Source organism: Sus scrofa, chromosome 17, assembly GCF_000003025.6.
Source record: "Sus scrofa isolate TJ Tabasco breed Duroc chromosome 17, Sscrofa11.1, whole genome shotgun sequence".
Lineage (NCBI taxonomy): Eukaryota > Metazoa > Chordata > Mammalia > Artiodactyla > Suidae > Sus > Sus scrofa.
The window spans coordinates 47,861,572-47,922,519 of record NC_010459.5 but is presented as its reverse complement, the minus strand read 5'-3'; the positions used below and the strand labels follow the sequence as shown (position 1 = coordinate 47,922,519).

Sequence of the window (60,948 nt, the reverse complement as noted above, 5' to 3'; positions counted from 1 at the left end):
AAATGGGAAATCTCCATTTTCCAAGTTCCTTCCCTGTCTGTTCCTGCCTCAGTCTCATCGCGTACCACCCTCATTTTATACCCTGAGTAAAAAGTTCAGATACTGCTTCAACAATTAGTACATATCTTGGAATTTTATTCCTTTACGAATAACTGGAACTAAACACCAGTACACCAAATGTAAAAAAAAAAAATTTTTCTTTTTGCTTTTTTAGGGTTGCACCCATGGCATATGGAGATTCCCAGGCTAGGGGTTGAATTGGAGCTATAGCTGCCGGCCTACACCACAGCCACAACAATGCCAGATCCGAGCCACATCTGTCTGTGACCTACACCACAGCTCATGGCAATGCCAGATCCTTCACCCACTGGGCGAGGCCCGGGATTGAACCTGTGTCCTCATGGATACTAGTCAGTTTTGTTTCCATTGTGCCATGACGGGAACTCCAAAAAATTTGTTTCAATAATATTCACCCCTTGTAATATTCTCTGATATCATGATCTTTACTTAGCCATTATAATATCAATACCAGTGTTATAAACTCAAAGCAGTGCTTTCTGATAGGACTTTCTGCAGTGACGGAATGTCCTGCAACATTTCATGTGTTAGCCACAAGGCACTTGATGTTGTCAAATACCTGAAAAGTGACTAGTGAGACTGAGGAGCTGATGGCATATTTTATTTTGTAGAATTGTAATTAATATAAATTTACATTTAAATAGACTCCTGTGACCAGTGCTCTGGTAATGGACAGATCAAGGTCAGATGATTCAAACGGTGACAGCTGCAGTTTGAATGGGCCAACATTAAGGCGAGAGGCCTGGCTCCTCTGGAACCACCTCTGGACAATTCGTGGTGATAAAGGCGACTGCAGAGCTTCCTGAATTATGTTTCCAGCTCTGGGCCAGGGATTACCAGGGATCAGCCCGGTTAGAAGGGTGTCGCAGATGAGAGGAGGAGGACGTGGAATTGTGATGCATTCATCTTGGGAAACGTTCACCTGGAGGGGATGCGATGCGGGGGACGTAGAATCATGGGACTGGGTGACCACACCTTTCCAAGTGGGTAACATGTACCTGGGCCTTGCAGAGGGAAGCAGCATCTTCTACAGTAGCTGGAGGTTTAGTAGATCATTGTTAAATTAGCTGATTTTCATCATGTGATTTAATCACATGATCTTTCAGGGATGGGGCTCTTTCCACAGCTCTGCCTTGTTCCGTGGCCGACGATATTTCAAAGATCAGAGACACGATGCTCATCTTCATTGGCAGCTAATGTGTATGGAACCTAGAGACATTTTTTAAAAACACAGCATTTAAGGTGGAAGGCAAACTTTGATTCCTTTACAAAACAAGAATTTTGGGTAAAGAAAGCATTGGGAAGACATGAAGAGTAATGGTGACAGTTCCCGTAGACTCCGGCAGGCGCTGTGGTGTGTACTTTACCTGTGCGGTCTTATCTTGCCTCGTGAGACCCCTGGAGGCAGGTGTTATTCAGCTCACTTTACAGACAAAGAGAATGGAGCCCTGAGGACTTGGAGATGCCCAGCAGGAGCAGGTCATCGAGGGCAGGGCTGGACTGAGTCCCAGAGCAGCCCAGGACCGATAGCCCTTACTCTGCCCTAGTCTGCCTCGTGAATGGGATACTTCCAAGCTTCTTTTTTGCTTGTTTTCTCCAGCCTATTCGAGGTTTTCAAAAGCAAATGTAAATGAATCTTTACAAAAACTAATTTGTAAAGACCAAAGGGAAGTACACAGCTCAACGCTGCCCTTTCTGGGAATCAAATGAGCAGTGTTTTTCAGGTCCTCGGGGCACTGTCCTCTCCTACCCCACCTGATCTTCCCAGCCAACACCAGGGTCTCCAGAGCAGTCATGGTCAGTTGAGGGGAAGCGTTCTGCAGAGGACAGGCTGCAGGATCGCGGGGAGCAGACACGGAGACACGTGGATTGAACAGACTTTCCAGTTAATGCTGCCAGGGCCCTGGATTAGGTGACAAGGCTGATGCATTGACTGATGGCGCGTGTGGGACCTGGGCAGGTAATTTTTTGTTGTTGTTGTTGTCTTTCCAGGGCTGCAACCTTGGCATATGGAGGTTCCCAGGCTCGGGGTCGAATCGGAGCTATAGCTGCCGGCCTACACCACAGTCATAGAAGCGCAGGATCCAAGCCGCATCTGCCACCTACACCACAGCTCACAGCAACGCTGGATCCCCGGCCCACCGAGCAAGGCCAGGAATTGAACCCTCATCCTCATGGATACTAGTTGGATTTATTTCTGCTGTGCCACAATGGGGACCTCTCTCCAGGCATCAGCTTCCTCATATTTAAGACTAGAACAACAATAGTGAAACTAAAATAGATTACCCATGGCATCTCAAAAAACCTGGCTCATGGGAGTTCCCGTTGTGGCTCAGAGAGTTAAGAACCTGACATAGTGTCCGGGAGGATGCAGGTTCCATCCCTGGCCTCGCTCAGTGGGTTAAGGATCCGGTAACGCCACAAGCTGCAGCATAGATAGAATATGCGGCTCGGATCTGGTGTTGCTGTGCCTGCGGTGTAGGCCGGCCGCTGCAGCTCTGTATCTGCCTCTCTGAACACACCAATTAGCCCCTCCATCCACAGACCCTGCCCTGTCCCACCAGCAGCTCTAAGGTTGGGGTTGGACATGAGAAGCCCCTTACCTTTCATTGTCTACCCTTTTTGTTCAATGTACAGATTATGCCACAGAAGGCAGAACAGCACTGAAATCCTTCATGGCAATCTTCCTGCAATGTGCAGAAATGAGTACAGTTTTCAGGAACCGATTTGCAGGGTGGAGGTTCCAGGATATACCCTGGAACACAGAACAGGAAAGAGAAGGGCTTGAACAAACAGGCTGGAGTGACATTCAGAAGCCCAAGGAACTGCCAGAGGACGGATGGCCCTCATGTGGTCACAAAGATGTGGAGTAGGGCTTTGCCTTTCATTGCTGCCTTCCTCTGACTTCTCAGCGGGGAAAACCAGCGCTTGGATATTTGATGAAAAAGAGAGTTTGAGAGTTCCCTGGGGACTAGTTTGAGAGTTCCCTGGCATTGTCACTGTTGTGGCTCGGGTTCAATCCCTGGCCCAGGAACTTCTGTCTGCTGTGGACACGCCCCCACCCTCAGAAGACAGAGTTTGGCAGAATCCTGCACCCACTGGTTATTCATCATCTTTTTGCAGATGAGATGCCAGGTCCCCAGAGACCCTAGCTGGGTCCAGTTCAAGGGAGTGAATGGTGTGTGTGGTGAGCTAGGGAGGGATGTGTGGCCCATTTGCTCTGGGTCTCCAGCAAGTCATACAGTCTCTTGCTAACAATGTAGTTTATCCTAGAGTTTGATTTACCACGTGCTATTTGCGTTCAGGAAGAATGAGCAAAAGGGCTGATTTTTGGAAAGGATGAAACCACACAGCACAGTAAAGTTATTGGGATTGGAATGCTAGACCCCAAACCGCAAATGAGTTTGGCGGGGGTGGGGGTGGCTTCTTTCATGGGGAGAAGGATGGGTATTTCAGAATGGGATGCAAAGATCAGCTGTTCCTTCTTCTTAGGTCTCTAGGAGGCCTTAGGAGGCCAGAGCACCAGATCCCCCACTTTGCACTGATAGAGAAGCATCAGATTTCTTGTTGACATCCCATTACCCTCATCCACCAGGTAGTCAGGTCAAAGCTGAGAGTGCATCTGAGGGGATCCCGCCCCAAGACTCCAGCTCACAATTTTCTCTCCATTCTTTCTTTCTTTTCTTTTCTTTCTTTCTTTTTCTTTCTTTCTTTCTTTCTTTCTTTCTTTCTTTCTTTCTTTCTTTCTTTCTTTCTTTCTTTCTTTCTTTCTTTCTTTCTTTCTTTCTTTTTTTTTTTTTGTCTTTTTAGAGCCACACTCTCAGCATATGGAGGTTCCCAGGCTAGGGGTTGAATTGGAGCTGTAGCTGCTGGCCTACAACACAGTCATAGCAACATGGGATCTGAGACTCGCCTGTGACCTACACCACAGCTCATGGCAACAATGGATCCTTAACCCACTGATGGAGGCCAGAGATGGAACTCCCGTTCTCATGGCTACTAGTCGGGTTCATTACCACTGAGCCATGATGGGAACACCTCCTCTCTGTTCTCGAATTCTAAGGCAACTAAGGATGAACCCCACTAACCCCTTTATCCAGGCTCAGCCAGATCCTAATTTTCGTACCTTCTGACTCACCTTTTCTTTGGGGCAAATGTCATAGGAGGCGCATTCTATAAGCCCTTGTTGATTTATTGCCCCACAGATATTTGCGATTATAAGGGACTCGCAGGATATTGTGCTGATCTGAAAGGAATATGTGATGAATGAAGTTGGGGCTATAATTATAACAGCAAATGGCACTGGAGCTGGTGGGTGAGAAGCCAAGGCCTGAGCTCCTGGCAGAGACCAGCACTCAGCACTCACCTTGGGCATCCTAGACATCCCACAGCTCATTGGACCAGGGCAAGAAATTGGAACTGATCACCACTTTGGCGAGCTTGGGGCTCCATGGAACAGTGTGGGGAAGGAGCCCACTGGCCAGGATCTTAGAGAAGTTGGCCGTCTCGATTTTGCCTCTTCTTCTGGGTATCTGGTTCCAATCTCATGATGGTTCTGGCCAGTCTTCTATATCTCTTGTGTCTCTCCTCAAATTTTAGTCCTTGCTTCTCAATTAACTCTACCCTGGATATTCCCACTCTCTTGCAGCTAGCCTTCCTCAGTCTTACAGACCTGTACCCCATCTTTGAGAACCCCTAAACCAGCCCTTGCCTCCCTAGACACATGAGCTACTACACATAGTCCTCTTCTGAGCCGCCAGTATTCTTTTTTTGTCTTTTTAGGGCCACACCCGAGGCATATGGAGGTTCCCAGGCTAGGGGTCTAATCGGAGCTGTAGCTGCCAGCCTATGCCAGAGCCACAGCAACATGGGATCCGAGCCGCGTCTGCAACCTACACCACAGCTCATGGCAATGCCGGATCGTTAACCCACTGAGCAAGGGCGGGGATCGAACCCGCAACCTCATGGTTCCTAGTCGGATTCGTTAACCACTGCGCCACGACGGGAACTCCTGCATTTTTAACATGTGAAATGAAATGCAAGACTTTGTTTCCTTTCCTCCTACATCCTCCAAGGCAGAGATTACGTAGGTTCCAGCTTAAGTTCTCCCAATTTAATTTCCCTCTCTTTTCATGCTTGAAAAATTGGCCTAAGCATCCATGAAGGAACAAGGGGCAGCAAGAACAAGCTGGATAATGAAGCCGATAACATTTACCAAGTTTGACATCGAGTGAGCATTTACCGTGGTCCAGTAAGGCACTCTCTGTCTGTGTGATTCAACTCCGTTTCTCCTCCCGACCATCCCACTCTCATTATAATCATCATGAAGATAAAATCCAAGGTCCGGACACGTTGCCCAAGATCACCCAGTAAGCAGAAGATCAGGGCTTCGAACCTAGATCTTATGGACAATGAAACTTGGACTCTTGAATGTGACACTGTATTTTTTTCATGAGACGTGCCCAGACCTCAGATTCTCTCATGTCTCTGGATGCTTCTTCCCTCCCCTGGGCCCAATCCAGCACCTACTGGTAAAATGTTGCTTGGGACTCCCAGACACCAGCTGAGGTGCTAATCGAGTCAACAGCAGAAGCTGGAGAAGCAGCGCAGGTTTCATGCTGCCGGTGAGACGGGCGGGTAAGTCCTGGCCGGAGCTGTGACCAACACAGCTTGGAGGAGAAGGCACAGTGAAGGCGAGCTGGGACTGGCCTGTCACTGTGCGCTCCAGCCAGGAGAGTTTGGTGGAAATCCGATCACCTCCCAACCACGCCCACTCCAAGGCCAGGTTCTTTTCAAATCCATACCCCGCCATCCCCCTAATCTTGACCTTGTTATGTCTCTCATCTACCTAGATCTTGTTAATATCCTTTCACAATCCCCCCCCCTTTTTTTCTTTTTATGGCTGCACTCATGGTATATGGAAGTTCCCAGGCTAGGGGCTGCATTGGAGCTGCAGCTGCTGGCCTGCACCACAGCCACAGCAACTCGGGATCCGAGCTGCATCTGTGACCTATGCTGCAGCTCGCAGCAACTTCGGGTCCTTAACCCACTAAGTGAGGCCAGGGGTCGAACCCACATCCTCATAGAGACAAAGTCAGGTCCATTGTCTGAGCCACAACAAGACTCCTCCTTTCACAAAATTTTCATAATTTTTTTCATGAGAATTTCTGGCATGTCTCTGTTATAGTTATTCCTAGAGGTGTGAATTTTAGTATAAAATTGTAAATAGTATGGTACTTTCTACATTTGTTTTTGTTTGTTGCTAGTGTAGATGAATGACTTTTGTATGCTGATTGGTAGCTGGTACCTTGCTAAACTCTCCCGTGTGTATCATAATTTCTTGGTGTCTTCAGTGCTCTATGTGGTTAACATCATCTGCAAATAATGACGGCTGTATTTTCCCTTTTTGAAATTTGTGCCATTGTTAATGCTTGGTTGAGCAGACCAGGACCTCCGCATGGGATTGCGTAGGCATGGTGATAATGTTCTTGTCTTATTCCTGATTTTATTTTATTTTATTAATATTATTTTTGTCTTTTTGCCATTTCTTGGGTCGCTCCCGCGGCATTTGGAGGTTCCCAGGCTAGGGGTCTAATCAGAGCTGTCGCCGCCGGCCTACGCCAGAGCCATAGCAACGCGGGATCCAAGCCGAGTCTGCAACCTACACCACAGCTCACGGCAACTCTGGATCCTTAACCCACTGAGCAAGGCCAGGGATTGAACCCTCAACCTCATGGTTCCTAGTTGGATCCGTTAACCACTGAGCCACGACGGGAACTCCCTGATTTTAAATGGAAGCTTCTTAAGTTTCCGCTTTTAGATAGTGTCTTTTTTTTTAATTGAAGTTGATTTACAATGTTGTGTTAATTTCTGGTGTATATAAACTATGTGTGTGTGTGTGTATATATATTCTTTTTCACATTGTTTTCCATTATGGTTTATTATAGGATATTAAAATATTTTCCTGTGCTGTACAGCAGGACCTTGTTGCTTATCTATTTTATCTATAGTAGTTTGTATCTGCCAATCCCAATCCCTCCCCGACCTTTCCCCTTTGGTAACAGTAAGTTTGTTTTCCATGGCTGTGAGTCTGTTTCTGTTTTGTAGATAGATTCATTTGTGCTGTATATATATATATATATTTCTTTTTAGTGCTCTATCCGTGGCACATGGACGTTCCCAGGTTAGAGGCTGAATTGGAGCTGCAGCTGCTGGCCTACACCACAGCCACAGCAAAGTCAGTTTCAAGCCACATCTGCACACTATACCAGAGTTCGTGGCAATGCCGGATCCTTAACCCATAGAGCGGGGCCAGAGGGAACCCGTATCTTCATGGATACTTGTCAGGTTCGTTACCACTGAGCCACAGCAAGAACTCCCATTTGTGCCATATTTTAAATTCCACATATAAGTGATATCATATGATGTTTGTCTTTCTTTGTCTGACTTAACTTTCTTAGTATGATAATCTCCAGGTCCTTCCATGTTGCTGCAAATGGTATTATTTCATTCTTTTTAAAGACTCAATAGTATTCCATTTTATATATATGTACCACACCTTTTTTTAATTACTCAATGAATTTATTACATTTATAGTTGTACAATGATCATCACAATCCAATTTTATAGGATTTCCATCCCACATCCCAGTGTATCCCCCCACTCCACAAACTGTCTCCTTTGGAAACCATGTTTTTCAAAGTCTGTGAGTCAGTATCTGTTCTGCAAAGAAGTTCAGTCTGTCCTTTTTTCAGGTTCCACATGTCAGTGAAGGCATTTGATGTTGGTGTCTCATTGTCTGGCTGACTTCACTTAGCATGATAATTTCTAGGTCCATCCATGTTGCTAAAAATGCCAGTATTTCGTTCCTTTTAATGGCTGAGTAATATTCCATTGTGTGTATGTACCACATCTTCTTGATCCACTCCTCTTGTTGATGGACATTTAGGTTGTTTCCAATGTCTTGGCTGTTGCAAATAGAACCACTTCTTCTTTAATCATTCATCTGTCATGGATATTTAGGTTGTGTGATAGTGTCTGTTTTAACGTTTCTCACATATTTTATCAGGTATAGAAAATTCTCTTTCATTCCAGAAAATGAAAAGAAAAATTTTATTGTTACATGAGATTTTAGTTATATTTTATACATGTTGAATTGATAGCATTATTTTTCTCCTTTAATCTGTTCCTGTATTGAATTACATTTCAGATTTTCTAACATTGAACCATTCTTGTGTTTCTCCAGTAATCTAATTTGATCATTGCATATTATTATTTTTATACTGCTTGGTTCAGTGTGCTATTTTTACAAGATTTTACATATATATTCACAAGGGAACTGACCTGTGACCTTTCTCATACCATCCTTGCTTGGTGCTATAGCAAGTTTACACTGATCTAGAATATACTGAGTAGAAGGCCTTCTTTGTCAATTCTTTGGACAATTTAAAACATTAAAGAATTTTTTTTCATTTTTAAAATTATTATTATTTGTGTGTGTGCGCACACACACTTTTTGGGGCCCAGTGTGCGGCATACGGAAGTTCCCAGGCCAGGGGTCAAATTGGAGCTGCAGCTGCTGGCCTACACCACAGCCACAGCAATGCTGGATCCACACCACATCTTTGACCTACACCACAACTCATGACAACGCTGGATCCTTAACCCACTGAGCAAGGCCAGGGATCGAACCTGCAACCTCATTGTTCCTAATTGGATTTGTTTCCACTGTGCAATGATGATGGGAACTCTGAGAAATAAACTTCTAGTCTGTGAAGCCCATGAGTTTGCCTACTAGTTCTAAGGTAATCAAACGGGGAAGCAAGAGTTGGAAACTTACATACACTATAAGATGGAAAAAATATTGGGGGGTGTCATATCGGCATTCAAGGGTGGTGGAACGGAGTGGAAAGTAGCCAAAGACCACTGTTGGCAAATGAGTTTATTTCCCAAGGATTTACTGCTGCCCAGCCCTCGATGAGAATAGACTGGTGTCCCAGGGGGAAGTTAAGGTTTTAGTTGTCTTTCAGTGATTACCTATAAGAGAAAAAGTTAGATGCTTAGAGGCTAGGGCCCTCTGAGATGTGAGAATTCCTTCCCAAGCCCAATATTACTCATTCTCATCAGACAACAGGAATACTTCCTGTCGTAACAGGACTTGTCCACTTCTGACTAGACGGGTACTGGTTCATTGAACAGAGAAAGGCAGAGATGTGGAGCCTGGATGAGCTCAAAGGGCTCATGGAACAGTCTGATTATGGAAGCAATGGCTAGAAATCTGGACTGAAAAAATGGGAATAGAGCGCACTGCTGCAAAATACACTGAAGACAACATAGGCGTTATTATATAATGAAAGAAGCAAGGTGCCCCCAAGCTGGTATCTTGGTCTATTTGCCAGATAATTACCTTCCAGAGTTAGGGGACACTGTCTTTTGCTCTTTCTGTGCCTAGGATTTGGGGTACCCCACTCCTCTGTGTAGGGACAACAGTATCTGAGAAGATGAGAATCAGTGGAGACATACACCCAAGCACACATCTCCAAACTCACAGTGTTCTTCCAGCAGATGTTTCCACAGTAGGTCCAGCAGCATGTGTGATTGATGTCGACACATCTAAAGGTTCTCGAACACCTCTTGTCACATTCATGGACATTTGGCAGTCCCCAGCACTCCTGAAGTAACGATTTCTCCCTGAAATCGAGACAAGATGGTAAGAAGCTGACAGGGGCCACATGGACAAGTGGAGGAAAAGAAGCCCTTCAGAAGTTTGGCAGCCCCTCCTAGAAACCCAGCCCCAAGTCCCCACCAAGGTATCTAATCTGCTTGCTAAGAAAAATCCCCTTTGTGGGAGTTCCCATTGTGGCTCAGCTGCAATGAACCTGACTAGTGTCCATGAAGACACGGGTTTGATCCCTGGCCTTGCTCAGTGGGTGAAGGATCCAGTGTTGCTGTGGCTGTGGTATAGGCTGCCGGCCGCAGCTCTGATTCGACCCCTGGCCTGGGAACTTCCATATGCCATGGATGCACCCCTAAAAAAAAAAAAATCCCCTTCCTAAGCCTCCTTGCTGCATTTTCACTGACCCCATTGCATCTTCACTGACCTCTTTGCCTTTTCTACTCTCCAGTCCCTATGTGTGGCAGGCTTCTGGGTCCTCTTTGAGCATCCCAGAGATAGGACTCCTTATATCCCCAGCATTCATGTGCCTTCCTATAAAATTTACATTTTCACAGTGGGAGAGATCAGAGGCAGAGAAATCCTCCAGCCTCATTACCACATGGATTTCAGAGCTTGGGAGGCTAGACCAGAGAGAGGAAGGAATAGATTTTCTCTCTTTTTCTTCCCTTCCTTACAGACCCTGCCTTTATTTATTTATTTATTGTTATTTTTTGCTTTTTAGGCCCTCATTGTTCCTAGTTGGATTCGTTTTCGCTGTGCCACGATGGGACTTCCCCTGACCCTGCCTTTAAAATTTCAGCCAAAAAAAAAAAAAAAAAAGAAAGAAAGAAAGAAAAGAAATGAAAAAAAAAAAGTTCCCATTGTGGCTCAGCGGGTTAAGAATCTGACTAGTATCCATCATGAAGATGTGGGTTCGATCCCTGGCCTCGCTCAGTGCATTAAGGATCTGGCATTATTGTGAGCTGTGGTGTAGGCTGGCAGCTGCAGCTCCGATTAGATCCCTAGCCAGGGAACTTCCATATGCCACAGGTATGCCCTAAAAAAGCAAAAACAAACAAACAAACAAAAAACCCAAAACAAAAAAAGATAAACAAGCATAAAAACCACCTCAGCCTCTCTCCAAATTCTTACCTCTCTCACCTAATTTTCTTAGCCTCTTCCATTGATTTCATTCTGTCATCATATGACCCCCAACGTGGCCCCAGGAAGGACCATCTCATGTCTCTTTTCTATCTTTTCACATTCTGAAAGAATCCTACCACTAAATTAAGGATATATATTAAGAAATGCCTTAGATACCCATCCAAGTGCATACAGGTTGACACAGAGCTCCTGGAAGAATGGGAAAATATGGCAGCTCTGGACTGGTGCCCCCACCCCACAAAGATAGCTCGATGTGGGATGAAATGCATCTAAAAGCAAGATACTCGTGGCTACTTTCAAGGTAGGAAGGAGACGCATTGAAGGACTTCAGCCTGGGAATGTCTTGGATCTCTAGGTATAGAAAGGAATCTGATTCTTCAGTAGGTGATCCAGGGAAGGTGGGTCCTGGGTCAGGTGTGCCAGGTAGGAGACCTCGTCATTTTTCCAGAAACAAGCACAGCCCCATCATTCCTTTTGGCTCCAATCAGCCTCATCACCTGTTGCTATGTTTTTCCTTTATTGCTCCCCGCGCAGACAGTAGCACCACACAGAGCAATGTCATGAGTAGAGGTGTCCAGAGCTTCATGACGTTGACCATAAACTTCTGAACAGGTGTTGCCAGGATTTTTTTCCTTCCCAATTGCTGCTAGAGATCAAAATCATAAATAAAGAGAGTTACAAAACAAGAGGAAATTCTTATGGAATTTCTTTATACTTTATTTTTCTTTATATTTTGTCTTTGTCCTTGCCCTCCCCTACCCAACAACAGGCACACGCCAAAACTGGACATTGACTTTGCTCAAAGGTATCTCTCCATCTCAGGCTTCATGTTTTCCCTTTGCAGGAAAACTATTTTTTTTAAATGTATTACCTTCCCTTGATGAAAAAATAATTGAGGAGTTCCTGCTGTGGCACGACAGGATCGGCGGCAGCTCTGCAGTGCTGAGGATGCAGGTTTGATCCCCAGCTTAGCACGGTGGATTAAAGGATCCGGCATTGCCGAAGCGGTGGTGTAGGTTGAAACTGCAGCTCGGATCTGGGAACTCCTTATGCCGTGGTGAACCCAAAAGAGAAAACAAATTTTAATTCTTTTAAGTTAAAATAATAATAAAAAAAATTGGAGTTCCCATTGTGGCTCAGTGGAAACGAATCTGACTAGTATCCATGAGGATATAGGTACGATCCCTGGCCTCACTCAGTGGGTTGGCGATCTGGCATTGCCATGAGCTGTGGTGTAGGTCGCAGGTGTGGCTCAGATCCTGTGTTTCTGTGGCTGTGGCGTAAGCCAGTAGCTGTAGCTCTGATTCGACCCCTAGCCTGGGGACTTCCATATGCCTCAGAGGTGGTCCTAAAAAGCAAAAAAAGTAAAAAATTTTTAAAAATTTAAAAATTCAAATTCAGTTTATAAAATTGTTTTCACTATTCTTTTTTGGGGGGTAACATTGGTTTACAGCATTTTATAAGTTTCACATGTACAACCTTATATTTTTACTTCCATATTCACAACAGTGTGCTCGCCACCAAAACTTTAGTTTTCACCCATCACCATGCAAAATACTTTTTTTTTTTTTTGTCTTTTTCTCTTTTCTAGGGCTGCACCCATGGCATATGGAGGTTCCCAGGCTAGGGGTCTAATCGGAGTTGTAGCCGCCAGCCTACACCACAGCCACAGCAACGCTGGATCGGAGCCACGTCTGTGACCTACACCACAGCTCAAAGCAACGCCAGATCCTTAACCCACTGATTGACGTGAGGGATTGAACCCGCAACCTCATGATTCCTACTCGGATTCATTAACCTTTGAGCCACGATGGGAACTCCACAAAATTCTTAAAACATAAAAAGTACAAAGTAGACAATGAAGTATTTCTAGTAATCCTACAGCAGATGTGTTATGTTATCCTGTCTTTTGTAGGTGCGGATACATGAACACTAATTGTCTTTATAAAAAAGAAATCATCAGGCTTGTTGTTATATATCATGACTTTTTATTTGAAAATTTGTAACGAGGGAGTTCCCATTGTGGCTCAGCAGGTTAAGAACCTGGCATAGTTTCTGTGACTATGGGTTCCATCCCTGGCCTTGTTCAGTGGGTTGAGGATCCAGCATTACACAAGATGCATGTGGTCACAGATGCAGTTAGGTTCCTGTGTTGCCATGGCTGTGGTAGAGGCTGGCAGCTGCAGCTCCAATTCCACCCCTGGTCTGAATCAGACCAACACATGGAATGTCCGTGTGCCACAGGTACAGCCATAAAAAAAAAAAAAAAAAAAAAAGGGAATGTTACTAGTAATATGTTGAAAGGCTTGTCCTTTGTCTCATTTAAATGTATTCAAAAGAGCTACTTTTTTTTGGGTCTTTTTGCCATTTCTAGGGCCACTCCCGCGGCATATGGAAGTTCCCAGGCTACGGGTCTAATCAGAGCTGTAGCCACCGGCCTACGCCAGAGCCACAGCAACACGGGATCCGAACCATGTCTTCGACCTACACCACAGCTCATGGCAACACCGGATCCTTAACCCACTGAGCAAGGCCAGGGATTGAACCCGTGATCTCACGGTTCCTAGTTGGATTCGTTAACCACTGAGCCACGACGGGAACTCCAGAAGAGCTACTTCTTACGCTGCTTCAGTATGAGAGCTTGGGTATAGAACTTGACTTTTCTAGCCACCACCTAAATTTATAATATGATTTTATATATATACATACTTTCCTTTTTAGGATCTGGCGTTGCCACAGCGGCAATGTAGGTTGCAACTGTGGCTCGGATCTGATCCCTGGCCTGGGAATCCATATACTGAGAGGAGGCCAAAAAAGAAAAAAAAAAAAAAAATGAAGTGACTACTATGAGCCAGGCATTATTCTAAATCCTGAGGATTCAGTTATAAACAAAACTGGTAAAAATCCCTGCCCTGATAAACTGAATCCTAGTAGGGGGGTCAGACCATCAACAAGACACATAAAAGAAACGCATAGCAATTGATGGGGCTCAATGTGCAGGAGAGAAAAATCAGAGTGGAGCCAACACCTGGAACATAGGATATGCAAAATAAGTGCCGGCTCAGCAGTGGTGAGATTTGGGGATCTAGAGGAAGAGGTTAAGCACTGTCCAAAAAAATCCCCTGCCCTCTCCCCACTTCCCTCTCACTCCCTACCTGCTGCACCAGGCTCCTGAAGCCAAACAGGAAGACAGAAGAGGCCAAAACAAAGTCTGGATACTGTGCATGACACAGTCACCGTGGTGTAATTGTCTCTTTCCCTACGAGTAGCCAACTGTCCCCCAAAGTCTTTATTTTTGCTTCAACTTTTTTAACCAAGCAGAAGATAACCTACCCACATTGGTTGAAATTCCCTCAAATGCTCAAAAGCGGGCACGATACCTGGAGACATTTTAAACCTTGCAAAACTCTCCAGCTTGTTCTCCTTTTGGCATATGTTAAAATAGAAAACAGGAAAATAAAATTTGAGGCATATAGACCATGAGATGAGCTGCCTTTAGCTTTTTAAAATCTGTTATTTGTAAATAATTTCAAAGTTAAAAGAGTAAGAATAGTACCAAGAGCAGCTGCATACCATTGGCTCAGAGCCACCTGTTTTAAGAATTTACTCCTAATTCCTTCCTCTCTCTGTCTCTGCGTATTTGAGAAGTCTCATATATCATATCATGATACTGAGCTATTTGAGAAGTCTCATATATCATGATATGATATATGATACTGAGCTGTTTGAGAAGTGTCATATATCATGATTCTTATTTAGGAATAATACTTCAGTAAGTATTAACAATAGGGACATTCTCTCCCAAGATCCCAGTATAACTATCAACGTCATCAACTTTTACATTTATAAAACACACATTCATCTATCTACCATTAGTACCTTAGTTTATAAATTCACCCAATACTGTCCTTGTCTTTTATGACTCTGAAATTTTGTGAAGGAGATAGCCAATCTTTTCTTTTCATGAGACGTTCCTCCCTTGGGGTTTATCTGAAATTTCTTCATGATCAGACTCAGGTTATGATTCTTGGTGGAAATACCCTGTAGGCAACACATAATAGCGTCCCCGGGGCATCATGTGTGAAGGGACATAGTGTCCATCCGTGTCATCTTTCTGGCTCCGTTTCTCCATCTGAACCACAAGGACAATCATTTCTTTTATCGAGGGATAGTATCGGCTTGACCTGGGGCACGATTTCCACAGAGAGATTATCTTCCCAAACCACCGGGGAAAGCATTTGCAGGCTCATGTTTCCAACCCCAAGCCTCCGACCTCCACCTACCTCGGAAGATGTTCAGGTTGGAAGTGTCGGTATTTGTTTGACGGATGGTTCTTCTTCCTGGTCTCTGGGAACCACAGAGCCCTTGCACTGCGGGAAGGTGATGAGCAGAACAGAGGTCAAAGTCTCACGACGTGATCTTGGTTCTGGTTGTGGCAGATCTGGGAGTTCTGCCCATCAGCTGGGTACATGCAGCACATTGCCACTGAATTCCTGTTCAAGGAGTACTTTTTCTTCCTTTCCACTTCATGTAATGCAGGTAGAAGCAGAACCCCGTAGAATTGCAGAGGCCTCCCCTCCCGGCAACACACACGTTTCCTGGAGGTAGAGGAGGGTCTGCCTATTTATTTTTCTCCAGCGTTTGTGGGATGGCATTTTTGTAAAGCCCTGTCCGTCTCCATATTAATTTTTCCATGGCTAGCATCAGCCTAAAGCTACTTATCATAATGTCTTGGGGGTTTTGAGTTAATAAAAAAAATACACAGCTCTACCCAGAGAGCTTGGAAAGGCCACAGAACATGGAGATTTAAAACACGGATTCAACCTGGATTCAAATCCTAGATCCCACTTACTTTGAGCAAGTCGCTAATCCCCTCTGTGCATCAGTTTTCTCATTTGCCAAGTGGAGATAATAACAGTACTTGCCCCACGGGGTTGTTCTGAGGGCTCCCTGAGTGATTATTTGTTAAATATGTAGAGCCAGCCCATGCCTGGCATATAGGCTGTGCCATGTAAGATTTATTAAATAAACAAATGAAGCGAGTTCCCGTTGTAGCTCAGCGGGTTCCCGTTGTAGCTCAGCGGGTTATGAGGATGCAGGTTCGATCCCTCACCTCGCTCAGTAGGTTAAAGGATCTGGGGTTGCCCTGAGCTGCCGCAGAGGTCGAGCGTACAGCTCGGATTTGGTATTGCTGTGGCCGTGGCTTAGGCTGGTGTCTATGGCTCTGATTCAATCCCTAACCTGGGAACCTCCCCAAAACAGATTAGATATTTACCCAATGAAGTATCAAGCATCATCCTTTTTTTTTTCTTCTTCTTTTTTTGATTTTTAGGACCCCATCTGCTGCACATGGAAGTTCCCAGGCTAGGAGTTGAATTTGAGCTACAGCTGCTGCCCTACACCATAGCCATAGCAGTGCTGGATCCAAGCCACATCTGTGATCTATACCACAGCTCACAGCAAAGCTGGATCCCTGATCCACTGAGCGAGGCAGGGGATCTAACCCTTGTCCTCATGGTTACCAGTTGGGGTGGTTACTGCTGAGCCGTGACGGGCACTCCCAAGCATCACCCAGTTTAATATCAAATTCACTATGAGCCAGATAATTAACATGTATTAAGTCATATTCTCAATGATGCTATGAGTTTAGTACTATTAGAATTCCTATTTTACAGATGCAGAAACTGAAGCACAGAGGAGTTAAGCAACTTGCCCAAAGCCACACAGCTAGTAAGTGCCAGGTACAGGATATAAACAGGAGTGAGTCTAGAGCCATGTATCCCAGATGGTGTAACCCCCATTTCTCTTGGAACTGGGAGCCATGATGCTCCTTGGACCCACTTCCCATCATCAAGATACCCTCTCCAGTTGCCCTTCCAATACTAGCAGAGGAGCATAACAGGAAGAGGAATGCCAGGGGCCAGGCTGACTGTGGAGGGTTCTGCATCAGTATTCCCAGAGTTTCTTGGCTAGAATGGGGCAGATGCGAGCAGGAGGGAAGTGAAATTTATGAATTGTGTGAACATTTTCTTTCTTTCTTTCCTCTTTTTTTTTTTTTTTTTTGTCTTTTTGCCTTTTCTAGGGCCACTCCCGCGGCATATGGGCGTTTCCAGGCCAGGGGTCTAATCAGAGCTGTAGCCACTGGCTTACATCACAGCCACAGCAACTCAGGATCCAAGCCACATCTGCGACCTACACCACAGCTCACGGCAACGCCGGATCCCCAACCCACTGAGCAAGGCCAGGGATCGAACCCGCAACCTCATGGTTCCTAGTCAGATTCGTTAACCACTGAGCCATGATGGGAACTCCCTGTGTGAACATTTTCTTCTCTTGTCTCTTCCCACTTTCCAACACATCCTTGGCATTAACCTCTTTAAGGGACCCCTCATCACTGCATCCCATTTAAATACTCTCTATAGAAAAAAAAAAGATTTCTTTCTAAAATACCATCTGTTGCTTTCACGCTATTAAAAGAACATCCCAGGATTAGTGCATAAATCTTGGAATCTGTGAAAATGACAAAGAAATTAAAAATTTTTATTGTGGCACCCCGTGCTAACATTTTTGTGTATATCTAGATAGATAGATAGATAGATAGATAGATAGATAGATAGATAGTTAGGGAGATAGGGAGATAATAGATATGACCAAAAATCTTTATAAGGCACATAGAAAACAAATGGAAAATGACAGAAGTAAATCCCTCCTCCTCGGTAATTGCTTTAAATGTAACAGATTACACTCGCCAATCAAAACATAGAGTTTGGAAGAATAGATAAAAACACATGATCCAACCATCTGCTGTCTACAAAAGATTCACTTGAGAGCCAAACAGATTGAAGGTGAAAAGATGGGGAAAGGTGTTCCATTCAAATAGTAATGAAAATAGAACAGGGTGGCTGTAATAAGAGCTTAAATCAAAAAATGTCGCAGGAGACAAAGGACACTCTATATTAATAAATGGTTCAATACAGCAAAATATATAACCGTTATAAACATTGTGCACCTAATGATAATCATCAAAATACATGACGCAAAAACTATCAGAATCGATGTGAGAAATAGAAACAATTCTCCAATAAAATTGGAGACGTTCACCCCCCAGTCTCAATAATAAAACGACTAGGTAGACTGAGAGTTTGGGGTTCGTAGATGCAAACTATTACATTTGGTATAGATAAGCAATGAGATCCTACTGTATAGCACAGAGAACTATATCCAAACTCTTGGGATAGAACATGATGGAAGATGACACAAGAAAAAGAATATGTATATATATTTATGAATGGGTCATACACTACGCTGTGTAGCAGAAATTGGCACAACATAGTAAGTCAACTATACTTTAATTTAAAAAATAAAATAATAAAGAAGTTATTTTTAAAAAGATAAGTTCAGAAAATAGACGACTTAAACACAACACAATAAAATAACTAGCTCTAACAGACATAGACAGAGCACTCAACCCAGCAACACCATCACAGACATTCGTCTCAAGGGCACACAGGACATTTTCCATTAAAGACCATAGTTTAAACTGCAAATAAAGTCTCAATAGATTTTATTTATTTATTTATTTAGTCTTTTCAGGGCCACACTTGCAAAATATGTAAGTTCCCAGGCTAGGGGTCAAATCAGAGCTGCCGCTGCCAGTCTACACCATAGCCACAGCAACAGGGGATCCGAGAATCATCTGCGACCTACCCCACAGCTTATGGCAACCCTGGATCCTTAACCCACTGAGCAAGGCACGGGATCAAGCCTACATCCTCATGTATAGTAGTTGGGATTTATTACTGTTGAGCCATGATGGGAACTCCTCAATAGATTTAAGAGATAGATATTATCCAACCACAACAGAAACCAATAACAGCAGTAAAACTGGAAAACTCACAAATCCATGGACATTCAGCAACACACTCTTAAACAATCAGTGGACCAAAGGGAACTAGGCAAATACTTAGAGATAAATAAAAACAAAAATACAACATATGGAAATTTATGTGACAGCAAAAGCAGTGCTAACAAGGAAATTGTTAGCTTTAAGGCTTACATTTAAAAACTAGAAAGGGAGTTCCCGTCGTGGCTGGAGTTCCTGTCGTGGCTCAGTGGTTAATGAATCTGACTAGGAACCATGAGGTTGCGGGTTCGATCCCTGGCCTTGCTCAGTGGGTTGGGGATCCAGCATTGCTATGAGCTGTGGTGTAGGTTGCAGACGCGGCTCGGATCCCGTGTTGCTGTGGCTCTGGCGTAGGCCAGCGGCTACAGCTCCGATTGGACCCCTAACCTGGGAACCTCCATATGCCGTGGGAGCGGCCCAAGAAATGGCAAAAAGACAAAAAACAGAAACAAAAACAAAAAACACTGGAAAGATCTCAAATGAACAACCTAACTTTACAACTTGAACTAGAAAAAGAAGAGCAAAGTAAATCCAAAGCTAGCAGAAAGAAAGAAATTAAAAGTTTAAGCAGAGATAAACAAAATAGAAAAATAATAGAGAAAAATCGATGAAACCAAAAGTTGGTTCTTTGAAAAGATCCACAAGATTAACAAACATTTAGCCAGATGGACTAAGAAAAGAAGGGAGATACTCAAACCACTAACATCAGAAATGAAGGTGTGGCGTCGATTCCTGATTCTAAAGAGAGAGAAGGGACTGCCAACAAGTAGGGTAACCCAAAAGAAATGGATAAATTCCTGGAAACGCAAAACCCTCCCAAGACTAAATCATGCAGTATAGAACATCTAGACGTGGGAGCTCCCCTTGTGAGTAAGCAGGTTAAGAATCCAGGTAGTATCTATGAGGTTTTGGGTTCGATCCCTGACCTCAATCAGTGGGTTCAGGATCGGGTGTTGCCGTGAATTGTGGTGTAGTTTGCAGATGTGGCTTGGATCTGGCGTTGCTATGGTTGTGGCATAGGCCAGCAGTTGTACCTCCAATTCAACCCCTAGCCTGGGAACTTCCATATGCCACAGGTGCAGCCCTAGGGAAAAAAAAAAGAAAAAGAAAGAAAGAAAGAAAGAAAAAAATAAAGAACCATTTATTCCTCCAGTCGGTGGCATCCTTCTGGACTAAAACAGAAATAAAGAAATAAAGGGGAGTTCCCTTGCAGCACAGTGGAAACGAATCTGACTAGGAACCATGAGGTTGTGGGTTCGATCCCTGGCCTTGCTCAGTGGGTTAAGGATCGGGTGTTGCCAGAACTATGGTGTAGGTCACAGACGTGGCTCAGATCTGGCATTGCTGTGGCTGTGGCGTAGGCCCGCAGCTACAGCTCCGATTAGACCCCTAGCCTGGGGACCTCCATAAAAGGTGGGGACCTAAGAAGACAAAAGATAAAAAAAAGAAAGGAAGAAAGCAAGAGAGGAATAGAGAGAGAGGGAAGGAGGGAGGGGAGGAAGGAAGGAAAAAAGAAAGGAAGGAAGGAAGAGATAGAGAGGAAGAAAGAAAGAAGGAAAGAAAGAAAGAAGGAAAGGAAGGAAGGATGAGACCATAGGAAGAGGACTGGGGAAAGGACGGTGGGGAGCACTCAGTTACAGGAAGGCACCAGAGTCCCAGGTCCTGGGGTCCCATTCCAGGCCCCATTTCAAGAGGGACCTTCTTGGGGATGACGGAGTGGGGGTGGTCAGGGCTAGCCCAGGCCCTCACTCCCATGTGGATGGGCTCACAACCATGCAGAAGAAGGGAGCACACAGAGGGAGCTGGGGAGCACCCTCCTCCAGCCGCACCATGCCACCTCCCTCTCTCTTGGCCTTGGACAGGTGCCCTCACTTCCTTGGGATTCATTTTCTTCATTGTAAAGACACTGTAACCTGAATCTCTCAAGGAGCATGAGGAGAATGGGAGGGGCTGGACCAGAGGAAGAAGGGTCCTCCCGGGGCGGGGGGGGGGGGCTCTCACTCTGGGCCCCCCAGGGTCTAGCCAGCCTCTGAGCATCTCCTGTTGAACGTGGCCCTTGTGACTCCTGGGGGAGGAAGGGTCTTCTTAGCCCTCAGAGCCACCACACACATGCAGCTGCTCCCCTGGCAGAACCGGTTCAGTGAGCAGAGCACCAAGTGGGCTGAGCCCGCAGGGGCCTGGCAGGAGGCCAGAGGGAGCAAGAGGAGAGAAACGTGACAAGGGGAGAGACATCAGGGACCCGGATCCAGACAGGCGGGGCCCTCTGGGGTCTGTGCCCGATGCTCGGACCAAGCACTGCGAGTGAACGAAGCAGGTCCCTGGGCATTTGTTCTGGTTTATTTGACAGGACTAAGCTGTTCACACAGTGGGGAGCCTGGCCTTCCCGTTGACATCCTTGATCCCGGGTGTGAGGTCCTTGTCTTCAGCTGGAGGCATGGTCTCTGGGTAGAGAGGGCTGGGGGAGCAGTGTGCCAGCCCAGTCTGCTCTCTGACTCACAGGAGGCTCATGCACACGTTCCCGCAGAAGGTCGAACAGCATATATTATTTGCTTGACACTCTTGATGATGTGTGCAGGGGTGCCTGCACAGGTATACTTTGGGTCTCTTCTCACACGGATTGATTTCTGGGGACAGCTGCATGGCTGAAGCAGAGCAGGAGGAGGGTCGGTGAACCAGGTCCCTAGAGAACCCCTCTCTGAAGCTTAGAGCGTCCTCCAAGACCCCGGACGCAATCCCATTCCTGGGAGTCTTGGACTCATCAGAGAATGCACCCTTTCCCTTCATCGAATTCTGGTGATTTCTATGACCCCACATCCTAGTCCTCCTCTTCTTCCCTAACAGACCTCGATGCCCAGGCTACCCGGACCCTGTCCATGCTCCTGCAATCAGGCCCCCGTCTCCCCGTGTAGTCACCACTTTGGCCAAGTCGCCCCCAGAGCATCTACACCCTAACCCTGACAACTTAGCCCAGGCTGGCACATCCTGCCATCCCTCCCCCACTCGCCAGAATCTGCAGGCCCCAGAGACCAAGCTGAACGTGCCTCTTCATCCTCTCTCTCCTCTCATCCTGTCTCTTGGGTGCAGTATCCCTGCCCCCGTCCCAGGAAACACCACCTTGGATAGTTCCTTTCACTGCCACCATCCTGCTTCCTCTGCCGATAACTTTAACTTGACCAAATTTGCTCCTTGGAGGTCCTTTCATTCTGCACCCCACCCCAGAAGCATCTCTGATGGTTCCCGGTCCCACATATGCACAAGTCAAAGAAGAGCTGTTTTGTTTTCCGATCTGATTCGCAGCTCTGGTGCATCTTTCACTATTATAGATACCGTGTGTCTCTGGGTTTGGGGGATGGAGAATAAAAAGATGTTGTCGCCCCCTCCACCCCATCACCCTTCCCAGAGGGGCCACGGGGCTGGAGGGCCATGGTCTGAGAAGAACCAGAGTCCTCCTAGTGCAGAGGTCACACTAGCATGTGCATACACGTTCCAATTCCAGGTTCTGCTTGGACTGGACACAGCCCTCTCCTTCTCTCCACGCCCCGCCCCCACCTCCCCCCCCTCGTCCGTCACCTACTCGGCTTCTTCTTGATATGGGGCCCTCCCTGGATCTGCAGCAGCAGAACACAGAGAAGCAGGATGGGCAGCAGAGCCTGGGATTGCATGGTTCTGAGCAGAGTGGTGAACTCTCAACCTGGCACGGCCTCCCCTGGAGAGCTGGGTGTGGAGAGCGAGGCAAGGAAGGAAAGAGGAGGTTATGCTGGGCCCCTCCCCGCCTCTGCTGGCCCCGTGGGGGCAGAGCAAGCAGTCCCTGCTCCCTCCCCTGGCCCGCCCCTCCCAGAGGACTCCTCCTCTCATACAGCTAACCCTCCCCTCCTGCAAACACGGCTTTTGTTTGCTGGAAGATGTAATATAGTTCTCTTGCCTAATTCCAAAATAATTTATAGAGGCATTCTCGCGTGGTACTGTGGGTTAAGGATATGGCTCAGGGCGCTGCTGTGGCACAGGTTCAATCCTTGGCCCAGGAATTTCCACATGCCTCAGGAGTGGCCCAAGCCAAACCAAACCAAAATTCTTTAGAGAAAAAGGAGGAGAGAGGAGTTCCCATTGTGGCTCAGCAGGTTAAGAGCCCAACTGGTATCCATGAGGATTGAAGGTTCGATCCCTAGCCCCACTCAGTAGGTTAAGGATCGGGGGTTGCCACGAGCTGTGACGTAGGTCGCAGATGTGAATCAGGTCCCGAGTTGCTGTGGCTGTGGTGTAGGCTGACAGCTGTAGCTCTGATTCAACCCCTAACCTGGGAACTTCAGTGTGCTACAGGCTCAGTCCTAAAAAAAAAAAAAAAAAAAAAAAAAAAAAGAAAAAAGAAAAAAAGAAAAGAAAAAGAGAAAAGAGATGATAATCGTGCTATGTGCTATTAACATGAGCCCCACTGCATTATCTTCCTTGTTTCCCTGCGCACAGTTCTGTGTTCTCACATTTTGAATCATCCACGTTTTGTTACCCATCTTGTCCGCCCTCATTTAACCCTGTAAATATTTCACAAAACATGATTTTTTGTAATTGCACAGCCGTCACTTAAAAGCCTATTGTCAAGCATCTGTATTATACCAATTACTGATTATCTAGACAATATCCTGTTGGACATTTTTATTCATAAACCTCAATTTCTTTCTTTATGTATTTTTAATTTTTAAAAATTTGTTCAGTATTCTAATTTTTTTATTGTTATTTCCCCAATACAGTGTTTTTCTACTGTGCAGCACGGTGACCCAGTTACAGAGTAAAGTAAGAGAGCTGGAATTTTTGGTGAAAAATGAGGTAGCTAATTTAATTACACACACACAGCTAGCCCCAGAAATAAAGGAATACGCACACACTCACACACACACACACACACACACACACATCAGACACTTCTGCATGATCCCGAACCAAGAGCAAAAGTCTCAGGAACCCTGAGCAGAGCCTCCTCGGCACTCAGCAGAGACAGTCCTTCTTACATAGACCACTGAGGATGCCCAATATCTGGGCTAGATCCAGAGCACGAGGCTGCGATTACCCTGCAGGAAGCAGCATTTTCCTGCCATGTAAACAAATGTCTTGGGAACCCCTCACCGGATCACTGTAGGTGAGGCAGCATTTGTAGTCTCCACTCAGCTTTCCTTCCGCTGGGTCTCATACCTTTCCCGGCTCCCCCAGTTCTGCCTTTTGTCTCTACACTGGTTCACTGTTCTCATCCACGTCACCAGAATCTTGGCATGCGTTTTCCACGGCTCAGTGCACCGACAGGTCCTGGGGAAGATCACTTGTATATGGACACCTGCTGTCACTGTATAGAATATTCCTGAAGACAGGGTTTGGGAGAAGGAGGGCTTGTCCTCGGGAGTCCCCGGCCCTTGCCCACTTGAGTCTTCTGGTTTCTAATGAGCTCCAAGTGGCAGCATGTGCCCAGCACAATGCCCCTCTCTGACGTCTGTGGGCAAATCTCCCCAGCCTGCAACTCACAGATCTGTGCCTAGGGCTCAGCATGAGATCTCACTGCTTCAAATCGATCTCTTCTAAAGTTTTTCTTAAAAAAAAAAAAACAAAACAAAACCGTATTGATTGATTGATTTGCTTTTCTCTTTTGGCTGCATCAGGGCATATGGAAGTTCCTGGGCCAGGGATGGAGTCTGAGCCACAGCTGCCATCCATGTCCCAGCTGTGGCAGCACCGGATCCTTAGCCCACCGTGCTGGGCCGGGAATTGACACAGCGCCTCCAGAGACAAGCTGGACCATGAACCCACTGCACTGCAGCAGGAACGCCTAGAGTTTTTCTTATTCAGCTCTTTTCATCGACACCAAAGCCTTAGGGCGTTTGGTGGGAGATGACAGTATGCCTTAATTAGCAAAGGAGAGAATCAATCCAGAGAAGAATGGGACCTTAAATAGCACACACAACAAGTCCAAGGAAAAGAGGTATGCAGACTCTCCGCCACCCCCTACCTTTGCATGAATGAAGATGTATCAACCTAAAGTCAGTCTGGAGACTCGAGTTGAGTCAGTTGCCGGTGGCCAGAACTTCCACCCAGGAACACAAAGTTCCTCCTTGCTTAGCAGGAGCTACTGCTCATGTCAAAGAAAATTCAGGACTTCTGGGTGGGTGAGCATCAAAGGAAAGAAGCTGCAGTAGGGACAGTGTGTTCCCGGGTGGAAATGAAAAAATCCGTCGCAACCAAAACCACCATGAAGTTCTCGGCCTTTGAACTTGGCGTTTCTCCTCTTCTGCCCCTTGTTCCAGGTCACCCCCAGATCCCCCAGCTTCCCAAGGAAGGAGAGACCAGATAAGAGAGCTGTGGGCCCGCTGCTGCAGACACTCCACTCAGACACCTTCACAGGTAGGGGGGGTAGCTCTTGAGGCGAGAGCACTGACTTGGGGCTTTTGCGTGGATGAGTTCCCTGCTCAGGCAGTGTCCACACTGTTCCTGTGTTTGGGAGACAGGGATTATTGCCTGTTATTCACATGAGAAAATCGAGAGGTGACACGAGCTGTCTCAAGTGCCTTAGGTAAAAGGGACAGAGATCCCTGACTCTTAACCACTGCTTTCCCCTGTAACATTCCCAAAGCCCAGGATCCCGAAGTGAGGGAAGGGGCGGCAGCAGTTCTGTGTCTCTGTGCCCCCCAGCCATCTTTTCATTGTCCTGCACCCTATCTTAGGATGCCAGAGAATTCACCCCGAGTTCTGTATGAGAGGGGTACCCAGCCTGGGTGTGATGCTGTTTTCCTTCCCCGGGATCATTTAATGCCCCTGAGGTGTGCAAAGAGGGAAACTGGGTGTCCCAGGATCCTGAACGCCCTTCGGGGGAAAGTAAGAAACTGGACTAAGAGTGAGACCTTTTAGATGAACAGATTCCAGCGCTCTGGGAAATCTGGTCTAGAATGCTAGTTTTAAGTACAAAGAAACAGCTTCACAGAACCCATTGCTTTGGCTTTCTCGTGCTTCTCTCACTGGGTGCGGGTCTTCCTCCTTCTGTGTGCAAAAGGCAGGTGTCAGGAATCCAGGGATCCATCCCAGTCCGTGCCCACCTTCACCTCTCACCTCCTTCCTCACACCCCCGCCTGTAAGTGGATAACAGAGCATCTGCCTGACACATCTGTCTGGCTGTGTGCTGGAACCTTCAGAGGACCAGAACCTTCTGAGCCCGGCTCAAGGACTGGGAATCCCACCACCACGCAAAAAATGGGAGTGGTTTACAGGATTTCTGGAAGCCTGACCTGCTCAAACATGGTTCTCCTCTGACCTGGAGCCTCACCAGTTAAGTTGTGTCCATTGGTATAAACATGGCCCGATGGTAATTGTGTCTCAATACCTCAACTTCGTTATTTTCTTTCACCAAATGAGGCTGGAACAAGCTGGCAAAAGTGTGGGTTCTGAGCGGAGAAGGTCGGAGAGCAGATTTAAGCAGCTACGAGTGGAAGCTCCCAAACATCTGACCTTTTACCTTTTAAAGCGCCTCTCTTCCCCTTTTCTCTTCTTTTCTTTTTCCCCTTTCTTCCTTCCTTCCTTCCTTCCTTCCTTCCTTCCTTCCTTCCTTCCTTCCTTCTTTTGTCTGCAGCCAGAGCATGTGGAAGTTCCCGGGCCACAGGGATCTCACCTGAGCCACAGCAGTGATGGGGCCACTGCAGCCACAGGGCTGGATACTTAACCCGAGGCTCCACAAGGGAACTCCCTCTCCTCTTTTTTTCTCTCCACACGTCTCCTAAATCCAGTTTGCCTCAAAGTCAATGCATCTGGTAATTCACATGCCCCAAACTTGCATTTTTCCAGCTTCCAAATTTCATGTACTCTGAGAGGAGAAGACGCTTACAAAGATCCCTTTGAAGAATTCTGTGCCTTTTAAGTGATCTCCGGTATTGCACTTTTTCTTTTTGGCCACATCTTCAGCCTGTGGATTGAACCCGTGCCACAGCAGCGACCTGACCTGCAGCAGTGACAATACCAGATCCTTAACCCGCTGCACCACAAGGGAACTCCCAAATCCTCTCTTATTAACTCCTTCAATGTTGGATCATCTATGTAGATGAAAGTTTTAAGTTTGGTCAAAAACTTTTCTCAAGTCCTACTGAGTAATCAGTCGTTAGGGTCTCAACTTAAACTTCCATTTTACCATCCCCTTACATAGGTTCTTTTTTTTTTTTTTTTTTTGGCTTTTTGTTTTTTTGCCTTTTCTAGGGCCGCTCCCGCGGCATATGGAGGTTCCCAGTCTAGGGGTCGAATCAGAGCTGTAGCACCAGCCTCCACCAGAGCCACAGCAATTCGGGATCCAAGCCTCGTCTGCAACCTGCACCACAGTTCACGGCAATGCCAGATCCTTAACCCATTGGGCAGGGCCAGGGATTGAACCCGTAACCTCATGGTTCCTAGTTGGATTCGTTAACCACTGAGCCATGACGGGAACTCCCCGTTACATAGGTTCTTAAATAAAAAAATCAGGATACTTCACAGGTTTTTATTCTTCCAATTTCATAAAAATAATGACTACAACACGAAAGTATATACTTAAACTAGTTATCTGGGTGGTGGACTATAAATGCCTATCCATTTCCTCCCTTTCTTCCCCTTCTCTCTGTATTTTTTTTTAAATGTTGCAATCTGAAGATTTATTGCTTTTCTTTTGGTCTTTGTTTTTCGGGGGGTGCACCCAGGGCCTATGGAAGTTCCCAGGCTAGGGGTCGAATTGGAGCTGCCACTGCCAGCCTTCCCTGCAGCTGCAGCAACAGGGGGTCTGAGCATCATCTGTGACCTACACCACAGCTCACAGCAACGTGGGATCCTTACCCAGTGAGCAAGGCCAGGGATCAAACCTGAATCCTCATGGATTCTAGTCAGGTTCATTACCATTGAGAGCCGCAAACTCCAGGATTTATTGCTTTTTGATCAGCAAAAAGCAATGCATTTTTAAAAGAAATAATTTTTGTAAAATTTTGAAATGTGAGATGGAGAATAAGCCTGGGGAAGCCAGTGGCTATCTTGATATGTTGTTAAGGGCATGCAAATGCAAAGGAAAAGTAGGAGAAAAAAATGACACAGGAGTTCCCGTTGTGGCTCAGTGGTTAACGAATCTGACTAGGAACCATGAGGTTGCAGGTTCGGTCCCTGGCCTTGCTCAGTGGGTTAAGGATCTGGCATTGCCGTGAGCTGTGGTGTAGGTTGCAGATGCGGCTCGGATCCTGCGTTGCTGTGGCTCTGGCGTAGGCCAGCTTCTATAGCTCCGATTGGACCCCTAGCCTGGGAACCTCCATATGCCGCGGGCGTGGCCCTAGAAACGGCAAAAAGACAAATAAATAAATAAATAAAAATAAAAGATCAGTGATACTTTGTATAAAAAAAATGACACAGTATTTACAAGCACTTTCTCTTTCTTTCTTACCGTATTCTCCTTAGTTCCTTTTCTACCTCTGGCAGCATCTGGAAAAGACCTGTCTTCTGCCAAAACTTAACCCACATAGAAACTATCATGAAGCCCTGGCTTCTCCTGCTCATCATGCTCGTCTACGAGGTTGTGATGCTGCCTGTGTTGGGAGGCTTCAGGTTCAAACCTTTCCGTAGGTGGTAAGGCGAGGGAGGAGGGTGCTGTGCCCGGGCCTGGGAGGTCAGGCACAACTGAATCAGGGTCCACATTTCTCGGATCAACCCTTTAAAGGACCAGAAGCTTCCTTCAAGAAAGATTAGGTTGGGGAATTCCGTCGTGGCTCAGTGGTTAATGAATCTGACTAGGAGCCATGAGGTTGCAGGTTCGATCCCTGGCCTCGTTCAATGAGTTAAGGATCTGGTATTGCTGTGAGCTGTGGTGCAGGTCGCACACAGCTCGGATCTGGTGTTGCTGTGGCTGTGGCGTAGGCCAGCAGTTACAGGTCCGATTCGACCCCTAGTCTGGGAACCTCCATATGCCGTGGGTACTGCCCTAGAAAAGACAAAAAGACCAAAGAAAGAAAAAAAAAAAAAAAAAAAAAAAAGAAAGATTAGGTTAGGAGTTCCTGTCATGTCTCAGCAGAAACGAATCCAACTAGAAACCTTGAGGTTTCGAGTTTGATCCCTGGCCTCTCTCAGTGGGTTAAGGATCTGGCGTTGCCATGAACTGTGGTGTAGTTCACAGATGTGGCTCAGATCTGATGTTGCTGTGGCTGTGGCGTAGGCTGGCCTGGGAACCTCCATATGCCTAAAAAGAAAAAAAGAAAGAAAGAAGGAAGGAAGGAAAGAAAGATTGATTAGGTTGGATGTTCCCAGTCTGGCATCTCTTCAAGCTTCCTCTCCCATCTCTGAAAGCAATAGTAGGCACATGGAAGGGGAATGTAGTTTTTGCCCACGTTCCATAGCTGGCAGGAAATCATATCTGCCAATGTCAAACCACCCTGAATAGAGGAGACACCAACGCAGAGCTTCCTTCTGGGCCCATATTTTTGGAATCTCTGTGCCTGATCTGAATGAGGGGAAGCATCTTTTATTTTATTTATTTGTTTGTTTGTTTGCTTGTTTGTTTTAGGGCTGCACCTGTGGCATATGGACGTTCCTGAGCCAGAGGTGGAATCGGAGCTGCAGCTGCCAGCCTACCCCACAGCCATAGCAACACCAGATCCGAGCTGCATCTGCAACCCACCCTGAAGCTTGTGGCAATGCCAGATGCTTACCCACTGAGTGAGGCCAGGGATAGAACCCACATCCTCATGGACACTGGTTAGGTTCTTAACCTGCTGAGCCACAATAGAAACTCCAAGGAATCCTCTTTTAGAATATGAAAAAGTGGGAAAAACAAATAAAGGGTGTCTATGAGTCAAAGTTTGAGATCATATGATAAGAAATGGGCTAATGAGGGACCACAGGGGAGGGCTGTGGGCCAGAGAAAGACAGGGAATCTGGGGGAGAGCGCCTTGGTGGTTTCATCAGGGAAGTGACAAGAAAGAAGGAAAAGCAGGTTCCTCTTCTCCCCTGGCTCAGTTTTCCAATCTGAAAATTGGGTACGGATGTTGGAGCTGGAGAACAATGCAGGCCCCGAAATCTAAAGTTACATGGGAACAGACTTGGCGAGGTGGTGCTGTCCACGATGGGGGTTGTCCTGGGGCCCATCATTAGGAAACGTGGAGAGAACCCACGTGCTATGCTGGGGTAACACGTGGTAAGAGGGACGTCACCCCATGTAAGAATAGCCTTCTGTGAAAAACCACTGGCTAGAGTTCACAGAAGGGATTCTCTTAAAGGCAGAGAAACCCTTTGTGGCTGAGAGCTCAGGTGTCAGAACGCAGGGGTTTCTAGGCTTGAGAAGTTTCTTCTCCAAGCGCGAGTGGACGGATGCCGCCAACTTCTACCATCTCCATTCCAGCTGAACTAAGAGATGTTGAGCAGTGCTGGGTGCAGCCTCCATCATTAAAGTATTGTGTAAAAAGGTGCACTTTCTCGCAGACATGTTCCTTCCCAAATCACACGTGCTGCTGGACCTTCTGTGGATACATCTGCTTGGACAATGAGTGAGTGGGTTGGCATGGGAAGGTTGGGTCTGGGTCTGGTTGCTCCCTGTGCCTTGCTTTCCTTAAGAAGCCGTGACCTCTAACAGAAGGCAGAGTCACCCAAATCCTGTCAAAGCAATAGGCAACACAGGGTAACACCCTCCTTCCGCCACACCTGCATTGCCACTCACTGCAAAATAAACCAAGATACCAGCATGGCGGCCTCCACATTTTCTCTTCCACTCTCATTCAGTTCCCCCCAGACATCACCCATCAAATGCTTCATCCCTCCCTTGCCCAAGGCCCCAGTTATTGCCTCCTTAGTCTGGTCTCTCCATTGGCCCCTTATCTCAGCCAGACCCAAGGAGACCCAGACTCTACCTATCTGCTCAACTGGCAAACATTTTTTTTTTTAATCTTTTGTCTTTTTTTTGTTGTTGTTGTTGTTGTTATTGTTGTTGTTGTTGTTGTTGCTATTTCTTGGGCCGCTCCCGCGGCACATGGAGGTTCCCAGGCTAGGGGTCGAATCGGAGCTGTAGCCACCGGCCTACGCCAGAGCCACAGCAACGCGGGATCCGAGCCGCGTCTGCAACCTACACCACAGCTCACGGCAACGCCGGATCGTTAACCCACTGAGCAAGGGCAGGGACCGAACCCGCAACCTCATGGTTCCTAGTCGGATTCGTTAACCACTGCGCCAAGACGGGAACTCCTCAACTGACAAACATTTTGAGAGAAACTGCTTAAAAGTAGGTAACTCCTGATCTTATAGGAAGAATTTCTGTTTCCATTGACTGGGGCTAAAGATGCTATTAAGTTTGGGAATGGATGCCCCCCTCCCCAACTGGGTTTCCTGACTTTTAACCACTTAATTTTTCTCTTCCAGAGAACCCTTAAAATTCATGCTAAAACCCTAGATTTTAGCTGACACACCACTAGTGTGGGCTGGAGGTTGACTGCGGTCTAAGAAAAGTGCCGCCTGGTTCTCTGTTGGGATATCCACCTGCTCCAGCTGAGGACCTCTCTGTCTGGAGAAAGTCCACGTCTTTGCCAAATAAACAGATCCTCCAACCTGAGGGCTCTGTATTTTTTTTTTTTTTTTTTTTGGTCTTCACTCATTATAATCCCCAAGAGCCTTCAAAAAGTTGTCCCCATCCCATTATGGGCGTGGGCACCCAACTCTGCTTTCTAGTTGGACTGTGTATGAGTCAGGTCAGGCTGTAGCCAAAATAGAGACGTGCAGAAATCTCATGGGGTAAACACACTAAAAGTTCATCCTCATTCACGACACATTTCCCTGAGAGTGAAGAACGAACAGCCATGATTCGGGGACCCTGGCTCTTCCTGTTTATAGCTCCTCCATCTTTGGGGACCTCTTCTGCATCCAGGCAGCAGATAAGAGAAGGAAGTTAGCATGGAGACTCGCACAGAAGATTTTTCAGGACCAAGCCCGGAAGTGGGTTTATTACATTCTATTTGCCATAACATAGTTATATGGTCTCACCTATTTGCAAAGAAGACTAAGAAATACAGTCTAGCCATACGCTCAATAAGAACAGGAAACGAGATTTGGTGAATACATGGCAGTCTCTGACCTGCCTGTTTATGCAAAGCCAGACTCCTTAGGTAAGACCCAAGACCCCTGGCCTCCACACCACTCTGTCCCAAGGAACAAGCAACCCCTGGGGCAGAGGCTGGCATCTCTTGTCATTAGGGAAAGTGTTCCTGCCTTCAGGGTGGGTCCTCTGAGCTTCCAGAAAGGTTCCTCCTTCTGCCATCCCTGGTACCCTCTTATTCCTGGTACCCTCTTATTCCAGGTCAGCTTTGTCTGCCTGGCAGTCTTACCCGGGTAATATCACTCAAGTCCTGAGGTTTAAGGGCAGGCTTTCCTGCCCATATTGTTTCCCTAAAATATACTTGAATTTCCACCACTTGACATCAGTATCTTCTAGATCATGTACAAAAATATACCTTCTCTTAGATGAGGAGTATCTACTAAATATGCAGGTTTGTGCCTCTTCCTGCTCAGAGGACAAGATGTGCTCACTTAGAAGGATGAGTCAGGAGTTCCCATGGTGGCTCAGGGGTAAGGAACCCGACTAGAATCTATGAGGACCCAGGTCTGATCCCTGGCCTCGCTCAGTGGGTTAGGGATCTGGGGTTGCCATGAGCTGTGGTGTAGGTCTCAGACACAGGTAGGATCAGCATTGCTGTGGTTGTGGTATAGGCCAGAGGCTACAGCTCTGATTCAATCACCAGCCCAGGAACTTCCACATGCTTTGGGTGTGGCCCCAAAAAGACAAAAAAAAAAAAAAAAAAAAAAGAGAGAGAGAGAGAGAAAGAAAAAGGATGAGTCAGTGTAAGTTGATAATTAGGTAACCTCTATCAATTTATAGCCCAAAGAAAGGCTCAGGAATGTGAAATAGCAAAGGCCAAGGTCAGGCCAGGGACTAAGTCCTAAGAGAACACTGGTTAGTGCCTTAGAGAGCAGAGTAATCAAGGGTCTTCACACCTATTAACCAGTCCCTGAGGGTCCTCCCAGGTCCCTCGGCATATGATGCTGGATCACACAGCTCCCACAGAGCCACTTTTAACTGCGGATGGATGCCAGAGTGTTGGTGTGGAGGGAGGAGATCCAAGCGGAGGAGTCTTATTCAGACATCCTGCTGCTGTCACTCCTCAATATAAAGTTAAGAGATGTACAAAAGTTGCAAATTAAGTATGCTTAAAACAATGAAATGTGCTGGTATCGTTTAGCAGTTACATTATGGTAAAACACAGAACGTGTTGGGGAAATTCAGATTTTGAAAAAGATGTTCCATTTCAAACTCTGTGATCGATTTTTAAGTCTCTGATGGGAGTTCCCTGGTGGCCTAGTGAGTTAAGGATCTGGTGTTTTCACTGCAGTGTCATCGCAGTGGAGGTTTGATCCCTGGCCCTGAGAACTTCCACATGCTACAGGCAGAGCCAAAAAAGTCTCTGATGATTCAAAAATTTTTATGTACTTGTATTTACTGATATTGTTAAATGGCTTTAAAAATAGGATAAAATATTTATGTGGTAGATAGGTGTGATTTTTTAAAAATTTGGGAGTTTAAAGCCATCTTTTATGAAAGATAAATGACCCTAGTATCTATCTATCTAGTTAATGGATACCTGATAGTATCTCATTACCATCTCATTACTTTTCTTCATACTTTTCTGTGTTTTTCAAATGGCTAAAATAAAAAATGATAAAGTTACAAAGCATTTGTTTCTGCAGAGAGGAACGTTTAAAATATAAGAGGAAGAACTTATCTCAGGAGATGTCAACGCCCAGCAAAGGAGTGCTGGCTGGAGAAAAAGAGGAAGTAGAACGAGATAGGGCAGAGAGACACCAGTCACGTGTTCTCCCAACTCCCCACCTGAAACCCTTGTCGGGCCCCTGCAGAATCTGGCCACATCCTGAGTCTCCCGCCAGGCTCGCCTTCAGATATCCACGATCAACAGTATGAAGTGGTGGGGTCTCCAGTGGCTGATGCTCTCCTGCCTGGCCATCCTGCCAGCTTCAGGAAACTGGCAAGAAAGAATCAGTGCTTCTCTTGAAGCTCTAACTCAGAGTAGGTATTCTGGCTGGGCTTCAAAATGCAGCTGAGTAGAAAACCAAAGAACCTTTCCCAGTCCCCTTGTGGAGAGGAACCAGGGGCTGGAATGTGCAAAAGCACTGACACCTTTTGAAAGCCAGGAAACCTGAGGAAAACTGAATGGTTAGTTCTCAAGCTGGAGGGCTTCTTGATGCTACAAGCAACGCATTGCTTTTTATGTGCGTATATGGTGGGTTTTTTGTCCTGAAGGACCCTTGGCAGTGAAAAGCTCCAGAGCCTAGCTTGAGTTACCAGCTGTTTATGTCTTCAGGCGTTCCAAGGATGAGCAGAAACCTGGAAAAGTACTATTGATTATTTCTTTTTTGGTGGGTGGATTTATTGCATTTTTTTATTTTAAAGTTTTATGTCAGTACAGTTGATTTACAATGTTGTGATAATTTCTGCTATATGGTGAAGTCATTATACACATACACACATCCATTCTTTCTTTTTTAATTTATTTTTATTAGAGCATAGTCGATTTACAGTGTTGTGTCGATTTCTGCTGTACAACAGAGTGACCCAGTCACATATATATTATATATGTACATACATTCTTTTTAAAAACATTTTTATTATAGTTCATTTACAAAGGTCTGTCAATTTACAGATACATATATATATATACATACATATATATTTACAATTTACGGATATATATGGATATCAAACACACATTCTTTTTCTCATATCATCTTCCATCATGTTCTATCCCAAGAGACTGGATACAGTTCCCTGGGCTGTGCAGTAAGAGCATCAGTTCTTTCTGGAAATGTGCCTTCTGTTTATGGACCTGATATTTAGAATCCAGGGCATGAAGAGGAGAAATGAAACACAAGCTCGATGAGGGAGTTCCTTTCATGGCTCAGTGGTTAACGAATCTGACTAGGAACCATGAGGGTGTGGGTTCGATCCCTGGCCTTGCTCAGCGGGTTAAGGATCCAGCGTTGCCGTGAGCTGTGGTGTAGGTCACAGATGCGGCTCGGATCCCCCATTGCTGTGGCTCTGGCATAGGCCAGCTTCTACAGCTCTGATTAGGCCCCTAGCCTGGAAACCTCCATATGCCATGGGAGTGGCCCTAGAAAAGGAACAAAAGACAACAAACAAAACAAACAAACAAACAAAAAACCAACACAGCTTGATGAAAAGAAAATTGGAACCACTGGTGTAAAAAAATTGAAATCAGCAGAATTGAGGGGGAGAATAGTGGATAAATAACGACTGATAAAAGTTTCTAGGCAATGAGTTCCTGCTGTGGTGCAGTGGGTTAAGGATCCAGCATTGCCACAGCTGTGGTGTATGTCACGGCTTCGGCTCAGATTTGATCCCTTGCCTGGGAACTTTCATATGCAGTGGGTGCAGAGTGGAGAAAATGTTTCTAGGGAAGAACCAGCTGCTGAGGGCTGTTTCAGCTAGGGGGCACTGGTGGAGGACCAAGGCAGGTTCTTTCCCTGCTCTGGGACCCAGTTCCTCCTACCCTGTAAAACAAGATTTGGGAACTGGAAGAACAGTTGACTCTTTGTTCTGAGAATTGGGTTTCAGGATTCAGGTTCTGTGAGTTTAAATTCCATAAGAGTGATTCGGGGTGGCTGGGTTTGTTGGGGCGGGGGGTTGGGGGGTGGGAGCAGGATCTTGACTCCAGGCACCAAAAAGCCCACCCAGATTCCCAGGCAGGGAAAGGAAGAAGAGAAATCAGTGGAGTGGGTCCTGGAGCCTTGGAGGGGATGAGAATACTGAGAAAAACCTTTCTTCTGGGAGTCAGTGCTCATGTGTTCCTTCCAAGGTAAACTAATACCGGGAATGAAACCCTGCAAAACGATTCCCACCAAGGAGCAGTGTACCTATTTCTGCGATCTTCCCAGAGCGTGTCCGACGGGTCTTCTCTGCTGCAGTGCCTCCTGTGGAAATGTCTGCATGCCTCCCAAGGGACATGGTAGGATTTGAGAAGCACCTTTTCCTTGTCATTCGGTTCTCCAAGACTGGGGGGTCCCAAATTGTGGGGAGGTAGACAGCAGGAGACTCAGCCTGGCCCGTTCCAAGAGCCAACCCAGCCTGGGCTCCCCCTTCGCCCCCCCCACCTCTTCATCCATCTCAGAGACCCACTCTCCTCTTTCGGGCTTTACCTGATTTATCCGGACCTCAGGAGGTCTGACCTTTCTGTCTTTTTGCTCATGGTTGACTTGAAGTATCCCAGGGGAAGCCCTAGGGGGGGGTATTCCCAATGCCACAGGAAACGTGTCTCCCCCCACCGCCCCAGGTTGTGGAGGCTCTGTTACACTGAAAAGAAATGTTTCTCTGGACTGTGTGGTTATGGAGTTCGTACCCCTTTTCTCTTCCAGGGAACCGCCGTTCAAGCCACAAAATCAGCAACTTCCTGTTTACGGCTGAGCCCATAAAGCAGCAGTGAGAATCAGAGGACACCCGGGGGGCCTTGGAAGAATGTTCCAGAACCTCCAGTAGAATCACCTTGCCACAGCTATGGGTGAGGGAGTGGGCTTTCCCACCTGCCAGCCCCCTTCCCTAAGCTGTCATATTGTCAGCTTCAATTCCTTGACAAATAAGCTGTGATGGAACACCCGGCATCTGTTTCTTCTTCTATAGTCTCAGTACCATTTGCTAACTACCCCCCACCCCACTTGACCCAAGCTCTCAACTCCTGCTTCTCCCTTTGGATCTCCCTGCCTACTCACCCTTTAGGGGCTTGGTGCTCTTAGCCAAGACTTCTGGATTCTACTCCTCTTTGTCCATGGACTCACATCCCTGGGGAAAACTGCTTATGTGTGGGATGTTCTTACAGCCACGGAACACATGATCCTCTGACATCCCCATAACCTGGTGCAGCCTTTCTCCCGTCATCTCAGGCCTGCCTCCTCCTTTCACTGATCCATGGAGGTATAGTCTTACCTAGAGTTGACAGCACCCATGGTTTAGAATGAAAAGGAAATGACACTAGTCCCTTGAAGTTTGCTTCCCGGACAATGCCTCATCTGTTACCATTAGATATTCAATCATTTGGGATCTATAGAGATATTTTCACATGCAAATGCTCCCAGCAAAAAAGAAGCAAACTTCAGGGGTTTTGAGCCTACCCATATGCCCAAGATGGTGGCAAGGGCCACTCCACAGAAATGGGGGTGTTACTAAGTCTATCTGTTGGCATATAGGCCAAAGAAGGGGTTCAGTCTTATGAGCCAAATGGATAGACACTAGGATGGGACATGACAAGAAGATACCAATGGACAGATAGGTCATGCATTTACGGTATAGGAGACAGAGGATTTGGCATGAGTTGTGGTATTGGGTTTCCTCAAGAAGAGATGCTTGGTCCTACCTTGAAGGATTGGGGGGAACTGGAATACCTCAGAAGGAAAATTCCTCCTAGTCAGGATTAAATATAGAATCGAGGGGAGCAGAAGTGAACCTGAAGGACATGATGAGCTGATACTCATTCCTTCCTCTGCCTCCAACAGCAAGAGAGGAAGTTGCAGAAAATGTTGGATCGTGAATTTGGCATTAAGCCCTACGACTCTAGCGTGTTCTGATTAGCCATCTTTCTCTTTTTAGTCTGTGTTTTTATACCCATTAGACCTCCAGAGAATAAGTATTGCTTGCCAAAATTAGCAAAGGAGGGGAGTTCCCTGGGGGTCTAGTGGTTAAGACTCAGTGCTTTCATCATTGCATCTCAGGTTCAATCCCTGCCTAGGAACTGAGATGTCACATCAAGCCACTGCACGCTGTGGCAAAAAATAAAAATAAAAAGATTATTCCCCCCCCCCGAAAAACAAAGGAAACATTTTTAAGAATTAGCAAAGGTGAACAAATAGGCACAGACAAGTGACTGAACCTACCCAAATTCACTCGGCAAGCGGATGACAAACGGATATACAAACCCCATTTTCTGTACTTGAGTTTCCTGAAGTACATCTATGTCAGGGGCCAGCGATGTGCTTAAAGGAAGGGGTCTGGTGGGGATTAGGGGAGGGGAGGGCACTGTGCAGAAAGAGCTTTAAGTGATGGGTGACGGAGGGCAGGTAAGACAGGTCCTTTGTGTTCTCCTGGAGCAGCAGCGGGGGAATTGCCTCGGGACAAAACCAATGAACTGTTCCCTGCTGATCAAATAGAAAGAAGCAGTTAGGAGAAATCTCTGGAACCACTTAGCAGTAGGATACTCTCAGTCACCTGCAGGTGCACTAGGAACACACTGAGCCTTTGCACTTGGTAGTGGGAGGTGATTGGTATTCAAAGGTGTGGGAGCAGCCCCCCACACCCCCATCCCCGGCCTCAGGATCTCATTTTGTCTTTACTGGAAGGATTGGTCCCAAGTAAACTAGGTTGCTGTGGCCAAAAGCATGATTAACCAGCAGGCATTTTTAACATATTTCTCTCAGTAATTGAGAAAAGAGGAATTGCTCTCCCACACCCCGATGCAAATCAGCAAGGATATAGATTTGAGCAACATAAATTTAAAAGTGGCTAATCAACTTATATCAAAAAGAATTCAGGGGATTCCCAGAAGCCTAAGCAGATTGAGGATCCAGCATTGTCACTGCTGTGGCTCGGGTTACTGCTGTGGCAGGGGTTCAATCCCTGGTCCCAGAACTTCTGCATGTCTTGAGCATGGCAAAAAAAAAAAAAAAAAAAAATTCAGATTGTTGTGAAATATTTTTTCTTTCCCAGAGCATGTAGACCATTAAAAAAAAGTCTCTACAAATGTCAATAAATTAAAATACAGTGGAAATAATCTAGAAATAAAGAAAACAAAATAGCTAGAAAATTCTCCATATGATTAAAAATTAAGTGAGGCAAGTCTAAGGAACCCTGGGTCACAATGAAATCATGATAGGAAACAAAATATTTTGAATAAAATATTTCAATATTTTGAAAAGTGAAAATATGATATATCAAAAGATATGGGTACAGAATGATATCAATAAAATGGTGACATAGGAGACCTCAGCCTCTGTTCCCCCAGCAAAGAGCAATTAGACAGGTACCCTTGAATAAAAACAGCTCAGGGAGAATTCCACTTAAGGCACTACAGCAGGAGTTCCCATCATGGTTCAGTGGAAATAAACCCACGTTCTGGTCCCCATGAGGACACGGGTTGGATCCCTGGCCTCGCTCAGTGGGTTAAGGATCCGGCTTTGCCATGAGCTGTGGTGTAGGATGCAGATGTGGCTTGGATCCTGAGTCGCTGTGGCTGTAGTGAAGGCTGGCAGCTGCAGCTCCGATTCAACCTCCTAGCCTGGGAACTTCCATATGCTGTGGATGCTGTCCTAAAAAGAGCAAACAAACAAACAAACAAACAAAAACAAAAACAAAACAACAACAAAAAAACTACAGCAACACAGCAGAACAAAAAAACCTCAAGAATAACCATCTAAGAAAAAGAAGGGAGAAGACCTCATTTTGCCTGCATCACCCCATCCCCCAAGCTGGCATGGCTCAGTACCAAGAGGAAACACCCCAGCCAGAGAGAGTTCTCCTCCCCAGAAAAGGAAGGCAGGGTGAAAACCAGCTTCAGCCTTTTAGGGCACCACACAAAGGTCCAGCTTTGGTTTCACTCCACCCAGACTGGCAAAGTGGAGCCATCTCGATACAGTTAGAAACAAAGAAGAAAGCAGGCACTGCCAGGAACAGCCACATAGCAGAAGTGATCTTGATAAATGGTGGCCTGTAGACAAACCGAGACAATTTCACCAAGAGAGAAACCAGCGGCCAGCATAGCTGCCACAGCCCCCTGTAGATTTCACTAGCTGTTGCCCCACGAGTATTGCATTCACTGACACCAGCCACCCAAGTCCCTCCCCACTCCTTATCCCCTGTCCCCACACTGGAGCCCAGAAACTGCCCGGGTAGCCAGTCCAGACCCCTGTAGCTTCACAATTGTAAGATGCCAACCTAGACCTCAGTGTGCATGCGCAGGGCTGGCCCTCCAGCTGCGCATTTGCACGCTGCTGGCTTGACAGGCCTCCACGGCATTGGGCACATGCCAGGGGACACTGAAGCCACAGGAGAACAAGCTGCCAGCCAGGGCCCCTGCAGCTGCTTGTGGTCCCAGATCGGGTCTGTCTCCATCACGGGTCTGCAACACTGCAGTCATCCCTAGATGGAGCCTCCAGCTAGGCAACTGCACACCCCCAGCCTGACCCCCACCATGAGCTGTCACTGCCACGTGCCTGTGGTAAGGTCCAGCCGTGATGGTAGTGCAGGCCGACAGCCAGGATCCCTGCAACTGCCAGTGAGCCCACAGGTGGCCCCAGCTCTTGCTGCACGTTCTGGTCCCCACCGCTATGTGTGTGCCTGCACACTACACAAGCACCTGCACCTGGCCCCCAAAGGCAAGTGTGTGCACACCACCAGCTCTGGCCATCACCTCTGCCTGCCCTGGTCTTGGGGTGCTGGACTTGGAGGTGAGGCTGGGGAGTCCAACAGCCCTTGCAGCCACTGTAGACTCCTGCTAAGGTTGCCAAGGACCATACAGCTATTGGTGCTGTGAACCCCAGCAGCCTGAGCCAAAGACATATCATGCCCCTTTGCACCTGAAGCTGCCACCTTCCCCTGCCTATGGCACCCTGTACGACTAGACCTAGGGTCACAGCATGCTCCAGCATGCCCCTACTTGCAGGCAAAATCTTCTCTTATGGAAGTCAGTCAATAAAGTCTGCAAGTGGTGACTGTTTCTTTATTTTCCTGTTTTTTTTTTTTAACTCAGTGCAGTGAATTTTTATTGCATTTATAATTGTGCAACAATCATCACAACCCAATTTTCTAGCCTTTCCAACCCAAACCTCCAGCCCATCCCTCCCCGCCCCCCAACCGGTCTCCTTTGGAAACCATAAATTTTTCTTTTCTTTTTTTTTTTTAACTTTTATTTTTTATTCATTTAACTTGACAAAGTATCTTTTTTAATAATGATTTTTATTTTTTCCACTATAGCTGGTTTATAGTGTTCTTCCAATTTTCTTCTGTACAGCAAGGTGACCCAGTCACACATACATATATACATTCTTTTTTCTCACATGATCATGCGCCATCATAAGGGACTAGATACTGTTTCCAGTGCTACACAGCAGGATGTCATTCCAAAGGCGTTAGTTTGCATCTATTAACCTCAAATTCCCAGTCCATCCCACTGCCTCCCCCTCTTTCTTGGCAACCACAAGTCTGTTCTCCATGTCCATGAGTTTCTTTTCTGCAGAAAGGTTCATTTGTACCGTATATTAGATTCCAGATATAAGCGATATCAAATGGAAACCATAAGTTTTTCAAAGTCTGTGAGGTGACTGCTTCTTTAAATGCTCAGATGCCTAAGCAAGGCTTCAAGAGATCATGAAGAGTCATGACTCCACCAAAGGACACAGTGTAACTCCAATAAATGGCCCCAAAGAAATGGAGATCCAGAAACTGGCCAACGAAGAATTTAAAAATGTGTTCTAACGATGCTTGGAGAGCCACAAGAGAACACAGATAATTTAACAGCATGAGAAAAACAAACAAGAACAAAATGAAAAGTTCAACAAAGAAGTGGAAAAGATAAGAAGAACCAAACACATTTTGGAGCTGAAGAATACAGTGGTGGAATTGAAGCATTCAGTAGAAAGCTTCAAAAGCACATTTGGCCAAGCAGAAATTAGCTAGAATGCAAAGGTCAACTGAGATTATCCACTTAGAGGAGCAAAAAGAAAAAAAATGAAGCAGAGTTCCCATTGTGGCTTAGCAGGTTACAAACCCGACTGGTATCCTTGAGGATTCGGGTTTGATCCCTGGCCTCCCTCAGTGGGTGGAGGATCTGGCATTGCTGTGACCTGTGGTGCAGGTTGCAGACAAGGCTCAGGTCCCAGGTTGCTGTGTCTGTGGGGTAGGCTGGCAGCTGCAGCTCCAATTCCACCCCTGGCCTGGGAATTTCCATATGCTGTGTGTGTGGTCCCCAAAAGCAAAAAACAAAACAAAAATGAAAAGTGGTAGAAAAAATTAACTGATCTCTCTCTCTTTTTTTAAAGTATATGGTCAGATTCAGAATACTCTGCTACAGTAATATGGAAAAGTGTTACCACTTAACTCTAGTCTAAATAAAAGTTGAAAGACAAAATCATGTTTTGGGTTTTTTTTAGGGCCACACATTTGGCATATGGAAGTTCCTGAGCTAGCGATCCAATCAGAGCTGCAGCATCTGCCACCTATGCTGCAACTTTTGGCAACACGGGATCCTGAACTCACTGAGTGAAGCCAGGGATCGAACCCGCATCCTCATGAATACCAGTCAGGTTCTTAATCTGCTGAGCCACAATGGGAACTCTGAAAGATGAAACTATTAAAGATAACTCTAGCTATGATAATTTAGTAGTGAATATGCAACATAAAAAATGTCAGTTGTGACATCCAAAAATTAAAAAGGGGGGAGTGAAAGGGTAGAAATTTATATGTGATTGAAGTTAAAATTTTTAGCCTCTTTTTAAACATTCTTTTTTACATATTTATTTATTTTTAAATGATTTTTATTTTTTCCATTACAGCTGGTTTACAGTGTTCTGTCAATTTTCGACTGTACAGCAAACTGACCCAGTCACACATACACATATTCATTCTTTTTCTCACATTATCCTCCATCATGCTCCATCATAAGTGTAAACATTCTTTTTTTGAATATCTTTTCCATTATGGTTTATCACTGGATATTGAATATAGAGTTCCCCGTGCTATATGGTAGGACTTTTTTGTTGTGCATTTTATTTACAATAATTGTTTACATCTGCTAACCCCAATCTCCCACTACCTCTTCCCCACCCCTTCCCCCCTTGGCAACCACAAGTCTGTTGTCTATGTCTGTGAATCCATTTTCTGTTTCCTGCATAAATTCATTTATGTTATATTTTAGTTTCCAAATATACATGATATCATATGGTATTTGCCTTTCTCTTTCTGACTTACTTCACTTAGTATAATCATCTCTAGTTGCATCCACATTATTGCAAATGGCATTATTTTGTTCTTTTTTATGGCTGAGTAGTATTTCATTGCATATATGTACCATATTGAAGTTAAATATTAAATCAGCATAAAATAGGCTGTCATAGCTATAAGATGTTTTATGTAAGCCTCATGGAATTATATACTTGTAAGTTGCTATGAAAGTAAATCTTAAATGCTCCACAAACTTCTTGGGTCTATAGGCTTATGTCTTCCAACAAAATTAGAAGTTTTCAGCCATTATTTCCTCAAATATTTTTTCTGCATTTTATTCTTTCTCCTCTCATTCCATGACTGACAACAAGTGTCAGAACTTTTATCACTGTCCCTGAGGTTCTGTACACATTCTTCGGTAAATATACCTATTTTCCTATTGTTCATGTTAGATCATTTCAATTGCTCCATCATTAAGTTTACTGCTCGGGTCTCTGCCATCTTCATTCTGATAATAAGCCCATCCAGTGAGTTTTCTACTTTAGTTATTATGTTCTTCCCTTACAAAGTTTCCACTTCATTCTTGTCTATATCTTCTATTTATTTGCTGAGACTTTCTATTTTTCCATCAGTTTCAAGAATGTTCCTGATTGTTTGCTGAACAATTTCCCTAACAGCCCCTTTAAAGACTTTGTTGGATAGGAGTTCCCGTCATGGCGCAGTGGTTAACGAATCCGATTAGGAACCATGAGGTTGCAGGTTCGGTCCCTGGCCTTGCTCAGTGGGTTAACGATCCGGTGTTGCCCTGAGCTGTGGTGTAGGTTGCAGACGCGGCTCGGATCCCGCGTTGCTGTGGCTCTGGCGTAGGCCGGTGGCTACAGCTCCGATTGGACCCCTAGCCTGGGAACCTCCATATGCCGCGGGAGCGGCCCAAGAAATAGCAAAAAGACAAAAAAAAAAAAAAAAAAAAAAAAAAGAGTTTGTTGGATAATTCCATTTACTCCGTCTTAGAACTGGAGTCTGTTGATAGTCTTTTTTCATATGAGTTGATATTTTCCTTTTCCTTCATCTGTTATATAATTTTGGATTTGGGAATATATATATCAGATATATATATATATATATTTGGGAATATATATATATATCAGATATATTGACCGTTGTGTTATAAGACTCTGAATCTTGTTCAAGTCTAACAGAGAAGGTTGATATTTTGTTTTCAAAGGGCATTGATGCGGTTAGGTTCAGGCTGAAACGTTCAGATTCTCCTCTGTGGGTTGTGTTTTCAATGTCAGTTCAGTTTCGAAGGCTTTGCAGTTCATTTAGGAACGTCCCTGCCTGGGCACCCCCTAGTAGCTGGTCTGGGACCTACGGAGGGGGTGTATTTGTTAGTTCAATTCTCAATATCAGACGGGGTTACATACACGTATGCACACTTGGAGGTGAACCTAGGCATAAATAAATAACTTTATCGGTTCTTTCTCCTGAGGCCCTTTTCCTGTCATCTCCCCAGTACCTTCTATTTCTCCAAAACTCCAAAAAGCTGGGGCTCTGGTTACCCTGCTCTGCTGGGCACTTCCACAACTGCATCCACATCTGGGACCAAGTGGCAGAAGAAACGAAGAGAGAAAAAAGAAACGGAGGACAACAGAGGGCCACCCACTCTCTTAGAATTACAGCTGCATCCAACGGAGGAAGATTTCCCTTCCCTCCGAGTTTTGGCTCCTTCCAGCTCCCAGGCATCCATTGCAGCCATCACTACCATAGAATTTCTTAGGGCCCAGGATGCAGAAGAACAAAGAAGAAAAAGAGGAGGAAAAAAATCTGGGGGATTTCTGCACCCCTTCTGAGCATTACAAGTTCCCTGTATCATGCATCAAGCCCAAATTAGAAAGTTCCTTCTGCAGCTCTATCAGCACTTCAGTGCTTGTTTCCAGGTTGACCATGGACACCTGATGGGAAAACATGCCAGGAAACTCATCATTGGCAATGTGATACTTGAATTATGGGCTTTCCCAATCTGCCTGCTCTGACTTACTTTCTGGTTTTTATAGCTCTGTTCTGTGGGAGAGACAAGGAACCAGACCCAGCAGATAGTTTTCTACTCCTGGAAATGGGCTCGCCTTTCCTTCTCCTAGGCTTTAATTTGTGTTGACCTGATTCGGAGAGGGGCTGAGTTGGTGGTTATTGATTTATTGTCACTGTGGTTACCTTGAGTGCACCACAGACTCCAAATTCTGTTTTCAGGAGTTTCCATCGTGGCTCAGCGGAAACAGATCTGACCAGCATCCATGAGGATGCAGGTTCGATCCCTGGCCTTGCTCAGTGGGTTGAGGATCCGGCGTTGCTGTGAGCTGTGATGTAGCCTGGCAGCTACAGCTCGGATTCCACCCCTAGCCTGGGAACCTCCATGTGCCTCAGGTGCACCCCCCCCCCCAAAAAAAGCCCATCTTCAAAACAGAAATGGTATCTGGGTTTGGAGCGGAGCCAGGTTAATTAGAAGATTTTTTTTCCCCCTGGATCACTGCTCAGATTTCAGCTTTGTGCTGTGTCTCTGAGATGACTCTCTTGCAAGTTACTCATTACTGTTTTTAACCAGATGGGGCGGGAGTGGGTGTGCTTGGGGTCCATTCTCAGTCTTGGGCAGAGGCGGTGTCCTGGGGCCTCACAGAAGTGGTCTTAGTGATCCTGCCCACCCCCTCCCCCGCCAGGGGTTTCTGAACCTGGCCAGTATTTCTGCCCCTCCTCAAGCTGCTAGATTTCCCTTGTGCCCTTAGGGCAACAGTGCTGCTTCTCTCTCCTAAGACTGAAGCTTTCTCTCAGGAGGAAAGAAAGGAAAGCTTCCAGGTGGAATTTCTTGCCCCTTCCACGGTGGTGGCTGCCTTCTCTCCCTTTCCCAGTGCTGCCCCACCAAAGAGATGTTATCAGAACTCTGAAAAATCTTGGAGGTCCCGCTGCGGCGCAATGGGATGAACAGCATCTTGGGAGCGCTGGGACGCAGGTTCGATCTCCCGCCGGGCACAGGGGATTAAGGAACTAGCATTGCTGCAACTGCGGCTTAGGTCGCCACAGCGGCTTGGATCTGATCCCAGGCTCAGAAACTCCATATGCCATGGGGTGGCCACCCTCCCCCAAACAAACAAACAAACAACAACAACAAAGAAAACTCTGAAAATCTTTTCCGAGGACCCAGTGGTCTTCCTGGAGAAAAGTCTATAAGAGGATGTGGACTCCACGGACTTGGTTCTGTTGTGCCAGTGCCACTCAGCCTCCAGCCATTTGCCAGCCCGGTACTGGTGCCCGGCTGCCTGCCCCCCAGGTGATCAATGCTCGTTACGGATCTCTCCCTGCAGGTGCCTGTCTTTCTCTAGATTCTGGACGAGTTGGTTGCCCTGTGATCTCAGCGCGCCGGTGAGTTCAAGAAAAGCTGTCCAGCTATTTTTTTCAGTGTAAGCTTGGGAGGTTTGTTCCGTTCTCTACATCTCTGAGCAGAAATCCAGCCTCTTTCCCTGTATTATTATCATCATTAGCACAAGTTCCAGTGCCCGATGCCCAGGGAGGCCAAACCAATGGAAATGCCGGAGTTTGGAGCAGAGGCATGTTTATGGCAGGCCAGGCAAGGAGATGGGTGGCTTGTGCACCCCCAACTCCCACCCCCCCGCCCCCAGAAGCCTGAAATCCCCAAACTAAAATTGCAAAGCATTTTAAAGGCCCAGTTAGGGGGGGTGGGGTTGGGGGGGTGTCTCAGGCTAAGTGTTCTGCTTGTGCACAATTCACTGATTGGTTGATGGTGGGGTACCAGGGTGGTGTCGCAGGAATTCGCCTTATGAATCCTTAGGGGCCAGGGGACCTGGGGGCTATGTGTTCAGGGTCATCAAGTAGTTAATTTCTTCCATTTGGTGGTGGGTTTAGCTTCTGTAAAACGACTTAGGAAATGTGCATCAGATACTGTTATCTAGATACTTTGGAGCGGAGCTAAAGCAGGGGATGGGGGGAGCAGCCTGCCCCAGGACGACCCCATAGGGTCCTGCTCTATTACATTATTATTTGTAATTGTGGTAAAATACATATACATACATGTATATAAAAGTATATAAAAGTTATATACAGGTATTAGCTACATAGTTCAGTGGTTTTAAGTACCTTCATCTTGTTGAACAACTATTAACCATCACCCATCTTCGTTAACACTTTTCATCTTACAAAAATGAAACTCTGTACCCATTAATCAATGACTCCCCATTTCCCCCTCCCTCTGCTCCTGGAAGCCACAAGCCTACTTTCAGTCTAAGAATTTGACTACTCTAGGTAGTTCCTGTAAGTGGAATCCTTGAATATTTGTCTTTTGGTAACTGGCTTATTTCACTTGGCATAATGGCCTCAGGGATCACTCATGTTGTAGCCTGTGTCAGAATTCCCTTCCTTTTATCCATTATATTCATTCCACATTTTTTTTTCTTTTTATAGCTACACCTGCGGCATATGGAAGTTGCCAGGCTAGGGGTCACATCGGAGCTGCAGCTGTTGGCCTATGCCTCAGCCACAGCAACACCAGCTCTACAGCAGCAGCTCACGGCAACATCAGATCCTCAAACAACTGAGCGAGGCCAAGGATCAAACCCTCAGCCTCATGGATACTAGTTGGATTTTTAACCCACTGAGCCACAATGGGAACTCTTGTATTCCGCATTTTATTTATCCATTCAGTAGAGTGTGAAAAAAGACCCCTCCAAGAATTCATAACTACAAACTAGTTTCCTATAAGACAGTAAAGCTTGAATAAGCACAAGTGTATCATCTGAGAAATTTGAAGAAATGGATTTAAATCAAAACAGTGAGTTTTTAGGATAATATGGAAAATGAATGAATTTTAAAGATGCTCCCTTATGGAGTTCCCTGGTGGCTCAGTGGGTTAAGGATCTGGCATTGTCACCGCTATAGTTCAGGTCGCTGCTGTGGTGTAGGTTCAGTCTCTCATCCAGGAACTTCTGCATGCCATGGGTGCAGCCAAATAACAATGATAATAAAAAATATATACTCTCTTAGAACCCTCCTACCTTGGTGGGAATGTAAATTGGCGCAACCACTATGGAAAACCATATGGAGATTCCTCGGAAAACTGAAAATAGAAGTACCATATGATCCAGCAATTACACTTCTGGGTATATATTTGGAAAAAAGTGAAAACTCTGATTTGAGAAGATACATGCATTTCAATGTTCATAGCAGTATTATTTACAATAGCAAGATATGGCAGCAACTTATGTGTCCATCAACAAAGGAATAGATAAAGAAGCTGTGAAAAGGAATGAAATTCTGCCTTTTGCAGCAATGTGGATGCACCTAAAGAATATATTATGCTTAGTGAAAAAAGTCAGAGAAAGACAAATACTATATGATATCGCTTTTATGTGGAATCTAAAAAATAAATCAAACTAGGAGTTCCCATTTTGGCTCAGTGGTTAATGAATCCGACTAGGAACCATGAGGTTGCGGGTTTGGTCCCTGCCCTTGCTCAGTGGGTTAACCATCCGGTGTTGCTGTGAGCTGTGGTGCAGGTTGCAGACAAGGCTCGGATCCCGCATTGCTGTGGCTCTGGCGTAGGCCAGTGTCCACAGCTCCGATTCGACCCCTAGCCTGGGAACCTCCATATGCCGCAGGAGCAGCCCAAAGAAATAGCAAAAAGACAAAAAATAAATAAATAAATCAAACTAGTGAATGTGGCCAAAAAAGAAATAGACTCACAGATCTAGAGAACAAAGTAGCGGTTACCAGTGGTGACATGGCAGGGGAGAGACACGAGACAGGGGCAGTAACATAGTGAAGTGTAGTCGAGTCATAGTGGGGTCTTTACCTGTAGTTCCCAAAGGTTGTAACCTGGAAATTCACTTGTCTCCCCAGCTCTTGACCATCTGTAGACCATTCAATTGCAAAATGCTCCTCAGTTTAGTGCAAAGAGCAACTTCTGCCACGTGGAAAGGCTGGGCAAAGAGGTAGGTTCAATGATAGGGTTCTGGGGAAAGTCCTGACCACCCAGGCTCAGGAACCAAGGAGCCCACTGGGTTTGAAATTGTCCTGAGGAAAGTCTGGAAATAGGAGAAATCTCCCTGCCATCATTCTGGGTGACTTAGATTCTTAGGGTTCCAGAAATTTAAGCTAATTACTTTAATCTCTTAAAATGTCTTGCAGTCTACCACTATGCATCTATTAAAGTGATTAAAGTCAAAAAGTTTACAGTACGAAGGTTTAGCAAGTCCGTGGAGCAAGTGGTCCAAATGCAAAATGGCACAGCCACTTTGGAAAACATTTTGGCAGTTTCTTATAAACATACTTGTCATGTACCCCAGAGATCCCACCCAAGAGACAGCTTATTTCATGCAAAAACCTGTATACAAATGTTTGTAGGGTGTTTACTCATCATCACCCCAAACTGGAAATGTCCACTCGCTATATATATATATATATATATTTTTTTTTTTTTGTCTTTTTGCCATTTCTTGGGCTGCTCCTGTGGCATACGGAGGTTCCCAGGCTAGGGGTCGAATCGGAGCTGTACCCGCCAGCCTACCCAGAGCCACAGTAACGTGGGATCCGAGCCACGTCTGCAACCTACACCACAGCTCACGGCAACACTAGATCCTTAACCCACTGAGCAAGGGCAGGGACCGAACCTGCAACCTCATGGTTCCTAGTCGGATTCGTTAACCACTGCGCCATGACGGGAACTCCTCCATTCGCTATTGAATGGATAAACAACCTGTGGTACATCCATATAATGGACTATGAATCAGCAATAAAATGGTACAAACAACACACAACAACACGAATGAATCTGAAATGCATTATGCAAATATGTAAATATTAGTATTTTTTTAAAAGCTGCTACATAACTTTAAAACATGGATCGGGGCAAAACACCTTATGAATTTGATACCCAGCATCATTCAGTTAAAAAATAGGGGAAAAGCACTTTAACAGTTGGAAAGTTTAAAACATCTTTTCTTCTCCTCAGACTCCTATTTCCATTCCTCTTACCCCCAGACTATTAATCTGATGAAATATAATCTTATGCTCAAAGCCTTTTATTCATGATATTTTTATACTGTTTTGTAATAAGAACATGTATAGTAATTAAAATTTAATTATTTCACTTACTGTGACCATGAGGTTCTAGGAATAAGATGTTTTCTACTGGATTGCTTTTTTTTGCTCCATATCCACGGCATATGGAAGTTCCCAGGCTAGGAGTCGAATCAGAGCTGTAGCTGCTGGCCTACACCACAGCCACAGCAGTGCCAGATCCTTAACCCACTGAGCGAGGCTAGGGATCGAACCTGCGTCCTCATGGATGCTAGTCAGATTCGTTAACCCCTGAGCCATGACAGGATCTGCCTGTTTACTGACTAAATATATTCAGCTTTTATTTTATGCCAGTCATCCTGCTTTACACAAGAGTTCAAGGAATTCTCGTGTCTGTGAAGTAGGTGTTATTATTGTTCCCCTTAAGAAAAACTGGGGTTTGTAGTTCTCTTGTGGCACAGCGGGTTAAGGATCTGGCATTGTCACTACAGCAGTTTGGGTCACTGCTGTGGCACGAATTTGATCCCTGGCCCAGGAACTTCCACATGCCTTAGGTGCAGCAAAAAAAAAAAAAAAAAAAAAAAAAAAGAAAGAAAGAAAGAAAAGAAACAAGAAAAACTGAGGCTCAGTGAGGTTAGGTGACTGAGCCAGGGCCACACACAGTTGGTAAGTGGGGGATCCACGAACTGAATTCAGGTCCAGCCACGAACACTAAATTTTTGGCCATTCCATACGACTTGGTGAATAATTGTTACGCCATCTCATCTAATGCTCACGATGACAACAAAGCTGATAGGTAGATTGTATTTTCCCATTTTCTAGATGGGGAAACTGAGGATCCAAGACATAGCTTTGGCTACAAGTGACCCAGCCAGGACCAAAGTCAAGATCACTGTGTTTGGAGCTAGAATTCCCATCCCTGAACGGTCCAGGCCCAGTTGGAAAATTTGGGGAGGATGTAGGATTAGAATTCTGAAAAAAAAAAAAAAAGATGGGGGGATATAAATGGACACAAATCTTTACTTTTAGGCAGTCACATAGTATGGCTTTAGAAGATCTGGAAAAGACTGCTTCTTTCTCAGTGTCTAAGGTGCCCCCAGTCATACAGATGCATAGTATGGCATTAATACTCTGCATTAATACTCTCTGTCTCTTTCTTTATCCTTCTTCCCCGGCTTCTTTTCTGTCTTCCTCCCATTCTTCCTTCCTCCCTCCCTTGCTGTTTTTGAAATGCATTTACTCCAAAACAGGTAATACAGTAAGACATTATCAGTTCTTCACATTATTTTTAAAAAATACATAAGAGTCAGGAAGGAAATGGAGGCCTGAGCAAGTGGGGGAATGCATCTGTTTATTCAGTTGCCTGGGAGTTTCATAATCTCCTAGGCTTGAGTCCACCAGAAGGAATGAAGGATCCCTTTGTTACCCCAAGGTCAAATGGGATCGTTTTTGATGTCCTGGCACTAAAACCCAGTGGGATAAACCCAGACCCTCCTGAAAATCTCATACCATCATTTTCTTGTCATCAGTGGAGCAAAGGAAAGGTTCTCACCAGTGCCTGGGGTTGCCCCAGGAGTGACTACGGGCAAACCAGCCCTGCAACTGTTCCAGAAAAATCGCTGTGATCATTCACCCGTGACCTCTCACTCAGGAGCAAGGCAACCGGCAGGCAGGTGTCTGGATAGATAAGGTGTAGCACCATGGCAGAGGGTGCTGGGACGGAAGGTCCTGCCCTCCTTGCCATGTGACATCAGACAGACCCCCTCCCCATGATGCACCTTGGTTTTCTCATCTGCGAACTAAGGGAATGGGTGGGTGGGCTCTACGGTTCCTCTGCACACGCTCGTGCCTCTCTCCGGTTTGCGCCTCATCCCTGCGCTCTTCTGGTTCCCACAGGCACCCTCCTCCACGCAGCTCCACCTGCTCCTGGAGGAATGGCGCCCTCCTGCTGCTTCTCTTCCTCTCTTTGGAGCAGACATCTGCATCGCTATACCGCAGAGTCAAAGGTGGGTTCAGAAAAGCTGCAGCCGTTCTTCTTTGGGAGGTGTTCTTGGCGACCAAGGGTTAGATGCAAGGCAGGGACTCCTGTCGGATGAGGCCGCTTCTACTGTGGCTTCAGAGAACTAGCCCTGCTCACTGACCCTGAGCCCTTCCAATCCTTCCCTCACCTGCTCTGCCCAAAATTACTCCCCAAACTTATTTCCTAAACTTTTCCTGGTAGGTGTCTTTTCCAAGTTTACTCTTTTTTCTTTTTTTCTTTTCTTTTTACAGCTGTGCCAGCAGCATATGGAAGTCCCCAGGCTAGGGGTCGAATTGGAGTTGCAGCTGCCAGCCTATGCCCCAGCCTTAGCAACACCAGATCCGAGCCACCTCCGTGACCTATGCTGCAGCTTGCGGCAGTGCCGGATCCTTCAACCCCCTGAGCAAGGCTGGGAATCGAACCTGCATCCTCATGAATACTAGTCAGATTCTTAACCCATGGAGCCACAGCGGGAACTCCTGGACACTTCTTTCTTACAGAGAAACCAGGAAAGTGCCCCCAAGAAAGGCTCACCTGTGATGCTAGAGTCCCAGACTTGTGCCAAACAGATTACAATTGCAAGAAGCACATGAAGTGCTGCGCCTTCGCCTGTGGGAAGAAGTGCATGGATCCATATGCAGGTATCGGCATCCAGGCTGAGAACAGAGGTGCTTTGTGACTTGTCCTCTGTGCTGCTCTGTCCAAAACTGGCCGAACCATTCCCTTGGACGGTAGGACAGAGAGGCCAGGGTTCAAGCTTTCCTCCTTCTGGAGTTGGACTCCCAACCATCAAATACAAAGAGTGAGTCGAGGCCTGGTGGACATCAACTGCTGTTGTTGATGGCAGTCACCTTTGGTCCCAGATTCAATCATTCACAAATAACTCCTACTTCCTGCGTGTTCACTATGTGTCAAAAATATTGGGAGTTCCCGTCGTGGCTCAGTGGTTAACGAATCCGACAAGGAACCATGAGGTTGCAGGTTCGACCCCTGGCCTTGCTCAGTGGGTTAAGGATCTGATGTTGCCATGAGCTGTGATGTAGGTTGCAGACGCGGCTCGGATCCCACGTTGCTGTGGCTCTGGCGTAGGCCAGCAGCTACAGCTCTGATTAGACCCCTAGCCTGGGAACCTCCATATGCTGCAGGAGTGGCCCAAGAAATGGCAAAAAAAAAGACAAAAAACAAAGAATATTGTTGGCACTGCAGCAAGTATAAACCTCAGTCAGCTCAGAGACTGGGGTTATTTCCTGATTCTTTGGTCTTCACGGAGGTTTCCTGGTAACTCAAAGTACGTAATAATAGGGAACTGCGCATTTTATATAGATGCGTTCATTCTTTTGACAACTATTATCAAGGCCCTTTGGCCAAAGACCATGAGGAGCAGGCCTGCAGTTGAACAAGTTGAGTTGATTACTTGTCACAGTGAGGGAGAAGGTTCACCACCGACAGTCTGAGCCATCTCAGTAAGAACCTGGTGAAGAATCTACTGCAGGATTGAGGTTTGATTGGGTCATTGGGGGGAGGAGCTAAGGCAGTGGGGGTTTGTCCCAGATTGAGTGCTGTCAGAAAGTGGGGGCGATTCTGTGACTGAGTAGCTTGGTGAATCTAATCTACAGAGGGAACAGGCGAGGCTAAAGCTGTAATTGCTAGAGAAGCCTGAGTCACCCCTAGGTGTTTGGTATTTTGTGAGTTTCAGGGGGATTTTTTTGGGTTCCACTGTGGTGTCTCAAAGTGACGTTTGATGTGGGGGTCCTGTGAGATTATATCCGACAGGAGAACAACATGGCTTAGCTGTGAGCATCCGGTCAATTTTCAGACGGAAGGAGCTGCTTTTTTTCTTTCTCAGAATATCATTCCTCCTACATGCCAGGGCCTTCCTTCCCTCCTTCCTTTCTTTCTTTGTTTTTAGAGCTGAACCTGTGACCTGTGGAAGTTCCCAGCCTAGGGGTTCAATCAGAGCTGCAGCGGCCGGCCTACACCACAGTCACGGCCACACCAGACCCGAGCCATGTCTGCGACCTACCCCACAGCTCATGGCAATGCCAGATCCTTCACCCACTGAGCCACAACAGGAACTCCTGTGCCAGGCACTTTGTTAGGCATTTTGGATATAGTTCCTGAGCAAGTTTCGACCATCAGATCAGTGGAGAAGAAAGACCAGCTCCAAATCATTCCCTTTCTAAAATTTTTGTTTAATATTTTATTTATTGATTGATTGGTTTTTTGCCTTTTTTTCTTGAGCCGCACCTGCGGCATATGGAGGTTCCCAGGCTAGGGGTTGAATCGGAGCTGTAGTCACCGGCCTACACCAGAGCCAAAGCAACGTGGGATCCGAGCCACGTCTGCAACCTGCACCGCAGTTCACGGCAACACCGGATCCTTAACCCACTGAACTAGGCCAGGGACTGAACCTGCAACCTCATGGTTCCTAGTCAGATTTGTTAACCACTGTGCCACGACGGGAACTCCAATATTTATTATTATTATTTTTTGGCTGCACTCATAGCATGTGGAAGTTCCCAGACCAGGGATCAAACTTGTGCCGCAGTTGCAACCTGTGCCACAGCTGTGGTGACACCCAATCCTTAACACACTGCACCGCAGGGGAGCCTCCCAAATCGTTCTTCTGTGCTCTTCATTACATCTTTTGCAAGGCAGAAACGATGCTCATAGATGTCATGCAACGTAGACTAGTCACATAGAGCTGGAGCCAGAACTGTCACTGGCCATGGCTCTTTCTATGATTTGGATAATAACGCCATGAACTATACACAAGCTGAGGGCTTGACCCCTTCCCTTTTCGCTACCCCTCATGTTCTCTCTTTGCCTCCTGCCCTCAGAACCCTGCATGCTACCCGTAAACCGTGGAAAGTGTAAGAATAAAACCACGCACTGGTATTTTCATAGTAAACATCGTATATGCAAAACCTTTATCTATCAAGGCTGCCTTGGGAATGCCAACAACTTCTCCAAGAAGGAGGACTGCATGAAGGCTTGCTCATCCACGGGTGAGATGTATCCCCTTGGCCATCGGAGGGTTTATTCTAACTAGAAATAGCACCAGCCTAGTTATAGACTCAGGCTTTGAGGTTAAACTGCCTTGGTTCAAGTCTCGGCTCTGTCATTCACTGGCTAGGTGGTCTTAGATCAGTCATCTGCCTTTTATGAGTTTGTGTTTTTTTATCTATACAATGGAGCTAGTAATAGCATTTACCTGATGGAGTTTTGGTGCCCTCCAAATGAGATGGTGCACATCAGCTGGTTAATAAAGTTTGGCCAAGGTGTTCCCATTGTGGTGCAGCAGAAATCTCCAGCCCTCCATGAAGATGCAGGGTTTGATCCCTGGCCTCGCTCAGCGGGTTGGGGATCTGGTGAAGTCATGAGCTGTGGTGTAGGTCGCAGACACAGCTTGGATCTGATGTGGCTGTGGCTGTGGCGCAGGTCGGCAGCTGTAGCTCCAATTTGACCCCTAGCCTGGGAACCTCCATATGTCTCGGGTGTGGCCTGAAATAGCAAAAAAAAAAAGAGTTTGACCAGTGGGACCCAGAGTCAGGTCTACCGTTTGGAAATAGGTCATTCCTCATCATATTTACCTGCTGATTATTACCTGAGGACTCACCCAAGAGCGAAGCAGAGACAGGCCAGCCCTGGAATTCCACGGAAGGGGAGTGGAGCATGGAGCAGGCGAGGAGTGGAATGGAGCAAACTTCAAGGCTGTGGGTTAAGGCCTTCGTCCCGGGACCATCCTCATCAGTAATCCTGGGTGACAGTGTGCTACAGAGCTTAGGAGCCAAATGACTTGGGTCAAAAGGCTCTTTTTCCCACTTACTGCAAACGTCTTCACCCCTTTGAGTGTCAGCACCCCCCGCCCCCGCCCTGTAACACTGGCATAATAGCAAATACCTCACGGAGAGGTTGATAGGGTTCTATGCGATCCAGCCCACACAGAGTTAACGAGGCGGCCGCCCAGTAGGGTGGGCTTCCAAAAGGGTCATAGCCGAGATGGGGATTGTCAAGATGCAGCACAGTGTGCCTTCCAAGGCAGCATGAGAAGGTCGGCCTCAGATGCCGTGTGAGGCGGGCTGAAAAATGGACCAGCACCACCAATTTACAGACCAGGAAACAGAGTCAGGGAGGTGACGTTAGCTGCCCGAGGAGTCCCAGTGGGTCAGGAGTAGAGCTGGCATTTTCATTCCACGAGCCCAGGGAGCCTGGATGGCCAAGGAAATCCTGTGCCCTGGCCTGACCTCATATGAAGTGAGGACTAAGAAGCTTCCCTTTGTGGAAGCCTATAAAGACTCATTCGTGGTGCTGTGGGCGAGACCTTGGCTTTCTCTCAGGAACCAGTAGAAAGAAGAGGCCAGGGAAAGGAGCTTGGGCTGGTGTGTGGGAAATTTAGGTTTGGGGCAAGAAGAAGGAGGAGGAGGAGGTGGGTGTGGAGGAAGAGGAGGAGGAGAGGAAGAGGAAGGAGGAGAATGAAAAGGAAAGAAACGCTTCCTGCTGTCATTGAATTTGAGCAGGAAACACGCACAAGATCCTGAAGGACCGGTTTAAATACCATCAACGTGCTAGTGACCCACAGAGGTGTAGCTTCAGCCCAAATCTGACTCTGTGCTCCACCTGCCTACCTTGCACGTCCATCTGGATCTCACAAATACCTCACACTTCACTTCCCCAAAACTGAACTCCTGGACTACAGCTCAGAGTCAATCCCTGGCCCAGGAACTTCCTTATGCCGAGGGGGTGGCCCGAATGAATGAATAAACAAACACATAATTAAATGAATAAAACCGAACCTCTTATCTTTGTTCTCCCTCTTCAAACCTGCTCTATCCATAGCTTTGTCCATCTTTTCTTTTTCTTTTCTTTCTTTTTTTTTTTTTTGTCTTTTGTCTTTTTAGGGTCGCACCCACAGCACATGGAGGTTCCCAGGCTAGGGGTCTAATTGGAGCTACAGCTGCCTGCCTACGCCAGAGCCACAGCAACACCGGATCCGAGCCTTGTCTTCGACCTACATCATAGCTCACAGCAACGCCGGATCCTTAACCCACTGAGCGAGGCCAGGGATCGAACCCTCAACCTCATGATTCCTAGTAGGATTCGTTTCTGCTGCAGCACGACAGGAACTCCGCTTTGTCCATCTTTGTTGGGGGGAAAAAAGTCTAAATCACCCCTGATGGCTCTCTCAATCAACATCCGTTGTTAAAAAATCATTTTAGATCTACCTGAAAAATAGATCCAGAATCTGTCCAGTTCTTACCCCCTCCACAGCTGCCACCCCAACCTGAGGTGCCATCTTTTCACTTGGATTCCCTTCAACAGTCTCCCAGCAGATCTTGTTTCTGTCCTTCCCTTCTTACAGTCTATTAGGAGCACAGTGGCCACAATGATTCTTTCTTTTTTAAGAATTTTAATTTATTCATTTATTTTAGGGCCTCTCCTATGACATATGAAAGTTCCCAGGCTAGGGGTCTAATCAGAGCTACAGCCACCAGCCTATGCCACAGCTCAGGGCAATGCCAGATCCTTAACCTACTGAGTGGAATTGAGGCCAGGAATCAAACCCACATCTTCACGGATACTGGTTGGTTCATTTTCACTGAGCCACCACGGGAGCTCCTCACAATGATTCTTTCAAAATATGAGTCAGATCTTGTCACTCCTTATCCGAAGCAGAGCAAGCACAGCCCCTAAAGTAGCTTACATTGATTTGGGTGGATTTCATATAATTACTCCTGTCTTACAGAGAAGGAAACTAAAGACACTCATTAAATGGCAGGCCAGCGACTTTACCTTGGGGCTTCAAACTCCAAGCTTAACTCTCTTTCTATGGCATCTCATGATACAGGGAGGCATTTCATCCCTCCACGGGCTACTAGAGGTGAGGTGACTCTGGGCAGGGCAGAATGAATGGTGTCACAGAAAGATGCTAGTTTTGCAGCTGTTTGAAGGGTGGTGGGATGGGGTGGGCTTTGAAGGTGCTCACATCTGCTCTCGTTTCAGTCAAGGCTGGACAGTGCCCACTCTTCCCTTTCAAGGACCGTATGAGGTGTTCAACTTCATGTAGGGGTGACTTCGATTGCCCCCTAAAAGAAAAATGCTGTGAATCCATGTGTGGCTTTGATTGTGCCATGGCCTGGACAGGTGAGCACCACGAAGAGACCGCCCAAAGTCTGCTGGGCCTATGCTAAGAAGGTCATGCTGTCCCGTGAAGTGGGGGATGCCCCTTAGGTTAACCTTAGAGGTCTCTTGGGACTATTGCCCCATGTAATGCCCAACCAGGGCCCTCATGTCACGCTCCTAATCTTGGGAGACGGTCGTGCAGTTCTTCCAAGCCATCGTGCATGGTATCCCTCCTTGTTTTTCTCAATGAACACTTATTTATTCTGAGCCTCATTCTTCAATGGCCTACAAGGTGACAGTAGCCATGTAGGCATACAACAGAATTTATAACCATTAAGTACGCTCCTAATGAGTCCTTAGGCCTGCGCAGAATTTCACGTAAGGCGTGCTGGGGAAAAGACGGGTAGCAAGATGCTGTTGGGGTAGAAGTGAACGCTCCAGCTTTTAAGAACCCCTTTCATTTCCCCATGTGGTGCTAAGAGACTGGGGTCTTGTCCCAGGGTGTTGAGGAATAGCATGGAATGGTGGCGGGAAGCAAAGACTTTTCAACTGCGTTCAACTTTCCCACTGGTTTTCTGTGCGCTGTTAGGCAACTCGCTTCCCCGCTATGGTCCTCGCTGTCCACAGTTGATCAGACAAGGAGATTCTGGGCGCTCTCTTAATTCTCTAATTTCTCATACTCTGGGATTAGACAACCCAAACCTATTAATTTTGTAGGGGCAGTCAGGAATCCTCTCAGATTTTATGACAATAACTTTTGATGCTTTCAGATAATTATTAAAATTATTTATCAAAGAGAAAGTTGATGCTCTGCCTATTCCACTCCATTATTACTCTAAGAGGGAAGAATTAAGAGGTTTAACCAGAAGAAAACCTTGTTTAGGGTTCCCAAGATTCCCCAAATTTGTCTCAACCTATGGTCAAGTATTTCAAGGTCAAGTGTCCTGTTTTACTCCCATAAAGTCAAAGCAGGTTTCTGCCCAAACAAGCCACCGACATGTTCCAGGATTGAAAAACCCATGTGCCTGCAGGATGCTGACTGCCCATCGACAGCGAAGTGCTGTTCGCGCTGTGGACTGAAGTGCCTGGATTCCCTGAAATGAAGAGTAAGTTTAAAGTGTTATCATCAAAGTACTTAATTATGAGTAGTACAATAAAAAGCTATCCATATCGTCCTGCATCCAACTGCTTTGCCAAATTGTCGTCTTATGTATAACAATACTCAATAGGGTTATTTTGATCTTATAGATAATCACATCATCTGAAAAATGAGAATAAATGTGACTTTTCTTTTTTCCCATTAAATAACTTACTTTTAAACATCTTTGGGTCTTTTTATACTGTGTAGAACCTCTGAAATAATGTTGAAAATAAAGGCAATGGTATCAATCCCTGTCCGGTTCTTTATTTTATTTTATTATTATTATTATTATTTTGGTCTTTTGTCTTTTTTAGGGCCGCACCTGTGGCATATGGAGGTTCCCAGGCTAGGGGTCTAATAGGAGCTGTAGCTGCCAGCCTACACCATAGCCACAGCAACATGGGATCCAAGCCTCATCTGCAACCTACACCACAGCTCACGGCAACGCCAGATCCTTAACCCACTGAGCAAGGCCAGGGATCGAAGCGACAACCTCACAGTTCCTAGCTGGATTCGTTTCCGCTTTGCCACGACAATGGGAACTCCAGTTCTTTATTTTAGAGTCAATGTCTATATAAAATGACATTCGTTGTTGGGTCTGGGATGTAAGTTTTATCACCCTTGCGTTGTTTCCTCTTTATTCATTTATAGCTGCTGTTGGAAAATTACTGCTGAATTTTGTCAAATATCTTTTGGCCACACCCATGGCATGCTGAAGTTCCCAGGTCAAGGATCCAACCTGTGCCATAGCGGTGGCCTGAACCACAGCAGTGACGTGAGATCCTTAACCGCTAGGCCACCAGGGAACTCCTCAAATATCTTTTCAGCATCTAGTCATTTAATGGTTTGGTTTTTGTTTGTTTGTTTTTTTTTTTTTGGCCATACCTGTGACACATGGAAATTCTCAGGCCAGGGATCGAACCCATGCCACAGCAGCACCCTAAGGGACAATGCTGGATCCTTAACCTGCCATGCCACAAGAGAACTCCTAAATTTTTTTCTTCTAATTTGTCGGTATAAAATAACTTATATAAATTTTCATAATTTGACCCATCCTCATATTCCTGGAATGACCTTATTCATGTTGAAAGTATAGCTGAATCAATACACCGCTGATTCTTTTAGCAAATAGTTTGAGAATCTTCATATCTATAGTGAAAAGAAAAATAGGTCTATGATTTTTGTTTCCTCTGCTGCTTGAGTCACACTACCTCAAAAAACTAGCATGGAAAACGATTTGGGAAACTTGCCTACTTTTGGTTCCTTCTATAATGGGTTGTTGGGGGGGTAGGCTAAATTTTTTTTAAATTGAAATATAGTTGATTTAGAATGTGCTAGTTTCAGGTGTAGAGGAAAGTGATTTGATTGTAAATATAATATGGTATATATACTATATCCACTCCTCTGGGCTGAGTTTAGGAGAATACAAGTAGCAGAATAAGAGGGATAATGCTGCTTAAGGCATCTTGGTTGTTCATTAGAAATTCTGTTCCCTAGTCTCTTTGTGGGATCCAGGGTGACTGAGACGTCGGTGGGAAAGGATTCTGTAGTATAAGTGCCAGACATTAAGCTTTTGAGTGCCGAGGCATCCGTTTCAAAGACATCCTCCTGAATGAACAGCTCTGTGATACAGCTTCTAATAAAACCACGAGACAAAGAACCACGCTGCCCTCATCCATGAATTTCTGCTTTTGGAAAGCTCCGAGCAACCTAGATGACTGACCACTTGAGTGGCCCTGCTTCTTCCTACCATGCCCTCATTTCCGCTTTGATG

The 60,948-nt window shown here is 46.0% G+C and overlaps 6 protein-coding genes across 21 annotated transcripts; 3 read left to right on the top strand and 3 right to left on the bottom strand.

Moving 5' to 3' along the window:
- On the bottom strand, positions 669-5,979 carry WFDC13 (WAP four-disulfide core domain 13). 2 transcript variants are annotated; one of them, XM_005672984.2, is made up of 3 exons: positions 5,608-5,978; positions 2,682-2,833; positions 669-1,287 (listed from the first exon to the last, which is right to left on the bottom strand). In XM_005672984.2, the coding sequence occupies exons 1-2, from the start codon at positions 5,888-5,890 to the stop codon at positions 2,685-2,687; spliced, it is 432 nt and encodes a 143-aa protein (XP_005673041.2). In that variant the 5' UTR covers positions 5,891-5,978; the 3' UTR covers positions 669-1,287; positions 2,682-2,684. The 2 variants fall into 2 exon arrangements, with proteins under 2 accessions (XP_005673041.2, XP_020933808.1); XM_021078149.1 differs by lacking the exon at positions 2,682-2,833 and having other exon boundaries at positions 5,608-5,979.
- WFDC11 (WAP four-disulfide core domain 11) lies at positions 7,934-15,503 on the bottom strand. Of its 8 annotated transcripts, XR_002340048.1 has the most exons (7): positions 15,181-15,502; positions 14,777-15,029; positions 11,769-11,943; positions 11,395-11,543; positions 9,627-9,768; positions 8,918-9,114; positions 7,934-8,160 (listed from the first exon to the last, which is right to left on the bottom strand). XR_002340048.1 is itself a non-coding variant. In XM_021077983.1 (6 exons), the coding sequence occupies exons 3-6, from the start codon at positions 11,892-11,894 to the stop codon at positions 9,085-9,087; spliced, it is 444 nt and encodes a 147-aa protein (XP_020933642.1). In that variant the 5' UTR covers positions 11,895-11,943; positions 14,777-15,029; positions 15,181-15,503; the 3' UTR covers positions 8,720-9,084. The 8 variants fall into 8 exon arrangements, 7 of the variants coding, with proteins under 7 accessions (XP_020933642.1, XP_020933644.1, XP_020933646.1 ...); XM_021077983.1 differs by lacking the exon at positions 7,934-8,160 and having other exon boundaries at positions 8,720-9,114; positions 11,395-11,540; positions 15,181-15,503; XM_021077981.1 differs by lacking the exon at positions 7,934-8,160 and having other exon boundaries at positions 8,721-9,114.
- On the bottom strand, positions 21,116-22,549 carry LOC100621271 (WAP four-disulfide core domain protein 10A). The gene is made up of 2 exons (XM_003360020.3): positions 22,375-22,549; positions 21,116-21,442 (listed from the first exon to the last, which is right to left on the bottom strand). Exons 1-2 carry the CDS (start codon positions 22,460-22,462, stop codon positions 21,294-21,296), a joined length of 237 nt encoding a protein of 78 aa, XP_003360068.2. The 5' UTR covers positions 22,463-22,549; the 3' UTR covers positions 21,116-21,293.
- Positions 24,301-31,347, top strand: WFDC9 (WAP four-disulfide core domain 9). Of its 4 annotated transcripts, none has more exons than XM_021078084.1 (4): positions 24,301-24,939; positions 25,082-25,178; positions 30,160-30,304; positions 31,170-31,347. In XM_021078084.1, the coding sequence occupies exons 1-4, from the start codon at positions 24,913-24,915 to the stop codon at positions 31,198-31,200; spliced, it is 300 nt and encodes a 99-aa protein (XP_020933743.1). In that variant the 5' UTR covers positions 24,301-24,912; the 3' UTR covers positions 31,201-31,347. The 4 variants fall into 4 exon arrangements, 3 of the variants coding, with proteins under 3 accessions (XP_020933743.1, XP_020933742.1, XP_003484018.1); XM_021078083.1 differs by having other exon boundaries at positions 24,301-24,943; XR_002340094.1 differs by lacking the exons at positions 30,160-30,304; positions 31,170-31,347 and adding an exon at positions 28,227-28,580 and having other exon boundaries at positions 24,301-24,943.
- WFDC10AL (WAP four-disulfide core domain 10A-like) lies at positions 33,692-36,486 on the top strand. Its single transcript, XM_003134467.4, has 3 exons — positions 33,692-33,882; positions 35,690-35,839; positions 36,246-36,486. The coding sequence occupies exons 1-3, from the start codon at positions 33,774-33,776 to the stop codon at positions 36,311-36,313; spliced, it is 327 nt and encodes a 108-aa protein (XP_003134515.1). The 5' UTR covers positions 33,692-33,773; the 3' UTR covers positions 36,314-36,486.
- WFDC8 (WAP four-disulfide core domain 8) lies at positions 45,253-59,218 on the top strand. 5 transcript variants are annotated; one of them, XM_021077832.1, is made up of 7 exons: positions 46,091-46,221; positions 48,712-48,803; positions 51,787-51,896; positions 52,411-52,551; positions 54,751-54,918; positions 57,914-58,054; positions 58,997-59,218. In XM_021077832.1, the coding sequence occupies exons 2-7, from the start codon at positions 48,745-48,747 to the stop codon at positions 59,134-59,136; spliced, it is 759 nt and encodes a 252-aa protein (XP_020933491.1). In that variant the 5' UTR covers positions 46,091-46,221; positions 48,712-48,744; the 3' UTR covers positions 59,137-59,218. The 5 variants fall into 5 exon arrangements, with proteins under 5 accessions (XP_020933493.1, XP_020933494.1, XP_020933490.1 ...); XM_021077833.1 differs by having other exon boundaries at positions 46,133-46,259; XM_021077834.1 differs by lacking the exon at positions 48,712-48,803 and having other exon boundaries at positions 45,253-46,221; positions 59,065-59,218.

Excerpts from the sequence above, each read along its gene's own strand:
- WFDC10AL (XM_003134467.4), top strand. The coding sequence starts at position 33,774 with ATGAAGTGGTGGGGTCTCCAGTGGCTGATGCTCTCCTGCCTGGCCATC. Across the intron at positions 33,883-35,689 it reads TCTTGAAGCTCTAACTCAGA|GTAAACTAATACCGGGAATG; the intron begins GTAGGTATTCTG and ends GTTCCTTCCAAG. Across the intron at positions 35,840-36,245 it reads CATGCCTCCCAAGGGACATG|GGAACCGCCGTTCAAGCCAC; the intron begins GTAGGATTTGAG and ends TTTCTCTTCCAG.
- WFDC11 (XM_021077981.1), bottom strand. The coding sequence starts at position 11,894 with ATGCCGGATCCTTTAATCCACCGTGCTAAGCTGGGGATCAAACCTGCA. Across the intron at positions 9,769-11,394 it reads AAGGAAAAACATAGCAACAG|GGAGAAATCGTTACTTCAGG; the intron begins GTGATGAGGCTG and ends TCTCGATTTCAG. Across the intron at positions 9,115-9,626 it reads ACATCTGCTGGAAGAACACT|GTAATCACTGAAAGACAACT; the intron begins GTGAGTTTGGAG and ends TTTCTCTTATAG.
- WFDC13 (XM_005672984.2), bottom strand. The coding sequence starts at position 5,890 with ATGGCGGGGTATGGATTTGAAAAGAACCTGGCCTTGGAGTGGGCGTGG. Across the intron at positions 2,834-5,607 it reads TCCCAAGCAACATTTTACCA|GGTATATCCTGGAACCTCCA; the intron begins GTAGGTGCTGGA and ends TCTGTGTTCCAG.
- LOC100621271 (XM_003360020.3), bottom strand. The coding sequence starts at position 22,462 with ATGCAATCCCAGGCTCTGCTGCCCATCCTGCTTCTCTGTGTTCTGCTG. Across the intron at positions 21,443-22,374 it reads CCATATCAAGAAGAAGCCGA|CCATGCAGCTGTCCCCAGAA; the intron begins GTAGGTGACGGA and ends GCTCTGCTTCAG.
- WFDC8 (XM_021077831.1), top strand. The coding sequence starts at position 46,034 with ATGTGGACTCCACGGACTTGGTTCTGTTGTGCCAGTGCCACTCAGCCT. Across the intron at positions 54,919-57,913 it reads GAAGGCTTGCTCATCCACGG|TCAAGGCTGGACAGTGCCCA; the intron begins GTGAGATGTATC and ends CTCTCGTTTCAG. Across the intron at positions 58,055-58,996 it reads TTGTGCCATGGCCTGGACAG|TCAAAGCAGGTTTCTGCCCA; the intron begins GTGAGCACCACG and ends ACTCCCATAAAG.
- WFDC9 (XM_021078083.1), top strand. The coding sequence starts at position 24,797 with ATGAAGATGTATCAACCTAAAGTCAGTCTGGAGACTCGAGTTGAGTCA. Across the intron at positions 25,179-30,159 it reads CCACTCAGACACCTTCACAG|CTGAACTAAGAGATGTTGAG; the intron begins GTAGGGGGGGTA and ends TCTCCATTCCAG. Across the intron at positions 30,305-31,169 it reads TACATCTGCTTGGACAATGA|AGAACCCTTAAAATTCATGC; the intron begins GTGAGTGGGTTG and ends TTTCTCTTCCAG.